Below are 72089 nucleotides of genomic sequence, written 5' to 3'. Positions count from 1 at the left end.
AGAATGTTGACGAACTGTTGTAACACTGGATGGAGTTTATTACAACCTTTGTTGCAAAGACCGCCATAGTCAGTTCGCCCTTATATCACCAATGTAAGATTTAGAATTGGAGGAACGGTTTGTTCGTGATTATCAAAAGTAGGAGGTGCAGCTACTGTTTCTAAACTGAATTGTGGATAATGTCATGATGAACTCTTGATAGGTGACATACTATATGGCGCCCTGTTATGTAAAACAGAAAACGACACGTTATAAATGTACACTCATGTTTGAACTATCACTGAAGTCGAATAGGTCGGGGCGGTGGGGTAGCGTTCTGGTTAAAGCGTTCGCTCGTCACGCCGAAGGCCCGGGTTCGATTTCCCATATAGGTACAATGTGTGAAGCCCATTTCTGGTTTCCCCGCTATGATATTGCTGGAATATTGCTATAAGCGGCGTAATACCCAACTCACTCACTTTTATAGGTCATTACAGTTCCATGGCAATACCTCCCGGTCAGGTGTCTGTGTATTCAAGCAACACCTGTCACCAATAACGTCACGATCAGAACTTACTTCTCCTCCCAACCAACTCCTTCAACCCAAACGCTAGTTCATATAGCCAACGTCCCCATCAACGTCCACCACGTTCCCTACCCCAACCCACGTCCAGTATGACAAACCTCTTGCACCCACTCGGGATCTTTCCATAACTTATCTTCTCCCCTTCCACACTCTCGACATTAATCTGTGTAACAGTCCCTGAACCACATTATGTTCCCTACTGCCTAGCCCTCCCTGCAATGTAGTCTGTCTCACAGTCTCTGAACCACATTATCGTCCCTATACTACCACGCCCTCCATTCAATACCAGAGCCCTAAATGAAACAATTTTCTCCAGGGTTCTGATTCTCCCAACTCACTGGGGCTCCTTTTCAATTTAAATGGGTTTATTTGTTACTTTATAAAATATATATATATTCAGGGACTAAGCATTAGTCTATCCCGACACCAGTTCCACAAGCATGAAAACAACTCAACAACGACGTTTAACAACCTTCTCCTGTCCAACAATTTCATAAAAAAGAAACAACAATATGCTCCATCCTCAACTTTGGAATACTCTCATGACAAACTGACTTCATCCTACCGGATACCTATTGAGTACTATAGGAAGCGCGGTGTTGTGTTAGTTAATGTTCAAGTCAATAATACAAGGTTGACATACACATACTCAATGAAATCCCTTCTCCCCGCCGTCAGGCTTAGTAACAAACTTAAAGGTGAAAAATTGCTTTTCTGTTAAATTTCGGGAGTCAGTCGGGGATGAAAAATGACAAAAGATTTTAGCCGAGGGGTGTTGGTGCTAATGAAGTCATAGGCTTGTCGCCACTGTACGAGGGGGCAGATTATAGCAGACCCCCATGGAGGTCAGCTACAGGCTTTTCTATACACAATCATTTCATTTCTTCTGTAATTCAACCTGAGCTGCGATAGAGAGGCGCTTTAGTTTGTGACAGGTTTTAGGGAAATACGATCCCAATTATTAGCCCCGCCCTCATGATCGCGAGCAAGGCTAAATCAATGTTCAGACTCACATTGCAAATTATCTACTTAGTTCAACAAATAAGATCATTCGTGACCAGTCGGCGTGAAATGGTGAGCAGCCAATCACCGAGTTCCGGAAACCGATGTTCGACCAATCAGCGCGCCCGTTAGAAATGTTCGCTTCTTGACTCGCTCTGCAAACAAACATTAGATTAGAAGATTACCAATGCAGCGCTAATTACATTAACAAAGTATTCGTGATACGAGTTGACACGTTAGTTGAGATAAAAGGCAAAGGCAGCCTGTTCATTCAACATTTCAGAGAACTCTCAGTGAAGTCACATCGCCAGCCCACAGAACAATATCACAGTTTGGATTTATTATATTTCGCTTCACGGCATGGACGGAACTCCCAACTCCGATACGGAACAGAATACCCCCAGTCCGATCCCTCAGCGCAAGATGAAGTCTTATAGTATTGACAGCATCCTTGGTAGAAGTCCCACTAAAGACAGCGCAACTGATGCAAACTGTGATTTACGTCTTCACGGTGAGTTATTTTTTATTAAAAAATTGCATCCAAACAGGTGCATTGAAATTGTGGCAATTGCAGATCGTAGTGTTATGAATCAAGCTTACATGCAGGTGGTATTTTCATCATATTCCTCATGTATTTTTTCGTGGTAATTATTAACTGCATTTAAGTGATGTTTTGTCTTTTTTTGTTATTCGTTTACATATCGCTACGTTATTATGAAGTAACTTGGCAGATATATATTATCCTACACTAGGTATTTTAACATCAAAGTTGACATTGTTAGAAATCTTCATTTCGATACCAATACAAACGTATGAGAAATAGCATAGGCAATGATGTTTAAAGTGATTTGTGTAATTTCTATCCATCGAGCGTTCGTTTAATGGTTGTCAGCTTAATACAGTTTAATCATTGTTCAAAAAATGTCAGCAAAGATTTACTGCAAAATACTATTTATTACCTCCTCACGTACAAGATACCTGAACCTAAAATATACATTTCCGTCAAACTGTGGTTAGGCAAGACATTACATTGACACAATTTGAATTTCTAAAATGCATGAATATTGAGAATATTGCAAATAAATTGCCATTTAGTCTAACAGTGAGGCACATTTGTGAGATCAAGCTACTCGAAAACACATGAGTAGTGCATGACTGCACCTCAATTTTTTTAGTCTACTATAATTGTCATTTCACACTATTCGCGTCATTTTAAGTTTAAAAAAATTCCAGTAATATTAACTATGAGTTGAAAGGTATTGTTTTCACTCCAGATAGTTTTGTAATTCACTTCACATGAAACTTTAGTTTGAAAAACCTTGTATATCCATTATTTGATTTGAGAAAATACTATGCTAGTCTGTTTAAGGCACCTGTTAATATTCTGAAGCAATCATTTTTAACGAAATATTGTGATAGTACTCACAGAAACAAAATACGCGTTTATATATAGAGAGAGTTTTCCGTTATTAATTATCTAGAAAATTAACATTTATTTCTTACTGAATATAGATGTATAAGAATATTATGACACGTTGTGTTTTACTAGAAAGCTTGTTGGATTTTTACAGTGTATTTTGAAGATGGAATTTGTTTATATGTGCTTAAGCATGGCGCGAGTATAATCTTTAAAACTCAAACCACTGTAAGATACACAGTTTATGAATCATTACGTGTATAAGTCTGATTAATTAATTGTAGCAACATTGAGCAGAAACTTACTTCCAGCACAACCCCAACACGCCGTACAGTTGTGTTCTTCAGCTGTGTTCCATAGTTGCTTAACACGTAATGGCAATATTATGTGTGAAAAGCAAATGCGTATTTCATTAATGGGTAGGGCTTTTTATCCAAGTTATTTGAAATGGAAACAAATAATAGACAAAGAAGTCACCGAAGAGAAATCAAACTTGTTTCAATCAAAGAAAAAAGTTTCAACTGATTTTGTTACAAAATATTATTTCAGAAATACCGTATCGTGATGTTCTCAGCAAAGTGTATGGCGATTTCATTACCAGTATTTGTAATAAAATGAGACTTATAGAAAATAACACTAAATTAACGCAATTTTTGTACTGGACGAAAGAAAATGTTTTACCAAACTTATTTGTATAATTAAACAATCAATGCATTAATATGCTTTCCCAAGATTTCTGTGTTGCTTGTCGGTGTCGCGTCATGCATTAATGTGTTATAGTTTGAGAAGAACTTGATATTTTTTTTGCCAGGTTCTCCTCAACCACACTGCCTGTCCGAGACACGCTTACACAGCCCCAACGTTCTCCCCCGGGACAATTGCTACAGCTCTCCCCGGGGGGACGGGCAGGAATGCTATGGCTCCCCACACGGTGAGGGTCGAGATTGCTACGGGTCCCCAACTGATGAGGGTCGAGATTGCTACGGGTCCCCTCGTTGTGATGTGAAAGACGAGTCTTCCATAGAGGAGATTGATGAGGGTCGGGGTATTGATGTCACTGGTTCTGAGGCTGAAGACAACGGATCCAAACCCAGAAAAATCCGGCGTAGTCGAACAACGTTCACGACGTTCCAGTTGCACCAGCTAGAGCGGGCGTTCGAGAAAACCCAGTACCCAGATGTTTTCACACGGGAGGAACTGGCTATGAGACTAGAACTCAGCGAAGCACGCGTACAGGTAAATATACACACACGTTCTTTTGGGCGAGGGGCGGTTGGGTGGCCTAGTGGTTGGTGTCCCCCGCCGTGATATTGCTGGAATATTGCTAAAAGCGGCGTAAAACTCAGCTCACTCACTCATTTGGGCGAACACCTGGTGTCAACTTTAATTTCAGTGATTTGTTCATAGATGTTTCACTGCCAAGTTACTGAGAATCTGCTTCGGTAGTCTGTCTCACAGTCCCTGAACCACATTATTTTCCTATTGCCTAGCCCTCCCTGCAATGCCCAAACTCTAAAAGAAGCAAGTCTAGATTCCCTCAGGTTCTGAATTTCCAATCTGACTAGGGCTCCTTTTCAATGTGAATGGGTTTATTTGTTACTATCAAAATTACATATTCAGAGACTTAGCTAGTCAACTGTTTCTGTGGACAATCGAGGCTGGTTATTCTTTGTCTTTTACGTGCTATATCTTTCACATCGAAGTCAATCAAAGTAGTCTATTAATTAAATTATATTGACAGAGGTGTCAAGATCGCTTCTTTACAATTTTCCTCCTCAAAATGATCGTTTACTATAACATACTAATTGAAAAAGAAATGTGATCATAAATATGCAAGTAAAGACAAATTCCTCGAACAATTAACATACAATGCAAGAGTGGGGAGAATCGGATACAAATTTTAATGATAATGTGAGAACCACAATTCAGATGATGATTTATCAGAGAAGGCTCAGGTTTATATTCTCCTTAAACTACAACAGGCCCTTCCGATCACATACAGTATGATAACTCCTCACAGCCAGTAGAAAGCATGTGAAATGTCAATACGTTTGTGTAAAGAAAGGTTTAAAGCTGACGTGAGAAAGAAACAAGAGAGTCTACTTGTTTCAGTTCGAGTGGTATGGAGTTCCATAAAGGATGTAATAGATATTCTGTAGAGTGTGTTTATTATTTCCTTGCTCCATGCTGATCAACAGACCACATGTTTTAAAAGGCGATTCTGCATACATGAACGATTGTGTAAAGATAAGAACCCCAGCTTTCAATAATTGACTGTCAAACATGAAATTGGAACGACATCAAGGAGACTATACAAATCCGAGTTGTAGTGCGGTGGCATCTCTTGGACATAGTTCTGTTTAAGGATCAGTTCATCAACAACAATTGATGACTTGTAATCTGCGGTTAAACTCTATCTTCATCACTACACGTGTTCAATTATAAAGTATTACAGAACAATGATCTCACCATGGCTTAAGGTTTATTCAGTAACCGACAATAGGCTACAAGTTCACAGGTGTTATGAAGATGTTATGCAGTAAAACCCTCATTGACGGGGTAATTTCGTGACGAAGACTTTGTCCGGTAACCCCAGACGGTGCCAATGAAACCTTTCTTTCCCCTCGACTAAAGCACCATGAAATAAACGCCGAAAGTCGAAGAGCTCATTAGAGCTTTAGAATCCTCCTCTGGGTAGCCGGTTCCCCTACCCCATTCCCACCCTAGGGGTTGTCTCACACTCCCGAGCGCTAATCATCTAATTGACGACCAAATAACCCTTCTTCTTGCTTCAAGAGGTATCATGATCTCCCCTATCGCTTGCATCCATTGTCCTTCCAACCAATCAGGTTATTCCGGGTGGATGATGGCCTCTTGTCTGGGTTGTCTCCCGCAGCAGGGAGGAGGACTAATGAGGGGGGTTCCGTTTCGGACGCTTTGTATCTGCCCCTCTTCACGTTTCAACCTTCGTCTTAATTTGTCAGAGTCGAGATGTCTACCTAGCTCCCTAATTAAAGTATTAAAGTAATCAGTTTGATCATTAAGTGAAAATAGGCTACTAAGATTTCACCCCGAGGTCAAACACACCTTAGCGCATTGGCGCGATTCAGCGTTAAGCGGGTACCTTTCTTCAACACTAACTCAATCATCACGAGACTGTTTCATCATCGTGCTTGAAAATTAAACGAATCCGTAATGTTAAAAATAGTGCGCCTCCACTCCTCGCTGAATAGATAACACATCGTCTACGAAAATAACACAGGGATTACATATCTGGGTACCTTATATTTTTTACTTTACAGGTAGCACTTTAATTATCGCTTTCACACATTTAATTTCCCGAGTAGAAAATTCCTTATTTTTCTATTAATTGTCCAGTATGAAATACTATAACAGAGCATTCTGATTTCTTAAAATGGTGGCAGACTGCTAGTTTCCTTGAAGTGGTATTTTTAAATCTCAAACTCAGAAATACTAGCCTAAATCAAAACGCAGAAATCTTAAATATGTTTAAAAGCATACCTCATAAATCAGTATATTTAAAGTTGTATATATTATTATGGCGTGAAAAGTAGTAGAATAGATTAATCTTATTGAATTTGCCCTCCCATCACATGTGTTCCTCGAAGGTAACGATGTCCACCCCCGCCTACTGTGAAGGTCATTTTAGATTCCTAAACATTCTGACAACTTACAGCTCACCACTTCTCGCAAGGGAGAAGTCTGAAAAGGGATTATCACTTAATACAACAAGAGGGATTTCCCACAGTGCTTTGCTATATCCGGTGACGCTGCTGCCATTGGGCTGGTAGTGTTGCCCTCATTCTCAAGAAATTATCGAGCAAAATCCTAGTAAGCCTTTCGACATTATGGCATCTCCCAAACCGGATCGGACATTTAGTTTGTTTTGCCCAAACTCTGCAAATTAGCCGCGTTTGTCTTAAACACTATTGATTAAAAGAAAAGCCCCAATCCGCTTTATGTAAACGCAAAGCTTAATGACTGACAAGCTTCACGTTGCGGCAAATGAACCTTGTCAGAAAACATTGTAAGGTTTGATTTTGATGTTTTATAAAGGTGATTAGGAGAAACTTAAAGAGCAAAAACTCTTGACAATAAATTCAATTTTCAAACCACGAAATTTCACGTTTTCTTCGAAATTATTAATTGGCAGAACTATTTCCTGATTAATCTAAGTCTCGTGGGTCAGGAATTTGTAATTACATTTGATGGCTCTTTTCATGACGTAGTTAAATCATGATAACAACTACCATGATATAGAATGTCATGTCGGACTTTGTGGGACGCTACTGCGCAACGTAAAGACTTGTATAGATTCCATGGCCTCTACCGTATTGACATACTCGTGATGTGGCCTCGGGAGCCATTTAGAGAATGATTGGATTTGCTTGGCCAAGTAATTGCCTCTGTGGTGAAGAGCTTGTGTCTTGTTGCTGGCAATAAGATTGATAATAGGGTGATCAGCCTCTACAGCCAGATTTAGTTGAGCGAGAAGCCGGGCGTTCGATTCCACGATACTGCTGATAGAACGACGAGCAATTTTCATTATGATCGTAATACAATTACTTTATTACCCATCAAGCAAACATTTATTTTTATTTGTGAAATAGACTAGCATCATTTGACATTCTTTTTAGTTACGTCAAAGGTAATTACGGTTTCCGAACAGATATGTTTATAAAATATTATTTTGATTTTAATTCAAATAAAATACTTAGATTTAATACACCGCAACTTATTATTTTCTTTTGCCCAAATTGTAAAATAAAGCTTTGGTCGGTAACGTATCGTTGAATAACAACCATCAAAGGAATTTAGCATGGACGAATTTCAAATTTTAACAAATAAAATGTTTTTCTGGGAATTTAAATTCTACTTTACTATGATTCTAAATCTAAACCATACGTGTAATTTATAACCTCACAGAATAATGCTCCAGCAATATAAGAATATAACCAAAAGTTTGTCTGTCTCGGCAATTTCCATACTATGCATAAACAAAAGAATTCCCCACCCACACAGACACACACTCACGTCAAATAAGCTTCATCGTCTTGAATTCCGCAATTTTAAGTACTTAAATGCAGCCTTCCAAATTATTTTCCCCCTTCTAAAACATCACATTTTTCTGTCAGAAGCGCCTCAGACAAATATATGGAATCCATTTTTCAATTTGCGCCAATTATGAGCTTTGCATCTTTATCTCTGGTATTTGTGGATCATAATCTCGGAATGTAGCTGAAGGTGCCGGTAAAGCTGACATTTCCTGCTTCTGTCGTAAATCGGGATCTTCTTGCCACAATTTTCACGCTTGCGTTATTATTTGCAGGTCTGGTTCCAAAATCGCCGTGCCAAGTGGAGAAAGAGAGAGAAAGCCCTTGGAAGAGAAAGTCCCAATTTTCTGTCTGGAGAATCCCCCCAATCATTATCCGACCTTCCCCCTCTAGGGGCTCCACCAATGGCTCTGCAGTCGACCCTTGACCCCTTCTGGTCTGCCAGGTTTCCCAATCTCACCGGAATCAGCCCCATGCTTGCAATCAACCATATCGGAGGAATGCCGCCTCAATATTTCCAAGGAAAAGCTGTGACCCCTTTCGGCGGACTTTTGTCTAACTATATGGTAACGGCTGGAAACATCCCCGTTCAAAACATGTTCATGGGATCCCAAATGGCCGCCATGGCATCATCACCTTTAAATCTCGCGCCATCGAGAGTCTCGGCTGAAAACGAGAGTTTGGACATGAGAAAATCCAGCATCGACGCCCTCCGCTTAAAAGCAAAAGAACATTCCGCTACAATGGGCGATCAGATTGTATTCTCTGGTCTGGGTCACCCACACCAGGAGGTGGCCAAATCGTGACTAAATTTCTTATAAGATCATATGAATTATTAAAACATTAAATTATGTGCTCATTGACAAGTTACATAGCCGGCTGTCTATAAATGTTTTAATGTTAATTTAGACCAGACAGAGCCATACTAACGTGTACCATAAATCGATCTTGTGCCAGAAACCCTTCTTGCTCCACCGATGGTTAGATCTATGTAAGATACATTTTCAACAAACAGACTCTGACTATATGTCATATTATAACGTACACAGACTAAAAAAGTTAGGAATCATGAATTCTTTTGGAACAGATACTGTCAGATTATTATATAATGGTGGAATAAATCTTCACAAGAAAAGCATGTGCTAAAAGGTATCCCATCCTCGATAATCTCCAGGGTATACGTTAAAATCACTCTCCACTATACCCTGGATGCATCCACGGCTTGGCCCCATAATTATTTTACCTCGCTTTGCTTGCTCCGCATTCTCACAGTAGCCAATCAGCTAAGCCGCCGTTACATCCGAGCTTGCCAATGCCAACAAAGATAGCGGTCGCAGTCGCGAAGGTTTGTTCGCAGTGCCACTCAGATTTATGGGGAAATAATACAGACAAATTGACAGATCTGAAACTTTAAAAATATATCTGAAAGAACTTCTTCTACCTCTGTCAGAGTACCTCTGCATCAATTGTGTTGCCAAGTTTAAACGGTTAGATAATTTAAGAAGCGATTGGTTCGCTCAACTTCCACCTTTAGACACCTGATTGGATAAAAAAAACGGCCAAGGGAGGTAATATAATTATGGAGCCAAGCCGTGGGTGAATCCGGGGTATAGTGGAGAGTGATCGTAACGTATACCCTGGAGATTATCGAGGATGAAAGGTATCTATGATCCCTAATAGTTATTGTTCAGTACACTTTGGACGCCAACATGTTCCTATTGTCAATGAAAGCTTGAGTTACAGTATCGTATTTACCGAGAATGCTTAAAGTGCCGCTCAAAATTGAGAGTGATTTGGTGCTTATGTGTGAATTTATGATTGCTTATCTAATAGGATGCCGGTTTGTTATTAGATGTTATTATTGTTTGTTATGTTTATAGTGCAAAATATCATTCCTACGTATTGTACATATTACTTATATTGCTTGTACCAAAGAGAGGCGTACATAATATTGTACAGAGAAACCCTGTTAACTCGAAATCATAATTTTTTAACTCGACATAAGCGAAGTGACGCTGTAAAACACGTTAACATTTTTCCATTTATACTAAAATCGTAAACGATATGGAAGTATTTGAGTTCCCGTTAACAAAGGTGTATTGTATGTACATATGTAAATCATAAGATTGCCACGTTCGTAATTTCACAGATGTGTGAGATGTTTGCCACATGTATGTCCATGCGGTGTTGTCAAAATACGCACAAGCATCGAACTCCACATCATGCGGAGTGGCTGGAATATGTGGCAATATTCCAGTGATGCTGGACACTTGACTATTGTTTGTTATCCCCCACAACGTGGGCATTGTTGACTGTATATGTAGTTCTGTGTCTTCTCTGGTGATGAATAAATACATCAAAATCAACATTATTTTTTAGCTTTTATTAAAAACCGAAAACCGTACCAGTTGGGTGTAGGAGTTGAAACTCTGTATATACCCATTTTCTTATCATGTGCTTAGGTTCGGCTCACATTGGCGCCGGTCGGTGTGGTAGCCTAGTGGTTAAAGAATTCGCTCGTCACGCCGAAGACCCGGGTTCGATTCCCCACATGGGTACAATGTGTGAAGCCCATTTCTGGTGCCCCCCGCCGTGATGTTGCTGGAATATTGCTAAAGGCGGCGTATAACTGAACTCACTCACTCCCTCACATTGCCGCCATGGAAGTCAGTGTCAACTTATGTCACATTCTGGCAACGTTGTCGTCGACAACGTTGGCGTTTCCTCAGATACCACTGGGCCAGTGCAGCTGAAACTACACATGCTTTTTCCCACCAGTGATGGCATCGGAATTATGTCAAGACAGACCCTCTCATTATCAGTGAAATATATAATCGTCAAAATTGTTTCTGAAATGCAGCAAAACGAAAATAAACGTTATAAATGATATTCTGTATATTATGAAATTTAATATTTAGATGTAATCCGTGAAGTACAGGAGAGCAATACTCTTTCAAATATTAAAAACGTTTTCTTATGAACGTGACAATACTACTAAGTGGCAAAACCTTTTTCTTCTTATAGCCTATTTACTAACTGTTCAAAAAAGGGTATTTGTAATCACAGATACTGGGACATGGCAAAGCCCAGTGGTTAAGGCACGTGCTCGTCACGTCGAAGAAGAGTTCGATTTCTTAACATGGGGAAGTGTGAACACGGTGCCTGTACTATCTGAGACCTAGTCTGTTTCTAATAATGTCACAAGGTTAAAAAAAAACATTCAACGATGTAAGTAAGGTGAGGGGCAAGAATGTTAGATTACAGCCTAGCACATTTCATAAGTAGTAGCTCGACAAACAGACTGATGTTCGATGACAAAGACTTTAACATCTTTCACTCTGACTTGATACAAGTGTAAAATGAGGAGGATATTTTAGTTACCGGAAATGGGTTTCACACTGTATCGATGAGAGGAATCGAACTCGGTTATCCAGCTGAGGAGCGGTAAGATACTACATGATTCTCTCAACCTTTAACCCGCACCCACGACCTTTCATCTTAAAATGGACTTTCGAATTTTTTAATGTTGAAATGATTGAAACCATTTTGAAACCAAAGTTTCCAAAAGTGAACAGAAGATGGTCATTATTTAAGAACATGTTTTTAATGTTGAAATGTTTGAAACCAATTTGATCCCCCTAGATGAGGACTGATAAAACGCTCGCGGATAATTATATAATGAAGAGGTCACCATCCTATATTGAAATTGTAATGGTGCAGACATAGTGGTAGACCTATTGTACTTCCGGTCTTAGGTCAAGGTCAGGGTCAATATATTCACTATAACATAATTGGTAAATCACATATTGGGTCCAGTCCCGTTAATTGCAGAATAGTTGCAGATGCAAAAACCGGTGTACATCGTCCTCTCGGGAAGTTCGACACAACGTTAGACTGTTCTTTCAATACTGGTTATATCTAGGCCATGCAGTTACCTCGTTTTAACCCATCTGTCAAGCTAATAGAATGGATTCTTTTGGACATAACTAATGAGTGCCAAGAGACAGATAATAACACTATTCCTGTCCAACACCGTTGTGTCGAACTCTGATGTGCCGAACATATGATTGTCCCGAAGTAAAAGCTTTTTCTCTTTAGTGACCATTTTGGTGTTGTGTCGAACCTGGGATGATTCGAAGTATTTACTTACGTCCCTTCCACTTCGACACAAGGGTTAAACATATAACTGCAAATGCTTAAGAGAGTGTACGAGCATACTGTATTTACTACAGGGATTTTAGAAGTATTGTTTTTGTTGCGCCCCCTCCAACTTAGGAGAGGATGGAGCTGTGTTAGGCATTTTCTGGACTTGGTCTCTGAAAATATACAATTTTGATAGATCAACTAACTTTAAATTAAAAAGGAGCCCCAATGAGGTGGGAGATTGAGAATCTGGAGAAAAGCTTGACTTGCTTCATTTAAGCTTTTGCATTACAGTTAAGTGAGTGAGTGAGTTAAGTTTTACGTCGCACTCAGCAATATTTCAGCTATATGGCGGCGGTCTGTAAATAATCGAGCCTGGACCAGACAATCCAGTGATCAACAGCATGAGTATCGATCTGCGCAATTGGGAACCGATGACATGTGTCAACCAAGTCAGCGAACCTGACCACCCGATCCCGTTAGTCGCCTCTTACGACAAGCATGGGTTACTGAAGGTTCATTCTAACCCGGTCCTTCACGGGTCCATTACAGTTAAGGCTTTGTGGAAGAGAAAAAATATGGTTCAGTGTGTAAGATAGACTCAGCATGCCCCGCTCTCAGTCGAGTCTCGAGTTGGTCGACATAAGCGTAGTTAGGTAAATGACATCGATGAATACAAAGAAACGTCATTATACACTGTGCCAAAGTGAAAATAATGGCTTCTTCGAGCGTAAGGAGGGCTGCTCGACTGTACTTTTTTCAAGGACATTGTTCCCGATTCTATTAGAAATTACTTAGTAATTTCCAGCATGTAACTGTAGCAACCTTGAGTTTACCATACCGAGTTCACGCATGCGCAGTCACGAGAGTAGGATTAGAGCAAACTTCTTAATGAAACAACTTTCTCAAGAGTTTCCAAAAGACATTTTCACCAAGAACCCCTTTAAGTCCTTGTTATCGTCCTCCTGAGCAAGTTATCATTTCCGCGGCTGCGAAGTTGCGCCAGTCTCTCTGCTTCTTCATTTTGTCAATAATTGCTCAATTACTTTCATTCAGCTATCAAAGAAACTTTAACCCACGTGGATGGCGAGATATTGTTGTTAAAATAGCACAAACCTCGTCAATAACAGCAAATCAATAGACTGAACATGTGCGACCATTAGATCTTATTTAGCTGGTGAACCCCCTGTCCCCCGGGCACCGCTCTTCACCCTGGGGGCCCCACGGACAGAGAGGGGTAATTCCAACTGACACTGCGTACTGCTAGTGTCAGCTACCTCGTTAGCAGTATTGAAGAATGTAATTCCTTCATTTCACAATATTTATACCGAGATTTGCGAATTTGCAACACATAATAGACCCGTAGCCGGGGGAGATTGAACGAGAGCCCTTGATTAACAGACTATTATATGAAATAAATCGCTCCCCGTCAGAACGTCATGTACCGTCGTGGTTGTGATAATCTAATAAGGACAGTTATTTGTTGGATATTTTCACTGCAACGATTTGTTCCTATTTGCAGGGTGATGATCGCTCTTGGTTTATCGCCTTACAATGGCGCATCTCTCTCTATTAGTCTAACGATATTAGCCTTTGTTGCCATCCTTCATTATCAAGCCATTTCATCGTAAACGCTTGTAAAAGACGAGTAACGAGCTCAAAACACGAAATTATCATCATTATTGCAAGAATGCTAAATGATAGGCAAGTGATTTGATTGAAGCCGATCAATAACTCGCCATGCTGTCGCCGCTTTGCGCCTAGTTCCACTCGCACTCGGCTCCCTGGGCAGGTTGAAAATCATTACGTTCACGCTGCGCCCCGTGAATTAGGCAAGGCTCTTTATCTTCAACATTTTCATCATCTTCAATTTCATTTTGACTTCATGTTTTTTGCGTCACTTTTATGCCACTTTGTTAGAACAGGATATCCGACGCGAGCAACGAGAAAAAGGGGCTGATCGCGACGCGCCGGGCTTCTAGGCAGTTTGACTGTATCGGATGATAACGGTTAAACGAATGTTACGTGGTGTGTGGATTTGACGTGGTATGGTTTTATCAAATTGGTTCACTTTGTTATGTACGCTTTTGTTTGTTTGTTTATTTGTGTGTTTGTTTGTTGAGGCTACGCACAGAGCAATACTTCATATATTCTACGATGGCGTCCAGTCTCGTCCGGAGAAACATTAAGTCTTGCTGCATTGCATAACGTCCTCAGCATCGGAATGGCATTAGGTTGGTTTTTGTGTTATGTGTTTCAAGGAGGAATGTTGTTTTTTGCCACAGACATCATTATTCCCAATATATCGCGCACGTCCACGTAATCGAGTCGAAGCCAAGAAAACATGTGATCGATGGCATGTGCGACGTTCCACGTGGTGCGAACACGCCTAAGCACCCAATACCCAGTGTTGTTAGCTTTTATGACAGGATTGCATGGGCATATTCCTACAGTTTTCATAGAAGAGGTGTTGGTCTTATGGAATTACTTATTATAAATTCGTGTGGTTTTCCTGATTTAACGAAAAATATGTCAATATTTATGTAAACTGGGGAGCTAAAGAAACCGAACCTCTCAGCTGATATAAGACCTGTCTGATTTTCAGTTGCGATATTATTTTTTTCTTCAAATTTGACCTGTCCTGACACTTAGTCACCACACAAACACTGCTCCTGCATATGGTTATAGTACTAGTATCTGAAATAAATACACCCGTGCATTAATGAAGCACCACCCTATTTTGAATATAAGATGTGATGCCACAGAAAAGTTAGGGTATAGCCATCAATTAAATCAACCTGTAGTTAAAGAAGCTTTATCCACTGACAGTTTTACAAATACCATAACCTTTTCTATTCTTTATGAAAGAATATGTTGATGAAAATGTGATGGGACTGAATATTTACCCAAAATAACTATTCCTCTCCTGCTCAAACTACACAATTGAATTAAGTTTTGACTAAAAATAACGATTCTGTTATATACCAAGATGACATTTACACACCGAGTAAGCTTTAATTATGTATAATCAGAAAGATTTTCCAACAATTCAGATTGCTAATTGACAAAAACTAAAAAAGGACACATTAATAAGATTTTGGAATTATTTAAAAATGATTTTGAGTTTATTGTAATGAATAAACATTCTCCTTGCCGGATACAGATAATTACAGCTAAAATCTGTTTATTTTGTTTGTAAAGCAACTTTAACTGCACTTTTCCTAAATCTCAGTTTACAAACTTTCATCCATTCACAATAAATAACGAATTTATAGGCCACACAACAATCAATTATTACTTTCACTTTTCAAAATAAGGTAACATGTGTTAGGACAGAAAAACACCTGTTTTAAATATAGGCAATTATCCTAATTAAAATACATGGTAATTTCAATGATGTTTTCGTTTTTGAAATGATAAATGCTTGCTCTATCAAATTATAAAAGTTACTTTTTGGAAAGAGTTTAGAATTTCATTTCAGACAAAATTAATTGGTAAAAATACAGGATGGTGCTTATTTTATGCACAGGTGTATATTATTATTTAGAAATTTAGAACAAAATAATTCAGTACACAACACAACTGATGGAGAGTACATCAGACATCTTATCTGCCACAATCAATAAATTCACTTTCTTCGTCGCAAATAAAGGGCATTAAGAACATTTCAAGGTTATGTGATTCCAAATTACCCCAGTCTTCAATGAATCTACTTTAACAATGATTAACACGCGTTTGTCAGTTAAAGTAAAAGAACAAATTTAAATCATCAGCGTTTGTGTATGGTTTTAATCAGTTACAAAACTCTTTCTCAATTCGTTCTCCAATAAGCGTCTGACCGACTGACCAACTGACCGTTTCAGCCTCAGTGACGACTCTAACCTGGGTCCTCTTTGACCCGAAAGCTAGTAGTACTGACTCTTAGAATGAATCCGTCTATGTGCAACATCTGCTTTGTCAAGTTTGGACAAACCCACCAACTTGAACTGCAAGTATCAAGTATATTTTGATCCAAGAGCGCACTAGTGAGTGAGTTTAGTTTTACGCCGTACTCAACAATATTCCAGCTATATGGCGGCGGTCTGTAAATAATCGAGTCTGGACCAGACAATCTAGTGATTAACAGCATGAGCATCGATCTGCGCAATTGGGAACCGATGACATGTGTCAACCATTCTTCTCTATTTCTATGGTGTGAACCAAGCCAGCGAGCCTGACCACCCGATCTCGTTAGTCGCCTCTTACAACAAGCATGGGTTACTGAAGATCAATATTCTAACCCGGACCTTCACGGGTACAAGAGCGCATTAACTTACGCAGTTTAGTAATGACCAGTGCTGTTTCACTAATTTAATTACTAATCTACTAATCACTAATATCATATGATATCTGGTTATCTTAAAGGCCCTTTGTATACCTCGACTTATAACTGTGATCAGTTGCATTACTTTTTTCAAAAACCTGTGCAGATCCGGGTTAGAATTGGTATTCTGATATCGATGGTTGTCGTAAGAGGTGACTGATGGGATCATTTGGTCAGGCGCTCTGATTTGGTTGACACATGTCATCATATCCTAACTGCGTAGATCGATGCTCATGATGTTAATCACTGGACTGCCCGCCCAGATTCGATTACTTACATACCACCCTCATATAGCTGGAACACTGCTTAGTGCGGTGAATGTGAGTGAGTGAGTTTAGTTTTACCCCGCACTCAGCAATATTCTAGCTATATGGCGGCAGTCTGTAAATAATCAAGCTGGACCAGACAGTCCAGTGGTCAACAGCATGAGCATCGATCTGCGCAATTGGGAACCGATGACATGTGTAAACCGAGTCAGCGAGCCTGACCATCCGATTTCGTTAGTCGCCTCTTACAACACGCCTTAGTGCGGAGTTAAACAACGAATAAATAAAAGTAAATTAAAAATTTGATTTAAGATTGTTCACATGGTTTACGACGAAATAGCGTGTGAATTGAGCCGATTTTGTTAAAGTAAACACTATCAGAATCTGGCTATTGGGGCCAACGAATCTCAGGTGAATCTTTATCCACAAACAGTTTACCTCTTTTTACTATCTGTTGGTTGAAAAGTATACGTGTGAAGTTTTTGGGTTTGAAATAACCAAACCACCGCGAGTCGCCACGGCAACAGGTGCAACTGTGCCATAAATAAAAAATACCTGCCAATAGCAACCTCAGATTCCACCTGCTAACAATAAGTTTTTTTCAAAACGTCAGTGAAGGTTATATACTCATATACTCAATGGTTGTCACTCCCTTCAATTTTTTTAATTGGAGAGGGTGTGTGGGATGGGTGTGTGAGGTGTGTGTAGGGTTGGGGTGGGGAGGGGGTGACAACCATTATTGGCATGAGTATATAACACAAAATAGGAACACTATTACCGATGATTCATGCTTCCATGTCTAGCTGTAACGAGTGAGTGAGTGAGTTTAGTTTTACGCCACACGCAGCAAAATTCAAACTACCCTATGTAACCCATGCTTGTCGTAATAGGCGACTAACGGGATCGGGTGGTCAGGCTTACTGACTTGGTTGACACATGTAATCGTATCCAAATTGTATAGATCGATGATCATGCTGTTGATCACTGGATTGTCTGTTCCAGACTCGATTATTTACAGACCGCCGCCGCATAGCTGTAATATTGCTGAGTGCGGCGTTGAACAACAACCACCCAACCAACCAAAAACAGTGGACAATGTGACAAATGTTGACATCGAATTCCCATTCTCTAGAACGGGGTAACAGCGAGCAGCCTCGAAATAATGTGACATACACTAAACGCCAAAAGAAACGTTACCCTCCTGCCTTAATGACGGAGGTACCTATCTTCAGCTGGCGTTGTGATGCATGGACGTCCACTTCTTGGTCTGTCTACGGTGACCCCAGTCTGTCTGAAGCCCTGAACAAGTCTTAGAACCGTGATACGGTGGCATCCGAGGGCGTTGGTAGCAGCATTGTATGTCGACCCCATCTGTTCCATCCCAATGGCTCTTTTTCTCTCTTCAGCTGTTAATCGTGGCATATTTCTCGTACTTGTGTATCATATCATGCATTCTAGTCTCTCTTCATACCCTATAGAATCATTCCACATGTGAAATGGATGCAAATACAGCTTGAATATTGCTGCGTTTTGGCGATTGATATTGCTATGTGTAAACAGAAAATGGAAAAATGTTACTTTGCAAGCAAAAATGTTAACAAAGCTAATTTTAGATGTTCCTAAACACTTTTTCACAATACCAAAGACACGTTTTACTTTTTTTTCACTAATGAAAATCAGCAGAAAATGTTTTAAAAGACTGTAATCATAGGAATGATTGTTTTACAATTTTACACACTCTACAACAGTTGTTTCTTGTTTTAATAGTTGAAAAAATGGCGACTTGAAATGGTTTATCTTTGTCTCAAAGCAGAATTTTACTTCAACGTTCCTTTTGGACATCTAAATCACTGTTGTTGGTTTATTTCGACATGGACGAAAATAGAACAATTTAATTCTTCTGAAAAGGATGCATTTCACCTTAATATGAATGCATTTGAGATTTCTTTTCTTGATTTGCCTAAAGCTGTGTTGATAGGCTTTCTTGTAAACTAATACCTTCTAACATATCTGTGATAGTTTTTCAGTAATTCATAAATGTAGGAGGGTAACGTTTCTTGTGGCGTGTAGTGTATATTCCTCACGATCCACTGGTGTGTTGGTTCAGATAGGATATTGAAGACTTCCGAATACCATGACAACCATATACCTCTGGATACGAAAGGAGAACCTCGAGAAAGCACGACCTCCTTAAACCACTGGCTTTCGTTATCTCTCTCAAGGCAAGGCAACTTCGAAATATTCTGACATTCGAAATAAGAATACGCTTCAAAACGCTATTTATATTGCATGGAGCAAAACAGGTACCACTCCACAAGTTACCATTCAAAACCGGTCCCGTGAAGATCAGGGTTAAAACTGGTCTTCAGTAACCCGTAGGAGGCGACTAACGGGATCGGGTGGTCAGGCTCGCTGACTTGGTTGACACATGTCATCGTATCCCAATTGCGTAGACCGATGCTCACGCTGTTCATCACTGGATTGTCTGGTCCAGACTCGATTATTTACAGACCGTCGCCATTATGCTGGAATATTGCTGAGTGCTGCGTTAAACAACAAACCAACCAATCAAAACTCACTCTCCATTGTGTTGAAGGATTAAACGTAACGAGATTCAGAATACGACTTACGTCACTTGAACATCGTAGCCGAATATCAACTGTGAATGTCGAACCCACGGGTTAGTCAAGCTGACGTGAAGTCAGTAGGGTGCATCATGGGACTCCGGTTAGGGGTATATTTTCACAGATGTCAAACCCAGGGAGCGATTACGGCATCCGGCCGCCATGTTGATGTTTCCCTCTGAGCTGGACAGTGGTCATTGTCTTGTTTAAGCACCAGCAGCGAAACCGATTTGACCGTGGATGACATATTTGCATGGAGATAAAGGGTTAATTAGATTTAATTTCCGCTTTGTCAACGGCTTGTGTTAGATTGGGCAATATTAGAAAGGAAGCCATGCAAGTATATATTTTAACTGTGATGGTGTGATGGTTGAACTAACTTGTTTATTTGTAGTTTAATGTCGCACGCCACGAGAGTCAAACTATATGGTCTATAAATAATCGAATCTGAACCAGGCAATTAAGTGATTAACATCATGAGCATTGATCTGGACAATTAGCGAAACTGACCACCCGATCACGTTAGTCGTCTCTTACGACAGACATCGGTTGCTGAAGACCAATTGTAAACCTAGTTCAGTCCAAGTCTAACCCAGATCTTAGTTGGTTCAGTCCAAATCAACCCAGATCTGGAGTTGGTTCAGTCCAAGTCTCCAACCCAGATCTGAGCTGCTTCAGTCCAAGTCAGTCCAAACAGATATGAGTTGCTTCAATCCCAGATCTGAGCTGCTTCAGATCAAGTCTAAAGTTCAGTCCCAGATCTGAGATCTGCTTCCAGTCCAAGTCTAACCCAGATCTGAGCTGCTTCAAGTCTAACCCAGATCTGAGTTGCTTCAGTCCAAGTCTAACCCAGATCTGAGCTGCTTCAGTCCAAGTCTAACCCAGATATGAGTTGCTTCAGTCCAAGTCTAACCCAGATCTGAGTTGCTTCAGTCCAAGTCTAACCCAGATCTGAGCTGCTTCAGTCCAAGTCTAACCCAGATCATCACGAGTTATCTCGCAATTGTTGTGAATGTCAACTTCTTTATTATGACCAACACAACGTTTCAGATAATTGACTCCGGTGAATGATCCATACAACTCTCTTCCTGATACTCATGATGTAAGTCGCTGGGTATTTTTTCTATAAACCACCGGTTGAAATATTGCTAGAAGCTGCGAATCGCTGGGTTTTTTTTCTATAAACCACCGGTTGAAATATTGCTAGAAGCTGCGAATCTCTATGCTGTTTTGTATCACTTTGCAGTTAGGATGAGTAATGGGTGGTTTTGTGTGCTCCATAATTGTAAGGAAATGCCTTCAATACACAGTGTAATTCGTCAAAAATCACTTGATGTGCTATCAACAGACTCAAAGCATATAACACATAGGATTTAATTTGATGCGAAACCAACCAGTCCCAAATTTTGAAGAGGGGGGATGGGGGCTGTTTCCGGTGTCCCCGCCGTGATATTGCTGGAATATTACTAAAAGCGGCGTAAAACCATACTCACTCGTAATCATAAAATATCTCTAGTATCCTTCGCAGCTTTATGCTTAGCACACGATGACAAATGCCTACACTTATTACAAATGTCCTTGACTATCTAATTATAGAGATGCAACTATTTTTATGGTCAACACCTTCAGTACTAAATGTCCCATGGTTACGAGAGAACGTTTTTCCTGTTTGTTGAGTCAAAATAAGTTAAAATTGAAATGTTTCGACATAATTGAACTTTTTTTCTTTTACGCGTATGCAAACAGTCAATAGTTATGAAAACAGACCTTGAATAAATGGAAATACATTTGTACGCGTATTTTCATACCAGTTCCCAAAATGTATTGTTAGAATACCAGTTTTAGAAGTTGACGGTTGATAAATTCTACAAAAGATTCTGGATAAATTAGAACAGTATTATTAATGTATTACAGACGCTTTCTTCCTTGTCAAGCAAGGCTAAATCATGGACACGGTACAGACTTATATGTTATGAGTGAGTGAGTGAGTTTAGTTTTACCCCGCACTCAGCAATATTCTAGCTATATGGCGGCGGTCTGGAAATAATCGAATCTGGACCAGACAACCCAGTGGTCAACAGCATGAGCATCTATCTGCGCAATTGGGAACCCATGACATGTGTCAACCAAGTCAGCGAGCCTGACCACCCGATCCCGTTGGTCGCCTCTTACGACAAGAATGTGTTACTGAAGATCAATATTCTAACCCGGAAACACAAATTCCTGAAAAGGCATTCAAGTATTATTCTATTCTATTCTATTCTTCTACCTTGACGGGTCTGTATGTGAGTAAACAAATAGCCCTAACAACAAACAGTACTCATGGGAGGGATTAACTCGAGTTGTTAACGAAATTGGTAACAATTGTAATGTGATGGACAAAGAACACACGACGAAGAAGCCAATAAAACCCCCGACACGAATTGCTTCACAGTACAATACATTATGACAAGGCCGGATACTTCGGTGTACCCTACCCGCCTGCTTTGCCGATCGCTACGCTACAATCGCATATAATCGATTAAAACTTAATGTAAATTAAGTAGGCGGGTAGGGTACACCGAAGTGTCCGGCCTTATCATCATGTATTGTACTGTGAAGCATTTCGAATCGGGGGTCATTCAATTTTTTTTTTCTTAACATCTTTAATCCTCGCAAAGACACAAGGGCCTGTGATTGAGGGCTGATAATGGTAAAGTAGATGTCAATGCTGGCTACCTGTTTGAGGAGGCGGCTGATGACGAGTGGAGCTTTTCCTGTGTTTATAGACCACCTTGCTAAAAAATGCAGTGAACAAGAACTACGGCATCATCTCCATTCTAACCAAAATAGCCGTCAATCTTTGTTCACTCGTCTCAATAATTACCCACCCAAACTCGTCGTCAGAGTCATCTCCCCTTTACTCCATTCCAGACCTTGACCTTGGACCACCAAACCGGAAAAAGTGGCCATTTCCTTCATAGGAGTACCCTTCTCGCGTAAGATAAGTTTTGTTTCTGCCAATCCTTCACTACCACGTGCTCATCATTCTATATTGCTTGACAAGGGTATACAGATCTCAACAGAAACGTCGACGAATAAAGACGTTGTTACCAATAACCTTTAGTTTATTTACCTACATGGACTCTTCATGGAGCAGGGGCGGTTGGGTAGCCAAGTGTTAGCTCGTCACGCTGAAGACCCGGGTTCGATTCCCCACATGGGCACTATGTGTGAAGCCCATTTCTGGTGTCCCCCGCCGTGGAATATTGCCAAAAGCGGCGTAGAACCAAACTCACTCACTCACTCACTCTTCATGGAGGAATTACAGATAGAGAATGACGGTAGGTGCCACGCAGTGGAAGTGTAATGTATTCTGTGCTTCGTTTATATAATTCTCAGATGAGCAGATTTTATCTTCCGCAAAACTTTTGACCGATCCTAAATCGTTCATTTAGCAGTAACAGCACACACACCTAACCAATCAATGTTGCACCATCTCCAAATGAACAAAGTTTCAGATATTGAGATTTGGGTCTCTCACCCCGAAGTCAGTGGCTGTCCACTCTCGGGGATATCGGCAAGACTGATTATTCAGGATACAGTAGGAGGCAAAATCCGATTAATTTTAGGCTGGGTCCCGAAAAAAATGAAATAAGCCGATGAAGCGAAGAATGGCCATGCTAGAGGCGAGCAAACGACTTCCGCCTTAACGGTAGAGTAAGTGGCGCGTTTGCCGACGAGAGGCTCTTCACGACTTGCAATAACCGCGCGACGGGAGGGAACCACGAACAGATAACTGCCTGAAGCAGACGAGAATTTATTAAGTTTGTGATCCAAATAGCTTACCAATAATTACAGATGTGCTATGAATGAAGCAAATTCAATATCATGACGGTCAAATTGAAGAGAGAGACTTAATACAAGCAGTCTTCCCCTTGACTAGCACTTGACTGAATCATTACCCTGAAGAGAGACAGGCTCGCCTCGCTAAATCACCGCAAGCAACTGCCACAATGGAAGATCACATATTGAATTACAGTCTAATGTCCCGCTAAATTGTCAATATTTACATTTAAATAGCGCTAATCAGTATCTAAGCGGACTATTTTCTGTTCGAGAAATGAAGTTATTGGACCAAAATTGGCCAGTAACTTTATTAATCAAGTTTCTCACAAATATTTGCCTTAGGCTGAACAAATAACAATATCCTTCAAATCGCCCATTAAGACATAGAATCTCCCCCGGTCCAAATTTCCTCATAAGGGTTCCAAATTTCTCCGCTATTCTGCACAGGTTTGGTTAATTTTTCAGATGGCTTTTGATTGATCTAATGGCGGATGTGCCCGCGTTCTTTGATCACTGTTCTGTGCGTGCACATTCCCGCCAAATAACTAGATCGAGTGGGCATGCGCACTTGGACAGTTTAAGGAAAATTCTACAGAACTTTCACAGATGGATATGTTAGCCCTGAGAAGCGATTTTGAAGACAATAAATCACCTTTTCAGGTGTCCCTTTGCCAGTGTGGCTTGGATTTAGAGATCAGTTTGTCTTGTCAATAATTTACTGTATTGAAAATTTTAAATTAAAATATGTTTATGGGTATAACGGGATCATTTTCACTGTATTGTTACAGCGTGTAGAAGGATGCCACATGTTTGTTTTTTCAAACTGGTTCACAGAGCAGTTGAGAACTGATTTTCTGGCTCCAAAGAAAAGAGCTGTTTGAAAAATTGTTTGTCTGTTTTGCACATACAATATCGATTAGCAGAAAAGAGAGTAGAGTATATACACTAAAACTATTCGCTGGGCTGGGTTGCGTATGAGTCGACAATATGTGAACAATAAACAGAAGAGGGATTGCATTTTCCGACATTTCTAACTGTTAGTTTTCTTGAGTAGGTCTGTTTTTTTCGTTCAGGTGAAATTCCATTTTTTATTTGTTATTGGCTAAATATTACATCTAAAATGTTTGACCTTAAATGTATACCTGCTATAACATTCAGTGAAAGCTATTTACTTCAGAAACATCGTTTTCGGAGCATGCTTGTGACTAATGCAATATAATAAATCACAAACTAAAAAATCACATATAAGAATGAATATTTTCGAAATCATATCCTGTATTCAATTTCTGAAGAAACAATGGTTTGTTTTTTATTAAATGACAAAGTGGCATAAGTGTAAAACATCCTTGAAAGATTATTTTACGGCCATTAAATTGTGGCATTGTTGGAATCAAGATGTTTGACACCTCGTCGCACCCTCCATCTTCATTAACACCCATGCCCTTCTTCTGGATTACCCTACAAGGATATGTCAAAATTAGAATACAATACATATTTATTATTTGATACCTTATTGTACCCAGTGAATCAGTTGAAACGTTCTCACATCTTCTGGTGAAGTGTTCCACGTTTTGTGCATTTTGCAGAAAAGTCGGGACAGTTATTGCATGTTGAGGTTTGGTGACTGTTATCGCGTGCAATACAATGGACGGTATGCTTGACATTTCTGCACACCATAGATGCCACATATTACATAGATACTACAGCTGTGAAAGACAAAACAACGGTCAAAATCACCACACAAAATGACTGCATTACCCAAATTTACTAACGTTAGGAAATATTCGCTTCATCCGGCGGCCATATGAACAACGTTTGAAATCTACGTATCATCTGGCTGTCAGATTTACACACGTTTAAAGGGGTGTTAAAATAAACGAACACTCAACTCTGTATTTACATGTATTTCACACGTGTGTAAATCTGGCCATTGTTTTCATGTGTTTTCTAGCATGTGTAACATATGTAAATGCTGTGATTGTAGGAGATGCATTTTAATTTACAGATAAGCCTTTCCGATCAGTAGGTAATACCGTTTATACTTTTTGTAATGGACATTACGTTATAGTTTAAATAACTGACCTTAGTTACTTCTTATATATGACATACAAGGAAAGACTGCTTATTGCGAAAAACACAGACAGGTGTATTCACACAGACATGATCCGGTAGGTCCCTAATTTTCGTGCACACTTGTATGAGTTATCATACTCATGATCATAGCTGCACAAATTTTATTATCTATACTTTCAAAAAAGATGATTACAATGTATTAATGATTTCCAATGTAAATTACTGTTATAAATGTGTAAATATGCACATACTTGGTATTAGAGCTGTGTTTCGTAGTATAAGTGTAGCGGCCATAAAACTTCCGAGTCCCGTGCTGGGATTCGAACCACGGACCTTCTGATCAGAAGTCGGACGCCTTGTCCACATGACCAAAGAGGTTAACCCCGTCAGCAAGCTGACAAGGTAAGGATGTCATCTGTGGGATGACTCCACGCCCTGCTACATAAGTGGGGAGACGATATATCCTGATACCAGTTTAATGAGGCGAAACGATATATCATGAGTGAGTGAGTGAGTTAAAGTTCATAGTCACAGTGGCTGTATTTCAGCCATATCGAGGCTTAAAAAAAGTTATAAATTCATTTCAAAGAGACTCCCTTCCTATTTCTAATGAAATACTCCTTACAACTTTAAGTAGTACTTTAGTAGTATCGGGATATATCGTCTGTTGTGGCGATACATCGATGTATCACGGACCCTCGCGATATATATATCCTGCTGAAATAATAGAAAAAGAAAATTGCTAAATAAATGAAATACTAAATTGGGTAAAGATTGCAAACTGTTATTATCTATATGTTTTAAATTATCAGTGTGCAGATCATGTCACAAACATAAAAACTGAAGGATGGGTGTGGAAAGATTGATTTAAATTCTAATCGCAGATAAGAATAAGACAATAAATAGTATGCCAAATTATGGTTACCATGACAACCCTGTGATATTTCACCTTATGTGAGAGAGTAATAAATACGATGCTAGGTATGGCAGTTCTACTGCAGATGATAGTGTATGTCGTAAATTTCAATAAGTTGCTGCAGCGCTATCAATAATCACTGGATATCTATACAATTGTATGTGTGATGGAGGAGAACATGCGTCGCTACTTTTCTAAATAATCTGAATACATGTATTTAGCGTGAAACCGGCAGGTACCTATAGAAGAAAGTGTTTGCACTACCTGTAACAACCATGTCCCGTGTCTATAAAAGTGAGTGAGTGAGTGAGTATGGTTTTACGCCGCTTTTAGCAATATTCCAGCAATATCACGGCGGGGGACACCAGAAATGGGCTTCACACATTGTACTCATGTTGGGATTCGAACCCCGGTCTTCGGCGTGACGAGCGGACGCTTTAGCCACTAGGCTACCCCACCGCCCCCGTGTCTATAAAAGGGATATAATGTGGGAATGAATGACATGTACTTTTATCTTGGCCCGTTTATGATGATACATATGGCGATCTTTCACAATAATCTCACTGGCTATCAGATTGAGGGTACTTTTCAAACATAACCGATATTTCTATTATTGTATTTATACAGCAACATTTTTCGAACTTTTTCCATATACATCCGCCAGATACATAGCAAATTCGAAGAATCCTGGTCAAAGTAGAAAAGTCCTAAGACCATTCCCTACAAATCTGTAGCATACACATTGTACCCTAAATGGGTAGAGCTTCCGATCGGGGGAATATCAGAAGGTGAGGTGAGGTGAAATTGGGTTTAACGTCGTGCTTGAGAATATTTCGCTCATATGACAACGTGCATGCGTGTGTATGTGTATGTGCGGCTGCTTGTACTAGCCCAGACTTAAGCCGGTTTTATAGTGCTAGCTCACTGAGATACCATGCCGCAGTGAAGCGTGAATACCCCACTCAGACACATTATACTGACTCCGAGCCGACCAGTCCTTTTTGTACCCATTAATGCCGAGCGCCAGGCAGGGACCAACAAGTACCATATTTTAACGTCTTTTGGTATGACGCGGTCGAGGATCGAACCCGCGACCTTCCGTTCTCCGGGTGGAAGCTCTATCCACTACACCACGGAGGCGGTTATCAGAAGGACAACGATACCATTATCTGCAATGTTGTAGAAAGCACTCCACTTACTTAGGAAAACAATAACCCACTGAGATATTGCATTCTTGTCGGAATCAATATTTTCGGCACTTGTCAGATCTGAACTTGAACATGCGAGGTCTGCGTCTATGTCAGGCTAAAGGTCTGCAAGATGTTTAGCAACACTGGGCCGTAATAGTCATAGGCCTGCTCCAAACAACGGAATATATATCTTGTGAGAAGGACTTCTCCGACAGGGAAAATTACAGCAATGCAACATCACATTTACTTGTGTGACATTTACTTTCGCAATATGAGTTTATCGATCGTCAATTTAAAGGACAATCAAGACGAATTTCACAAAAGGCACAGAGGTCCAACATGCCTATGGTATACTCAGAGAACGCACCCGCCTGTGCTATCCGGTCATAATCGCTACACGATAAAAACTATTTTCCATTTCATGTCTCACAGAATATATAATTTTATATAGCGTTGTTTGTTATCGTATACGTTTGTGTTCATGAAACAAATGTGGACAACTTAAGTTCATGTATGGCGTTATTACAGCAAAGGCTGTAATAGGAGAAATCGCATGGTTCAGGCACTGTGAGACTATTAAGAAAGGTCACATGCAGTGCAATAATATTCCAATTATGTACTGCCAAAAACTATTTTACAGTACTGATGCGCGAGCTGAAGAGACTTAAGAAATTACGAGTTGGTTCGTGTAGTGTATTTGGCCGTGCTCCATGAGAGATAAAGTGCTATTCGGTTGGGACAGCTTGGGACACTTGCAAGGACAAAGGGGCAGATCATCGCCCTTTTGTTCACCACTCACAGGATTTGCCAACACCGCAGACAAAGCGTAACTGATACTGGTAGCAAGAGCGAGTGCAGCTTTATAAGCCATGTTAGCTTGCGTAATACTGCTTTCTTAGTCAGGCTCTTTTGATGATAAGAATAATGAGGTCACGTGAACGTTGATTTCAAACGTACTAAAATGTGTGAAAATGAAATTGCATGAACCAAGTAATTCACATGATGGAAACAAAATTGATCATCTTGCTTGAGCACAGGTAACATGAAGGTGTATGAACCGTTCATATACATACCCCTGAAATCCGGTATGATACATAAATATCTAAGGTGTGTAAACATTTGCAAAAATTTGCAAATTTACATGTGTTTCCCCACCTAAGTAAATTTACATGTTTCCAACCTGAGTAAACTTAGAACGAAATCGGAAATTTCAGCATCCATTGAAATTCAAAGGAATGCATCGGAAATATTGTATGATCATGTATTTACTGGGGTATCTGTTTTACAGTTCATGTTTGGAAATACCTGACAATCCGGTCATGGCATGCATGAATGAGGTGCTTGTGCATACGAACATGTACGGTGAGCATATGTTTCAAAGGTATAGATTCATATGAAATATATGCCCGTATTTAGGAAATATCTGAAAACATACGTAAATCCGGTCATGGCATGTATTTCCTACTGTATTTACGTTTATTTCAATGGTTTACTATCCGGCTTTTGGTCCTGTGAATATTGCCTAGGAGCCTGAAAAATGTTATCAATCGCCCACTAATAACAACAACATTTAACATATTAAAAACGTAATAAACAATGCGTAAGTGTAATATTTAGAAAGGTCATATTTATGTCTAACGGTATTTTTACTATCGGTGGAGTAGTCCAGTGATTAAAGTGCTATTCGTTCTGAATATCAGGGTTCGAATCCCAATGTCAGTGCGCGTGCATTGCAAGAAGCCCATTTTCGGTGACCCAACCATGATAATCAGTTAATACTGTAGAACTATATACGACTTTCACACTTTGCCGACATAAACAAACACACACTTCCTATTTTGAGAATTGCATTCTGAGGTGTTAGCTCACGTTTCCATAGCAATGTTCATCACGCCAACAGAGAAGAGAGAGATTTATTCAAGTCTCACCCGATACAACACACATAGTTAAAATACATTAAAAAATAGCTTTTTTGGTTGTATTAGCCATCCACATTGGTTATGGGAAACCTTTCCCTTAATTTATACTTAAAACAAAAAAAACCTAAAACAGACAACACTTTCCTCTCACATACAGAACATATTCACACTTCACACTTCTGTACAACCAATATATACAACCCAGGCCCTCCCACCCCAACACACACACACGCATGCACGCACGCACGCACACACCCACCCACCACACACACACACCGTTTTATCCCTATACCCCAGTAGGTAATGCACACACAAGATCATTCCATATGCCCCCAGTACTCCCTCCCTTAACCCCCTATAAACACATCCCAGTACTCCCTCCCTTAACCCCCTATAAACACATCCCAGTACTCCCCACATCACTTACACATTATACTAAACTCTTCAGCCCACTCACGCCTTTAATCTCAACACGCACACACACCAAATGAATGCTAAATGCTAACATATACGTTTGTACTACACACACCCACAATTTCCACTCCCACCACCCAACCTCTACACCCATTCTACTACACTACAGCACCCTATCCTACACCCACATACATCAGCTTTGACATACAATATGATTTTGTCATAACAAGTTAAGCATTGGGTGACATGGAGCTATTGGGCTATGGTATACAGGGTGCTAAATGCACCACATACTATGCACATGCATCTCTGTAATAGCAAACATGAATTAAATTATGACTGAAAAATAATATCGTAATGATATGCGAAAATGGCTACACAAATCGATCAGACTTCTTATATTGCCCAGGGGCGGTGGGGTAGCCTAGTGGTTATAGCGTTGGCCCGTCACGCCGAAGACCCGGGTTCGAATCCCCACATGGGTACAATGTGTGAAGCCCATTTCTGGTGTTCCTCCGCCGTGATGTAGCTGGAATATTGCTAAAAGCGGCGTAAAACCAAACTCAGTCAGTCAGTCTTATATTGCCCAAATAATTTCCTCAGCAACACAATATCCAACAAAAATCATCCAATAAAGATCAAATATGTTCTACTTTGTGTTTATTGATGTCACACATCGATTTATATCATGTGAATAAATATATTAAAAGACTGCTATAATAAAACTCACTCACGTATCACATCACAGGGCCGTAAAGGTTCATTTTCACGAAGGTGGTTTTAATGTGGGCTAACAGAGTTCAGTATAGCTAGTCCGTTAGGGCAGCACTTTTGTTTTCTGTGTATCTAATTGCCCGACCGTCACTTTTAATTTTATTGACGACCTACCTCCCTCCTCCGCACCCCAACAAAAACAGACAAACAACAACAAAACAAACAAGCAAAAAACAAAAAAACAAAAAAAATCATAAGATATTCCAACACCGCCGACTCGAACCTAAGACGTACCGCCGCGTCATAAATGTTTATCTTATAATCAGTCGCTGCCACGTGCACAAGTCCAAAGTACGCGAGAAATTGTACAATAAATGAGAATCAAGATAAATATTCAGATAATTTTGTCTTTATTAAGTTTTTCCTTTTTATCCCGACCGACCCATGTTCAGAATTTGGTAGCTACGTGAAACGCATACAAAATGAGGCCCTTATCTGCGAATTACTCGCCCGTGTTGTGAGTAAGTATGGTTTTACGCCGCTTTTAGCAATATTCCAACAATATCACGGCAGGGGACACTAGAAATGGGCTATTACATATCCATGTTGGCAATCGAACCCGGGTCATCGGCGTGGCGAGCGAACGCTTTAACCACTAGGCTACCCCACCACCCCTTCTGCTGATTAAAAAAGGTAGATGTGCATGGGTTTTAACAAGGGTTAGAGGCATATTGTGCTTCTTTTTTTATCCGTTCCATTTATTCCATAGTACTACCAGGGCAGACCCGGGTAAGAATTGGTCTTTAGGAACCCATGCTAGTCGTAAGAGGCGACTAATTGGGATCGGGTGGTCAGGCTCGCTGACTTGGTTGATGCCTCTCATGGTATCCCAATTGCGTAGATCGATGCTCATGACGTCAATTAATGGATGATCTGGTCTCGATTATTTACTGTCATCATTACAGCTGGAAATATTGTACAGAGCTTGCAGATAGGGGGCGGTGGGGTAGCCTAGTAGTCAAAGCGTTCGCTCGTCAGGTCGAAAACTCGTGTTCGATTCCGCATATGGGCACAATGTGTGATGCCCATTTCTGGTGTCCCCCGCCGTCATATTACGTGAATATTGCTAAAAAGCGGCGTGAAACTAAACTCACTCACTCTTTTCAGCAAGTCAAAACATTGATTACACAACAGTCTCGTTTTCTGCTGACTGGCTTCCGTCCTATTGCACAACCTAGTACAATAACCAGTCCAGAATTATGAGACCAACTCGTTCAACTGGATATATAAATATTAATCAGTATTATTTGATACATCTAATCACTTGTATATTGCAACACTACGCTCCTTCTTGTCCTTGCAGTCACGTCGTGCAGCGTGCTCTGTCGTACAGCGTGCTCTGACAAACGGAAATCTGGAAATCGTGGAAATCTCAAAACGAGACTCGGCCGCTAGAAACGTTTGGCTGTCTGGTACGGACTTGATATTATATCAATCACATTGTACGTTATAAAAATACACTGAATAAGCGTAAAGACCACATAAAAGGTGTAACCAGTGGGCCAGATGAATTGTGAATCATTGTACGACCTCATCAAACAGGGATAGTCTGTGACGTCTTCGTTAAGGTCATGCTGCCTAAACCTCGTCATAAAATATAAAAATACGATTTTATCAAAGTTTAAAATTAGAATTCATTTGAAAATACCATTTTCTTATGAAACAAGGAATTGGAATTTGTTGTTTGTAGTGTCTCTTTTCACACGAGAAAATTCGGATCGGCTGAAAAGTAGGTCATTTGCCTGAATTGGTTAATGAGACTCACGTTTCCGTTTGTGTCGCTTTTAGCTATGTTCCAGCAATATCACTGCGGGGACACCAGAAAATGGGCTTCACACATTGTATCCATGTGGGGAATCGAACCCGGGTCATCGGCGTGACGAGCTTGCATAGGTGTCGAAGATGTGTCGAAGACCTTTACCGACCTTGACATGTGGTATACCTTTAACCTATTACTCATAATTTGAGGTGCTATGCCATAATTTATTTTCAAAGGTTACCTATTAACAACACACGTTGATTATACGCACTGTGTTATTTGAGTATTTTAAGATAAAGACTTTTATGTCACCAGGTGACGGCAGTCAAGCAAGAGAGACAACGGTGTGAGGATCCATGACGAAGTGTCGCATCAAAATAGAATAAAACTGCCTTTGCTCTGATTTCATCCCAACCCATTTCTATATGTCACCGTTTATTCGCTTTTTATCAGTTGATTAACATGAAATGTGTCAGCGCCAATCAAGTATACGAAACGAGTATATGGTTATTGGAAATCATATAATTAGGTGTTTTGATAAGGTTCAGATTCCTGTCATCAGTTTTGGTGTGTGTGTGTGTGTGTGTGTGTGTGTGTGTGTGTGTGTGTGTGTGTGTGTGTGTGTGTGTGTGTGTGTGTGTGTGTGTGTGTGTGTGTGTGTGTGTGTGTGTGTGTGTGTGTGTGTGTGTGTGTGTGTGTGTGTGTGTGTGTGTGTGTGTGTGTGTGTGGCTATTAAAGCGTTGGCTCGTAACACCGATGACTCGGGTTCGATTCCGCACATGGGTACAATGTGTGAAGAACATTTCTGGTGTCCCCCGCCGTGATGTTGCTGCAATATTGCTAAAAGCGGCGTAAATCCATATTCACTCACTCACTCATCAGTATTGATATGTATTCTACTGATGTTTCTTATCAATTTGATTTTTTATTTTATTTAGATTTTCATAAAACGGTGGACATAAAGACGAAACTAGCGATATAAGGACGTGGCTCATTACCAGAGGTGGTATAACAGTAAACTGAAATATTAAAATTGCCTCAGTGAATCTGGTTTACGTCTCTTCTCATTCAAGTATATTCGGCACATCTGCTGAGCGTGAAACCTAACGGAAGTCGTGTCGTTGATGTTCCCAGCCTTGATCTAACCCACCACCATTTGTAGGACGCTGAATACACTAAAGTCAGGTCGAATCATGAATAACACACGATTATCGGATCCTGGCACAACTAAGGGACAGAACTGTTTGCGGCGTGTTGAATTACCATAAACCACTGGGCGCCCCGTGCTTCTACATTATGAGAGAGAGAAGGTACAGCATCTGGTACAAGATGTGAATAGAAAGCCTAAAGTCATGTATTTACGCTTCCATTACTGTTAGCCATTTTCACACACTGATAGTTTCTTTATAAATACCAACGTAATTGTCCCCTGACCAAATCATATCAGGCCATTCACACAAATACCCCCTAGCCCACCCTGGCGGTATCTGCAAACACAATGGAAATCGATGTAACTGCTTATCAATGAACCGCATTCAAAATGAACTCGAAATGGGATCACCCCAAAACTGCCGAGAGATTCCCCACTTGAAATGTTCCCCTTAAGAAGAGCGTAGTTAGATTTTTAATTGAGTCTTTTCGGTTGAACTCGTTACATTTCAACATTCACGGTCATAATAGTCTCTTTACCCTCTTGTTATTAAAAATTTGACAGTCATTACATGCTCGCTAATTTTGTATTGTTAGCCGTGCGGTAATCAGTGTCAGAGAGCACGTGCGGGAGCGAGCGCTAATTGTGACAATGGATTGACTAAGACGCCCAATGATTCGGGGAGAAGGAAAAATAAACACATTATCGGGGAGAAATTATATTATCACTGATGCTATTGTTTGTAAAGTAATGGTTGGTGGTAATTTCTTGGATTCCTGGTGCCATAGTAACAATTAGCAGGTGTTTCATGGGTGAGTTGACAACTGCGTATGCGTCAAAACATTTGGTATAACAGACGTGCACGTTTATGTAAAGGGTAACTTTCTCTTTCTAAAGGACAGGCACGTCTGTACATTGGCAACACATCTTTCCGTTTGATTTGCACATCGATGTAAAGGGCAACTTGTCTATTTGTAAAGGACATGCACGTCTATGAAAGGGCAACTTGTCTATTTGTAAAAGACACGCACATCTGTGTATAGGGAAACACGTCCATCTGTTTGACAGGCATGTCTATGTAAAGGGCAACCTGTCAGTTTGAAAAAGACACGCACCTCTAAGTATAGAGCCACACGTCTCTGTGTAAAGAGTACGCACGTCTATGTAAAGGGCAGCTTCCCTCTGTGTAAAGGGCAAGTTCTCTCTTTGTAAAGGGTACGTACGTCTATGTAAAGGGCCATGTCCCTCTGTGTAAAGGGTACGCACGTCTATGTAAAGGGCCACGTCCCTCTGTGTAAAGGGTACGTACGTCAATGTAAAGGGCCACGTCCCTCTGTGTAAAGGGTACGCACGTCTATGTAAAAGGCCATGTCCCTCTGTGTAAAGGGCACGCACGTCTATGTAAAGGGCAACTTTCCTCTCTGTAAAGGGTACGCACGTCTGTGTAAAGGGCAACTTACCTCTGTGTAAAGGGCACGCACGTCTATGTAAAGGGCCACGTCCCTCTGTGTAAAGGGTACGCACATCTATGTAAAGGGCAAGGTCTCTCTGTTTAAAGGGTACGCACGTCTATGTAAAGGGCAAGTTCTCTCTGTTTAAAGGGTACGCACGTCTATGTAAAGGGCAACACATATTTCTGTTTGACATGCACATCTATGTAAAGGGCACCTTCCCTCTTTGTAAAGGGTACGCACGTCTATATAAATGGCAACGTGTCTCTGTGTAAAGGACACACACGTGTGTGCGTATCACGTGTCTATGTAGGAGATGTGCAGTTGTGTTAATGCAAACGGCGAGATTGTCAAACCTTCCTAAAATAAACATTGAATCAAAATCTAACCTGAGTTATTTGGAAGATAAACTTGCTGTGTTCGCACTGTCACCTATGGAATAAACTGTGATAAAACTTCTTAAAGCCTGACAGACTTCCCATCCAAGGACCACTGTAGTTTTCCAAGACTGTGTGCAACAGGAAGTCGAGTCACGTGGCAGAGAAAAAACGTGGCGCCGAGTCATGCAAATTGCTGTTAAAAGCCAAACCCGGAACATAAATCTCTGAATAAAAGAAAAGTTGACATACACTAAACGCCAAAAGAAACGTTACCCTCCTACATTTACGAATTACTCAAAAACTATCAAATATATGCATATAGTTTACAAGAAAGCTGAACAACACAGCTTTATGCAAATCATGAAAAATATTTCCCAAATGCATTCATATTTAGGTGAAATGCATCTTTTTCAGAAGAGTTAAATTGTCCTATTTTCGTCCATGCCGAAATAAACCAATAACAGTGATTTAGATGTCCAAAAGAAAGGTTGAAATACAAATCTTGTTTGAGACAAAGATAAACCATTTAAAGATTTCAGTCTTTTAAAAAATATTTTCTGCTGATTTGCAGTAGTGAAAACAAGTAAAACGTGTCTTTGATAGTGTGAAAAAATGTTTAGGAACATCTTAAATTATCTTTGTTAACATTTTTCCTTGCAAAGTAACATTTTTCCATTTTCTGTTTACACATAGCAATATCAATCGCCAAAACGCAGCAATAATCAAGCAGTATTTGCATCCATTTCATATGTAGAATGATCCTAAAAGGTATAAAGAAAGCATAGAATACATGATATGATACACAAGTACGAGATATATGCCTCGATTAACAGCTGAAGAGAGAAAGAGCCATTGGGATGGTGCAGATGGGGTCGCCATACAATGCCGTTGCCAACGCCCTCGGATGCCATCGTATCACGGTTATAAGAGTTATTCAATGCTTCAGACAGACTGGGGTCCCCGTAGACAGACCAAGAAGTGGACGTCCACGCATCACAACGCCAGCTAAATATAGGTACCCCCGTCATTAAGGAAGGAGGGGTAACGTTTCCTTTGGCGTTTTGTGTATTTAGTAGAAGTTCAGATTAACTTGGAATCACTGAAATCAAAAGAACGTATTTGGTTACATTTCCAACATGAATTTTTTATTTCAATTGTTAAATAAATAGAGGTCCTGAATTTCTCTATATTTTCTTTAAATTTTGAAAATGTCACACATTGATATTTTTGTCTCAGGGTCTCTGTGAGCGTGGAAGATGGACACGGACAGAAAGTCAGAGGAGTCGATTCTCTTCTCCGATGTTTAGGCCACAAAAATAAATTTCTTTTTCTCATCACTGTTTTTTTTTTAAAATGGGTAGGTAGGGCGGCTTTTATTTTATTTTTCTGATTTTCCATACAATGTAAGTCGAAAACTTGGAATGCCGGGAGCGGAGACGGATTTCGGAAGTATGCCGGCTTTATACACGCAAATGTACCAGTGCAAAAACTTTTTTTTAAAATTACGGTCAGGCCAAATTTTAGGGTCAGGCGTTAATGAGAAACAAGAAATTCTTTTAATGTGGCCTTAATGGCAAATGGAAGAGAAACGTGAATCACTCATAAAATACCCCCATCAACTTTTCTAAGGGCCTATTCGATTATGCTAACCCGGTTTTGGTTTCTGGAAAACTATGCACTCTATGTCGAAACCTAAAAATGGGTTCTGAAACTTCGAAACCATCTCCGAGGCAGGTTTCGCAGTTTCGGTTTCGCGTTCCCCCACAACAAACATGGCGGAAACGAAGTTCAGCTAATCTTGGTGGCAAACAAGAGCAGCAGTTTCTGTAACCAAAATAATGATAAAAATCAACCGAGAACTAGAAAAATATTATTTAAAACCCCAGTCTATTGAACATGACTTTTTTATGTAACTTGTATACATATAATTACTTGTAACAGTATAATTACATATACGCAAAATATTTACCTCCAAAAGCATCTCATCTCTTTTTTATTTGTTAATCACTGATAAAATGACAAAAAAATATTACTGTCGGCAATGCTGTCATTTAATTCGTTCAACATATATAGTAGCTGAGACATTTATTTTGTATCCATTTTGAAACCGGATGGTGAAACCATCCACTCGTTTACAGGAGAAACCACTTTCCGAAACCAAAAAACAGTTTCGCAATAATCGAACAGGCCCTACCTAAATCAGTAAGTTTAACTCTGGACAACATCATCTCCTCAAATCTCTGCAAATCGTTGTCACTGGAGAAGCGTCATTCAGACAGCAACAAGGCCCAACATCTGAGACTGTAACTACAACAGATTTGATACAACTACATAATCTTAGCCTGACCACTACCTACCAACACAGATCGATACCGAATCATGGAGTGGAGAGCTGTTCTCTCGCTGTCTGAACCCTCAGAACACGTTGGGTAGCAATGAATGCTGTATATTTTACGGCCGTTTCAAGCACTTTAAGATTGCACGGTATTAAAATGTAAGCTGTCCAGACTCCTTCTCTATTGTCTGGAGACGCAAAGACGGGGTCCCCTCACTGATGATGTCCGTATTTTTTCTGTTTCCCATCTCCCATTTACTTTGAATTTTCATTCCGACGTGAAATAATAAAAACGTTTTCTGCTGTGGAAATGCCCTGGTGAAATAAAAAAACTGTTACCTTTCCACGCCCAAAAAGGTAAAACGTTTTCTTCAAGTACATTTATTGATAATTGGTTTCCGATGCGATGCTACTCGATATATATGATGTATTGATTTAAAGAGATATACTAAGTGATGTCAGTTATATAACGAAACAGTTAATACAATTTGTAAAAAACAATTTTAATTTATTCTTTTTCTCCCGCCCGCTCTCTTGCTTAATGAGGATGGAAATGAAAAAAACCCAGGATGGTTTAATATGACCCTAATGTGAGAACTATGTTTGTGTACGTAACAGTGATACATGCACACCTGTACGGGACCAGCTGAAAAATTCAAGTACAGTATTTCCATTTAACGTTATGGATACATATGATTAACGGACTCGTGTGGTCAGGCTCGCTGACTTGGTTGACACATGTCTTTGTATCCCAGTTGCGTAGATCGATGTTCATGCTGTTGATCCATGGATTGTCTGGTCCAGATTCGATTTTTTGCAGACGGCCGCCATGTAGCTGGAATATTGCTGAGTGCGGCGTAACACTAAACTCACTCACTCACTATGGATACATATAACGTAGGAAAACATACACGAGAGTGAGCAAGTATAGTTTTACGCCGCTTTTAGCAACAACGAGGAGGGAGACATCTGAAATGTCCTCCATACACCGCACTCGTGTAGAAATCGAACACTATCTTTTAGCATGACGAATGAACTTTGGGACTTTATTGTCGGTAAACCTCTACCTCTATTGAATGGCAGTGCCTCATTAATGAACCCAGCGATCATAACTTCAAGATGTATTCCGTGCACATTACACATTCATTTGTAAAATAATGACTCCAGTAGTTACAACCAATATTCTTAATTTATGGAGGCGTTACACATAAAAATGAACATATTCCGGGTCATTGATATAATTGCATCCTGTGATTGATGAACGGGTGAGTATTGTTTTACGAAAGTTTTAGCAAAATTTAAGCAATATGATCGCGGGGACATCATTTGGCACATCACATATGCAGCCCTAGTTCAAGGTAATGATAAACTGTTAAACCAAACTCATCCCTTTGTGCAATAACTATTAGTAGTGTTTGTAATATTAACAAGACGACAAATTCGTCAATATCCCCCTCAATGGGAAAATACTCTTCATGAATATACTAAACGCCAAAAGAAACGTTACCCATAGACCCCTACTGCGGGTCAGAAAATCGATAAACTAGGCCCCGGTTAAGTATTCACACCCCCTACTATATAATATGTCGTCAGCGCCTGACTTCACTACCTCCGGCGATCTGATTGGCTAACACATTACACTGAATGAATGTGTTTCTTTAAAAAATATTTTTATTGTCTTTAAAATCATTCTTACCAAGATCAAACATCTGATCGTGACATCTTGGATGAAAGACGTTTGAGTTTCACCTCTCATTTTCCCACGTACATTTGTTGTCATTTTATTAACCAATTTGATTGCGCTGACGACCTAGTGTTGTATACTTCCGGCACAGCAACTCGGTCTTTGGCGATTTGATAAAAACTATCAAATTCATCCCCACGGAAAGTGCATGTACATGCCTCGAACATACATCGGAGATAGGGACAAACGCTTTTGATACTTGTGAGACCTTTAAAATACGATATAGTCATTGACGTGTGCGTAATTGTCCGGTTTTCGATCATGTCACCGTATTTCTGTGATGAACCTTTGCATATTATATAGTAGGGGGTGTGAATACTAAACCGGGGCCTAGATTTTCTGACCCGCAGTAGGGGCCTATGACGTTACCCTCCTTCCTTAATGTCGGAGGTACCTATCTTCAGCTGGCGTTGTGATGCGTGGACGTCCACTTCTTGGTCTGTCTACGGGGACCCCAGTCTGTCTGAAGCCCTGACGAAATCGTATGACCGTAATACGGTGGCATCCGAGGGCGTTGGCAATAGCATTGTATGGCGACCCCATCTGCACCATCCCAATGGCTCTTTCTCTCTCTTCAACTGTTAATCGTGGCATATTTTTCGTACTTGTGTATCACATCATGTATTCTAGGCTCTCTTCATACCCCATAGAATCATTCTACATATGAAATGGATGCAAATACTGCTTGAATATTGCTGCGTTTTGGCGATTGATATAGCTATGTGTAAACAGAAAATGGAAAAATGTTACTTTGCAAGGAAAAATGTTAACAAAGATAATTTTATTATGTTCTTAAACATTGTTTCACAATATCAAAGACACGTTTTATTTGTTTTCACTTATCAGCAGAAAATGTAAGGAACTGTTTACATTTTAGAAGTATATCATACTTGGTCTCACGTGTGTTATGTATTTGTTTTAGTTTGAGCAGATGTACATTTTTAAGAGGAGAAAGAAGGAGGAATAGATTTCTGTATTGACATCAAGAGCAACACAAACTGAAACAGATCTTCAGATTTCTTTTAACATCTGGTGGTCAAGCAATACATTGCCAATGAAGAAACAGCAAGTGTTGTATATACACTTAAAAACATATTAAAGCTACACATCATACTTTGGACACTTGCTTGAACAGGAAGGTGTTGTGGAACTTCTTGGGACATGTTGGGACTCTCAGATAATTCAGTGAGAATTTAGATGAGTGACCATGAAAATATTCCAGTTCATACTGTTACAGTATTTTTTCAGGTTTGGTATTTGGAAATGCAAAGAATGTTTTGAGTAATTATGTCCTTGGAATAAAATTACAGAATACTTCTAAAACTTGTTTATTGTATTTAAGTGTGGATAAAGCAAGCACAGATTGAATGGTTTGGAAGATTTCTGATTTTAGCGATGATATTGATTTTGACATTAAATATGTAACGATGAATGTATGAGATTAGATTTTCAGTGTATATAGCAAAGGTTTCCAAGTGAGTGAGTTGGGTTCTACGCCGCTTTTAGCAATATTCCATCAACATCATGTTGGGGATAGCAGAAATGGGCTTCACACTTTGCACCCATGTGGACAATCAACCCAGGCCTTCAGTCTGACAAGTGAACAGTTTAACCACTAGGCTACCCTACTACCCCAGTTTCCATGAAAAAACATGCTTACCAATAAAAATTAAACTTATCAATGGCATAGGCACGTATTTCTACATAACATAAAATCTTTGTTGAAATATGAAATTCTTTGAATTTGCTGTAAGATTTCAACACTGGTTCATAGCACAATAACCAGTACACATTATTCCTTTCCATTATTTCAAAGCATATTGGAATTGGTCTAGCTGTATAGTGGGAAATATTGAATGCCAGTTACCAAACATGGCCTTATTGACAGAATATTTGGAATATATAAGTTACAACAAATAGGTGAAAAACACTATATTTCATGACATTCCAGTAATCATACTCATGTTGCTATCAGCCAGTGTCAGCAGAATCTACAGTCATGACATAGTATACTATATATACACATTTAACTTTCCAATGCATTGGTCAGTATCTTTTACAATACAGGAAATGTCTTTGGTCAGTATATTTTACAATGCAGGATGTCTTTGAGTGATTGCTCCATATTTGAGTGTATTTGGTCTTGCATTTTTGCCAATTTTGACTTGAAGGTGCTGTGTGTTGCTTCATACCTTTTCACTGCACAGCAGAACCTCACCCCTGCATAACCAAGAACTAAGCAACACACTGTACATCATAGTACATGGTTCATAACATACAAGACATTATGTACAAAGTGTAATTAAAATTGTCCATCAACCAGTTTTTATATATCAACGCACTAAAATAATATTTACATAATTTGATAAATAATTGTTCCATGATGAATATTCATCTGGCTGAGGGTTTCGATTGTTTTGTTTTAAGTGTCTGACAGTAGTAACCAGAATAATTGTAACCGTGCCATCAAGGTTATGTCTCGAGCTGTTGATTGATTTGTGACACTGTGACTTTTTGTGTGAATAAACGTCACCATAAATGGGAAAGTTCATATATTTTTTTATTTTTTTTAAATGTCAATTACAAGCTTGAATCATGAGTAAAGTTCAGCAAATAGGTTGGAAATGAAGAACATAATATCATAATAAGTTGACAAAAACTATGCATTTACGGCATATATTCAATCATTATAAATACATTTGAACAAATTAGAATGAATGACCAAATTTGCTGGGGCATTTTGTAGCTGGGGCAGTTCGACTGGTTCGACTGGTATATATTATCAAAATCAGTAAGAGATTTCACATGAGCTTGAACATGTTTCGCTTTAACGTTCTTTTCGGTTTGGAGCCCTAAATGATGCAGTCAACTCGAAACATTGTCGAATACAACGGCAAATCATGAAGTACTTGTTGCTTTCATTGTGTTCCATTTTGTCCAATTACGCACGTCAGCATCAGATTCGCTATTTGTCAGTAGTGTGTGCCGTGAAAGTTGTTCTGTATTCTCATTGGCTGACAGGATGTCATTCCCAGGCTTTGACCGAGTACCATAACTATTTCCATAACCAAACAATGGGGAAACATACGTGGTCCTGACTAGTATTTATAATTCACCAGTTTTCGGGAAATAACTTATCTGCGTCGCGAATATTATCTCTGCTCGACCAGGCTGGGATCTTGTATCGAGACTTGATACGTTATTAATGAGAACTAGGATCCTAATTTTTTCTAACAAAATAATTCCACTGTAATTTTTGAAGCAGATAGTTTTTATTTTCCCTCGTCTGAATAATTAAAATAATTCGTAGTGATTGGTCATCTATTTATAGGGGTGAGTTTGCTGGCTGGAACTGTATGACATTTTGCTGACAAATTGTAATCTTTTTAAATGATATGGTCTATTTTTTAATTTATTTTGACCTCAAGCGGTGCCTCCATTTCACTTGATTCTTCTTCTTCATCTTCAGTGGAAGATTGTCTTGCAAGATGTAAAATCGGATCGTATTGATACGGTCTAACATCCATTTCAGAAATGACATCAGGAACATATACTGAGTCAAAAAAGAAACTTCACAAAATGTAATTTGAAAAATAATGAATAATTTTTCTCTGATGATACATCTATGTATCCGAAGTGGGATCCCTATCTTTCGACTCTAGAAAAACGTTAGCAAAACCCACTCAAACCCATCCATTCGTCGTGCAAATGACGTTAGTGCCAAATCAGGTTTTGCACGTGCAGTCGATCACGTGATCTTCGCATCGAAGTTTTCTTCATATGCACGTGTTTGCATTGGCCTCAAGAATTGAAAAAACACTTTTATACCACAGTTCTAACGGTACTTGAAATGCCACGATTGTCAAATGTGCAACGTGAACGTGCCGTTGGCATGTTGCAAGCGGGAAGATCAGTTATTGACGTCGCAAGAGCAATGGGATGCAGCCGTCGTACTGTGTATGACTTGCGAGGTCGTCTACAACAAACTGGCACCACTTCTGATCGCCCAAGGTCGGGTCGTCCACGTGTGACGTCACGAGCAGAAGACCGTCAAATCGTCCTACGTCACCTACGTGACAGATTTCTGCCGGCTACACGAACCAGGGTTGAGATGTTTAGAGGTCGACTGTCCTCACAGACCATTCGAAATCGGTTGTGGGATGCCAATCTCCATTCTCGACGTCCATATCTTGGGCCAATATTGACGCCGTTTCATTAACGTCAACGTCTGCTGTGGGCCCAACGTCACCTCCGATGGACCCAGAGAGACTGGAATCGAGTCGTCTTTAGCAATGAATCTAGGTTTACCCTCAGATGCGCGGACGGCAGGCATAGAGTCTGGAGACGACGTCGTGAACGGTATGCCCAATGTTGTGTACAGAAAGTCGACAGATTCGGGGGCGGAAGTTGCATGGTGTGGGGTGCTTTCTGTGGGAACAACCGTTCCCGACTTCTGGTCATCCGTGGAAACCTCACAGCTGCTGCTTACTGCGACCAGGTGCTCACCCCTGAACTCGTTCCTTTCATGGCGGCTCATGGCCCAGGTCTACAGTTCCAGCATGATATTGCTCGGCCGCATACCGCGATGTTGACACGAAATTTCCTTCAAAACGCTGGAATCAACGTCATGGACTGGCCATCGAGGTCCCCTGACCTTAATCCAATAGAGCACGTTTGGGATGCACTTGGGAGAAGGCTTCGTGGTCTTAGGAACCAACCTCAGAATTTGCAGGAACTTGGCGCTGCCTTGCAAGAGAAATGGCGCAGAATCCCCAACCACGTGTTCACAAGCATCAGGCAGTTGATGAGGAGACGGTGTTTGGCAGTGGTGAATGCGCGGGGCGGCCATACACGATACTGAACTGAGACATTTCGCATTTTTATTCTTGTGTATCGAGTACATCACACAGATCTCAGCAATGAAATAATAACAATTTAACCATCTTACCATCTCTTGTTCTTTTATAGTGCCCTGAAGAAAGAATGTGAAGTTTCTTTTTTTGACTCAGTATTTTACTGCTTCAGCATCCACGGACACTGTTAAGTTGTGAGGTAAAATCAAAGAGAAAGCCATCAGCAACAGGCACTTATGACGTCAAGTCACGTGATACCCCTCTGCTCATTAACTGTCGGGTGTTTCCGTAATAGGCAGAAATACGAGTACGTTTTTGTGTTTTTATTGCTATTTTACAAACTTTTTGTTCAATTTTAATCACAGAATGTGAGTTTTGGAATATCCTTTACAATATATCAAAAGTTTTGTTTTTGTTCGTATTCTCCTTTAACGATAAGACAATCGTAATTCGCTTTGTGTAAGTGCACGTGGGCGCAGACCCTGGGCCTAGATTTCCGAAGCTCTCTCAGCGCTAAGATAGTCGTAAGTTAATGTTAATGTATGGCACATACGGCTATCTTAGTGCTACGAGAGCTTCGAAAATCTAGGCCCTGGTCTACAAAGCGATCTTAGCGCAAGGACAATCGTACGACAATGTTAAGGGTACAGGGGTTACGATCACCTTAGCAAAATAAATCGTTTTGTGGAACGGGACCCAGAACCACGAAGCAATTTCTATAGGCCTACTGTGCAACATGACGTGCCCTGGGTGGCACTCTTTACGACTCTGAGCAACTTAACATGTGCAAGAATAAGAGGCATAATAAGTCTGTTGCCGTGAGACAGATTCACTGGAGCGGAACTTGTACTTCCTGTTACAGAAACAGAATTTTTCAAGTATATCTATCTCCTTGTACTCGTATAAATCACGAATGCATCGTGTCGGGAATATAAGTGCGACTTTGTCGGAAAAAGGATATATGTTTCAACAGAAACGTGTCTGTTTGGCGCTTAACTGTATACGTAAAATCTAGTGTCCAGCGGTCACAAAAAAACACACGCTTATGTAACGAATTCGGCCAGCATGTCATCGATATTGCCGAGACTGTCCCCTTATATGGTCTAACAGCCCCTGAACCGCAATATTTTCCCATCTGCCCATCTTTCCTTGAAGGTGTTCCACAGTTTGAGGAGTGAGTGAGTGAGTTTAGTTTTACGCCGCTTTTAGCAATATTCCAGCAACATCACGGCGGGGGACACCAGAAATGGGCTTCACACATTGTACCCATGTGGGGAATCGAACCGGGGTTTTCGGCGTGACGAGCCAACGCTTTACCAACTAGGCTACCCCATCGCCCCCTCACAGTACTAGTTTGAGGAAGCAGACGCGGACTATTTTCGTCGCCTGATCCTCCACGACGTCAACAACAATGGAACGTGGAAGAAAGTGTGAAAAAACCACACATTTATAGAAATAAATCCGATGTGAAAGGTAGGTGGAAGGATTCGAGGGAGCCTTTCCTTAAAAACAACCCAGGTGGCGCTGTTCACGCGAATATTTTAAGCTTTTATCTCACGTTGAACTAATATCCGGGCCAAAATTGGAAGTTCAGGTTCAGGGTATGGTTCAGACTTAGGTTCAATTCCAGACAATGTCAATTCTGGTTCTCCCTGTCGTTATATCGATGGAATATTCCTTAAAGTGGAATTATAGCAAACTCACGTTTTGAAAGTTTCTGTTGACAATTATGTCCCCTCAGCTTGTTTGTTTGTTGCTGGTTTGTTTGTTTTTGTTTTTTGAGGAAAATACTAGAAAACTGCAATAAACGACAGGTTAAAAGATAAAGTGAGTGAGTGAGTTAAGATTTAAAGTCACATCGGCAATATTTCAGCCATATCGTAACGAAAGATAAAGTAATCAGAAACATGCACCCAACCTTTAACGCTAAAGTATTGTTTATTTATATATTAATAGCGAAAACAATTTCTTTTATCTCAGCTTAGGCCATTATGCATATTCCGCAGACAACCACGTGACGTGTTCACTCGTGACGTCATACGTGACTAAAGTCGGCCATATTACCTAAGACCAAGCGCCTGGTGGGTTTCACCAAAGTGGCCAACGTCCAGTAACTGCATCACTTCGAGTTCTCCTCCCACATTGTCCAGAGCGGCGTTGATCCCAACCCACTCAATCACTAAACAAGGCAAAGTGAATTTCTCCATGGGCAGACTATACGACTCAGATACAGGTTTAGTTTTATATTTATTGCATACATCATCCAGCACTACACCACAATGCATAAATCCAGGAAACATTCAAGCAAAGTTTGGGAACTTGAAAAGAAACATAATAACTGTTTGTCCAAACCACATGTGCCACTGCCAAGGGCATTAAGATTATGTATGTACATCATGCAACAGGCGCGTCACTTGACACCACCGTACAAGCCTAGAGTGGGCGGTGGGGAAGCCTTGTGGTCTAATCGTTGGCTCGTCACCTCAAAGGCCCGGGTTCGATTCCCCACATGGGTACAATGTGTGAAGCCCATTTCTGGTGTCCCCCGCCATGATATTGCTGGAATATTGCTAAAAGAGACGGAAAACCATGGACAACCATCTGTCAGCATGGACAGTCATGTTATCTAACGTGGACATGTTATCTTATGGACACCTTATCTGATGTCCATGAACTAACTTTATCCTATCATACGTCTGTGAACAGAGATGCTTTTCGTATATTGTCCATAAATATGCTTTATGTAATGAAAACAAAGACATTGTGTGGAATGTCTTCATATATGACTTACATATCATTTACCAGCGGTGTGTATACGTCCTTAAATTGACGATGTGTACAATGTCCTTGAACACGAACACTGTGTAAAATGTCCATGAACAGGGACGTTGAGAATAACAGGGACGAGGTGTGTGTCCGAGACGACAATGTCAGTGATCATGATGATGTGTATATTCGGTCCATGATCAGGGACACCACGTCTATAATGTCCATGAACACGACCATGTGTGATGTCAGTGAGCAGTGGTACCCAAGGTGTATATCAAAGTCCATCAAAAGGGACACGGGTATATAATGTCCATAAACAGGGATTAAGGTGTATATACGATCCAGAAGAAAAACACTAAAACCGGAAAACACGGATCGCTTCAGACCATTCCCCCAGTATATTTCTTCTCAATTGTCTCTAGATGTTCCCTCGCCTTCATCCTTAGTGCCACGATGCTTGAGTTCCGTGGATCGGAGTCACCCAGCTTGGATGTCAAGGGGTTAAATACCCCCGAAAATGTATGTAGTTTGGATGTGATGGCATTGGACTGGAATGCTGGAGAGAAGAACGTGGGATATGACGTAGGCGTCTGCGAAAACACTGGGCTTAATGACGTCAGGCCTTGCGTAGAAGTTGTTATTGGCTGAGGGACGCCATTGCCGAGAGCGCATGCGCTTGCAATCGGTGGGGTCAACCAGGGGTCAAGTGGCAAGGTGGAGGTCAACACGTTGGTAGTGCGTTTGGTAACTGGCGGACCGGAATATGTTTCCGTCAGCTTCCCACCCTCCAGTTTCTCCTGTCGACGCCATTTTGCTCTCCTGTTTTGGAACCAGACCTGAAAAGAAGACCAAAGAACGTTAGTTCGATTACTAAAAAGGTCATTGTAACTATAATGACAGTGCTAGTGGTTGGTTGGTTGGTTGGTTGGTTGGTTGGTTGTTGTTTAACGCCGCATTCAGCAATATTATATCTATATGGCGGAGGTCTGTAAATAATCAAGTCTAGACCAGACAATCCAGTGATCAACAGCATGAACATCGATCTACGCAACTGGGATACGACGACATGTGTCAACCAAGTCAGCGAGCCTGACCACACAATCCCGTTAGTCGCCTTTTACGACAAGCATGGGTTGCTGAAGACCAATTCTAACCCGGATCTTCATAGGTCGACAGCACTAATGGTAATGAAAAGCCACGTAAGAAATACGTGCACATAAAATGTTCCTGAATTCCGTGGTGAGGTAAGGATGCCTTAGTTAAAGCGGGGGCGGTGGGGTAGTCTAGTGGTTAAAGCGTTCGCTCGTCACGCCGAAGGCCCGGGTTCGATTCCCCACATGGGTACAATTTGTGAAGCCCATTTCTGGTGTCCCCCGCCGTGATGTTGCTGGAATATTGCTAAAAACGGCGTAAAACCATACTCAGTCAGTCAGTCAGTTAAAGCGCTGCCTTGGGGACTAAGATATCCTGGTTAGGTTTATATGAAGCCACAATTTGTGAAGCCCTTTTTTGTGCACAAAGCCGGTACATTACGTAAATAGTGCTTAAAGCGGGTGTGAAACTACACCAATTCCTTCGAGTAGTTTTACCCGTTTTAGCAACATTCCAGCAATATCACGACAGAGGACACCAGAAATGGATTTCACACATTGTATCCACGTGGGGAATCGAACCCGGATTTTTGCCAAGACAAGCGAACGTTCTAACCACTAAGCTACCCCAATGCATTAATTCATTTGAGTCGCTTTAGTTCACTAGCGGGAAAGGACTTTGGATGGCGAACTAATAGCTTCCAAAGCATCTGTATTGAAACGCTAATACTGAGATGAAGTGCATGGTATTTATCTTCCACATTCGCTATGCAGAGTTGTGTACCTTTGACGTGACATGATCCTATTATCATAGGATCGAATTCACGATTCGTCCTGATTAGAAGTGGTTAAGGCGTTCGCCCGTCACGCCTGAGACCCAGTTCGATTCCCCACATTTGTACAATATGTGAAGCCTATTTCTGATGTCCCCCGACGGGTTTTTGCTGGAATATTGCTAAAAGCGGCGTAAAACTAAACTCACTCACTTGCTTTCCTCACACATTAAACTTGAATACCGTGAATTACTGAAATACTGTTCAAGGCGGCGTTAAATCAAATTCACTCCTCAACGTTTAGTGTAAGGCGTTGACATGACAAGTTGTGCGTGCCTTGTGTCTGCTGACCTTTCTTACAAACTACAACTGATTAGCTCGCATTTTCATTGGATAATTCGCCCATTACACACATGTGTAAACTGTGTAATCCCGTGTTAAGAAGCAATGTACGACGTTTTATAAATGGTCCTCCAATCTCTTCAACAGTGTCCAGATTAACCTAGCTTTCAAATTGGCTTTAATGTGACATTTAACTTTCGGTCCGAGACGCCATGCCCAGCTAATAACAAAGTCTTAAAGAGCGCTTTAATTAATTCAATAACAGCCCATTCAATTTGGCGTATTAATTTGCTTCAAGACGCATTACTCAGTTGAGTTGTCGCACGACATGAAAGCGCAAGAAGAAAGAATCCCAACTGGCGTTATCCTGAGGGGGCAAATTAAATAGGGGGAAATTTGTAGCCTATCAGTTCCTCGTTAGCGTGCCAAAGGGAGACGAAATTTGATTTCGTAAAGAATGGCAGCACAGAAATCTGTCATAACCCATTTAACTCCATTACGTTTGCTAAACACTAGGGATTTGTTATCGTTGCCCATTCAACATAAATACATGTTTACAATTACCGTTTTCACACTTTTCATACAACCAGCAGAGTATTCAAATACATATGTTACTAATATTGTAAAAAGGAGCCATATTTGCACTGGACAATAATATTTCAGTTTGTATACAAATGATCAAAGCAATGTTCATCATATGGGTACGTTCATCATATGGGTATTTCACGACCATCTTATGTCTGTGTTTACCGAAGAACATTTATCAAACATGACGTATTGGGGAAAGTGATATTTTTTCTTTGTTATGTTACGTATAATTTCATTTTTCATATTTTTGTAGATACTGGTGCAACAAATTAATTTTCTATGTCATTAAACAGTTATTACAATCGAGAAAATCGACACATTTCAGAGTATTAAAATTAACATTAAATGAAGCCGATGAGTTATTTTGATACAACATTACAAACGAGTCGCCAAATAGTTTACTGGCAAATTGGTGACCGCTACCAGCTGAATATGTGATGTTCAGCAAACCCACTATGTTTGGGCTTCTTGGTTCTCGCTTGAGAAAAAAAAACTGTAGGCATTTCTACGATGAATGGCTGAGTAGAGACTGATGGTGGACATGTACTGTCGGTTAATGACCGTTAAAAATAATCAGGATACAATTTGGTTAAGTGATGACCAGTACGATAACATTAGGATTGCTCATCTATTTTCGGACTATATTTCGTAAAACCACGACCAAGCAATGGTCTGGTAACAGATAAGGTTGTGAACTTTGAACGATATGTCTTCCCTGTCTCGGTTTTAGTGGTCAGACCACGACAGTCTGTCCACTCGGACAATGTCTTCACGTCGATGGCCAGACTACAATGAACACTCCCTACGGGGACCGGTCATTTTCCTCAACGATCACTTTGATAAGGTTCAATTGTGTGCGGACTACGGGTTGCCCAAACGAGGGTCGGGTCAGTGCTTTAGGGGGATATTAAACTCGGTGCGTTTCCCCAATTACTTTGTTTTCGGCACTGACACACAACAAAAGTGATGGAGATGAGGTTTTAGCTCGCTTCACTTCCTCATTAAAGATGTCGTTGACAGTTGGCTTCTTAGCGCGAGAGGGTGCTAATTTGATTGTGAGATGTGCTTATTAGCCAATCAGATACGCTCATTTCTAAGCCATTTGACTCGTATAGCTCGTGCTTGAGACGACACTTAAAGCAACAATTACGACAACTAATGGCGTTACACATTTCACCGACAAAGAATAACAGTAATACAATTCTGGACAGATGAGAAAATTGAGTAATGAGTTGATAATGACTTGATTATTACAAAAGTTGACTAAATCAAGAGGTATCGGAGTAGTCCGGCCCTCCTTTCTGCTTGATTAAAGAGCGTTTTCGGCTTAATGGAGACTGCGATAAGAGAAGGGAGGTAAGCGAGTGAGATTCAGTAATATGTTACCCAGTATGATATTTCCAGGGGAGCTCTCAAACATGATACACCCCCGGGTAGTGGTGGTACAGGGCCACACACATCCCTTTAAAGCATATTCCACATTCGTACATTTTTATTTTTATCGCTGATTAGTTGTGTTTGTTGTAAATGAAACTAGCATAATAATAACACTATACATAACACAACTACGAAATTGAATTTTCTACGTGGGTTATGAGGTTTTGTCTTGGATTGTTATTTTGTGATCAGAATATGAACCCTCTTGTCCAAAAAAGATTAAATCAATTTTCAGAGAGAGAGAGACACACATTTGAAGAAACAAATGTTTAAAATGTCTGAGGATACTCGAAGTGTGGAGTGTTTTGGACAGAAGTGTCTATAGTGCTCTCGAAAACCAATTTCAGAGTTTTCTCTCAGCATGGTATGTGAATACTTTATTATATAAATGATGTACCGTCGATAAGCTTAAGGTTTTGACCTTACACCGTATGTGACACGAGTGATTTGGAAAGGTTAAAACATGTAAGAACCTTAATACAAAATATGTTCCTTTTAAATGCAATGGGCAGGTCATCTCGGGAAAAAATACAAGTGACACCTGAATAAAATATATGTTTGTTTCGTTGTTGGTACTGTTTTTTAATCTTGCAGGTTTTGTTGCGGAACTCACCTGAACTCTGACCTCCGGAAGATTTATTTTGATGGCTAACTCTTCTCTGCTGTACACATCCGGGTAGTGGGACTTCTCGAACGCGCGCTCAAGTTCGTGCAGCTGGTATGTTGTGAAAGTAGTCCGGTTTCGACGATGTTTCTTTTTTGGAGAATCGTCATCATCATCCCCGCACTGGCCATCTGACTCCCCTTCGCTGTGACTATGACTGTGACGGGACCTCGACATGTCCTCTCCAACTGTGAAAACAATATAGATAGTTAACATGAAATGAAAACTTTCAGAATAGCTAATGTGTACAAGCGTCGAAGATTTATGGAAGAGTGAGTGAGTAAGGTTTTACGCCGCTTTTAGCAATATTCCAGCAATATCACTGCGGTGGACACCAGAAATGGGCTTCACACATCGTACTCATGTGGGGAATCGAACCCGGGTCTTCAGCGTGGCGAGCGGACGCTTTAACCATTAGGCTATCCTTGGGATATAAGGTCAATATAAAACTCAAAACTAGTATATTGTGGCTCAGTACAAAGAGATAGAGAGTCCTGAGACGCTGATGTCGTTGGTTTATTCCCTGGTCGCGTCATACCTAAAAATATAACTTGGAAGATGGTACTTGTAGTAAGACTCCCTGACGCTGGCAATGAAACAAGGACTTGTCCTTAAAATCCGTAAATGTGTCTGAGTGTTTGTTTTATTTTGTTGATTGTTTAACGCCGCTCAAATCCAAACATGTTAGATTCTCTGTTTAATAGGCTTTTATATTTTGTGTTAGTCTGTCATACTGAAGTAAATATATCCAAGAAAGCCCACGCAAGTCTAGAAAATGTAGCAAGTCTAGATTTCCTCAGCTTCTGAAAATGAAGAAAGTCTCAGGGCTCCTTTTCAATATATATATATTTTTTTTACTATGAATATTTTTTCAGTAAAATATGTTCATTTCAGAGACTAGTTGTTAGTCTAATTTTGTGTGTCAAGCTCAATTGACTACATGTGAGTAATACTGAAGCCATCGCTGCTTCGTGAATGTACAGTTGGATCCTGTTTAATTTGGATGGTTGGTATGTTTAACGCCGCACTCAGCAATTTGTGCATACAATGAAAACAAGTGCCATATGGTGAATACAATGCCAGAATGGGGTGGAACCACGGTTACAATACTGTTACAAAGAGTACAATAGTGAGTGAGTTTAGTTTTACGCCGCACTCAGCAATATTCCAGCTATGTGGCGGCGGTCTGTAAATAATCGAGTCTGGATCAGACAATCCAGTGACTGACATCATGAGCATCGATTGTTTCATCTAGAAATTGCAATCAGAGATGTTAACACCAACAACAAAACACCTCCAGGAGATGGTAACATATGTTGGGGAATGGTAACCCTCGTATATGGTTACCGACAATAATATCCCTGAAGGGCTGTTACCCTAAATTACATATCTGAAGGTTGGATACCGCTAAAAACAAATTGGAGTGAGTAAGTGAGTGGGTTTAGTTTTACGCCGCTTTTTTGCAATATTCCAGCAATATCACGGCGGGGCTTCACACATTGTACCCATGTGGGGAATCGAACCCGGGTCTTCGGCATGACGAGCGAACGCCTTAACCACAAGGCTACCCCACCGCCCATGTTAGTGCCTCAATGTACATGAACAAGAACTGACTTCTTATGAGACTGTCTTCAGCTATCGTCAGTACAAGATGGAAGGTATGTGTGGAGGATGAGTGAGTAGCATCTATTTGATTATAGACAGGTCCTAATGTGGCGGTACCTGTTCACCGTAACATGAGCCCCTACCAATGCTCGCCCCGCCTCCCGCTCTACAAGCTCGCGTCCCGCTGTGATCCCCCAGGCGTTGAATCAGCCATTGTATTTTTTAGCTCCCCCAACATGATAACAGCTTTTCAGAGTTACCTATGCATGAAATTCGCGTTTGCTCTATTATTTATTTTCATCTAATTTAATTAAGATGCTGACAAAAGCGAACTGACGACTACGTTTTGAATCTGTCGAGGTTTCCACCCATCTTTTCAAGCCCAAATGCCTCGCTTCAATATTTCTACATATCAAAATTATTATAAATTGCATAGGTTTTAACACCATGGACATCGGAGCGGAGGTCTCTCTAATTGTTGTAACGAGTCGAAGGGTTTACAAATTAGTCGATGGAGTATCTAAGCGAAGCATAATACGGTCTGTCAAGATACCGTCAGAGCGTCGCGGTCCCCTTCGCCTCCGGCTCTCTCCCGTCACAACCAGAAAACATATTATTTGCTCAAATGCGAAATACAGAGGTGACAGTCTAGTTGAAATTGGGGTAATTAAGGGGGTTTGTCCAACTGACAAGACCCTCGGAACAATTTTCATTTTTTAATATTGGCGGTGTCGTCAGTTTGATCGCGGGACCATCTGCTATGGGCGAGCTCCCGTGGTCGGTAAGAGTCCATGCTGGGGGAAGTCTTTATCTCGACACAGGGAAATCCGACCCCTCTACGTCAGACGGGTTATTGTTATTGTGAATATACAACCCCTGTGATTATAGCATTACACGTCATTGATTGGTGTGGGGCGAGCCACGCCTTGTGTGTTCAGTTCACTTACCTCTACCCCTGGTACACACTTTTTGTCCCTCTCCTCCACACATTCCTGTCTATCCCCATGTCACCACCCACCCTGAATCTGTTTCCCGGTCTTCACAGATTTAAACATTCAAACACCGTTAACAAACATTAAACCATTTATTGCAATGCCTTTATACAATACATCCTCTGGTAACATTAAAACACATCCATATTTTAAAATAAAATACTTTTCAAACTATATCACCCCGTTTTTCTTCTCCGATCGGGACCCGAATGATCAAGACCTACTCCCAATTCGCCACTCTCGCATGCGAATTCAAATGCAAGCATTTCTTACCCAATTTTAGCGTTTTTCTCTTACATGCTAAATTCAATTCCGCATGTTGGAATTATGTTCCAGTCCTCAGGTATAGTTCTTTTTATGAAATCCATACTGACAATATTGGTGATTTTGAAAAAAGAAATGTCTGGTAGACTTGTAGGGCTTTGAGGGCTATACATACAATTGCTCAAATACTCAATATAATCATGTATTTATGTAATATCATAATATCATGACCTGACTTGAATATGAATCGCGTGGTCAACATCTGGGACGTGACATCTCAAAATATATAACTGCTCACTCTGTATGTGTAGCTCATTGGCTAGTGCGGTCACGTGTTCAGTAGAAGACTTGCGTTCAGCTAGGAACAGGATGCGCTTTTACATGCGCATGCAAGTTTGTTCAAGAAATATGAATAATTCATCATTCATTATGTTAGTGTAGGCCTATACAAATTATCCCCAATTGAGACAAAAATATCCTATATAGTTATATATTCCTTTCGCATTATCGTCTTTGGTCTTCTTGAATAATAGGAATTCAATATAAAATTGGGGGTGAAACCCGACTAACCTCACTCACAAACACACCCACCAAACCACTCACTCAGTCACTCACTCACCGATCAACCAACCCACACACTCACTCACTTCCAGATAACACCTCACTCACTCACTCAAAACCCACCCACTCACTCAAAACCCCCTCACTCACTCACTCACACACACACCCACTCACTCACTCATATTTCAGATAACTAGATCACCTCTGCCCTTTAGTGCCCTTTAGAATATTCTCCACCAAAATACTAGGCCAGGTTTTGTGTAGAGGCGACAAAGCCCAATGTTTATTGTAATTCGGTGAGTGGGTGTAGTAGGAAATAAACATTTCCTTATCAACAAACTAACTTCATTGCTAATATTCTTTGGAGTGATCTGTATCAGTACCGCCTAATTTTAGCGCCTTTCAAGTCCTACCGTTACAATGTAAGAACCGGTTCCCGACTGAAGAAGGTAGAATGGGTGTCCAGGTTTTTGCAGCATTAATGGAACATTGTTATGAAATATTGGATAGCACACAAAAATCGATAAATCTTAACAGAGGACATTAAGAAATGAAAACATTTTAATGATATCTCGCCTCTGCATGTGCCATCGCGTTAACTAACCATACAATTTACCGACAAAACTCTTGTGTGTCTTTTTAGAACACTTTTACCAAGACCCAAACAATGCTATCGGTGGAGGACACAGTGCCGATGGACAAACAAGACTTGTCATCCTATAGTTTGACTATGACGTCTCGCCGACTGATCCGAATCAGCACAACGACCAGCCCCGGGCAATACGGCTGATCCATTGTTCTAATGCTATAGCCCCGATTAGGACAAAGGGCCTGGTGGGGGGAGAGGGTCATATGTTACGTCTTTATCTGGCTGAAGCAGTAGCAGAGTGAGCAAGCGAGCAAATAACGCCATTGTCCGGTGTAAGCGGCCATAGAAACCCTGGCCCTCTGCCTTGGTTTAATGAGCGTTATTATCTCATTGTAAGAAGCGAGGCCCACTGCCAATAATATGATATCTCGCATAAAAGGACACGGACAATAACCTGTAATTTTGTTAGAAGAAATCGCAACTCACCATGTAACATATTTTCTTGTCTGAAGACATAATTTAGACTTCAAATTTCGCATGGCATTGAGCGATATTTCCGAGTTATTGGATGTATAATTTAATTAAACCGTTGGGTTCTTAATTCTTGTAATTGTATTGCAAAGGTTAATTAAGAAAAGCCCCAAGAATGGTGATATCATCTTATGTTGACTGATATTGAATAAACCAGCCAGCCTGGACATTGAGCAAACATTTGGAAGTAAATGTAATATTAATGTAATCTCTTCGTATAAACCAATCATGACGTCATAGATGGCTTTCATATTCTCGGTACAAGAAAGAATTTTTGAAATATTTTTTTGCGATGCATGCTTTATGTTCCCGTGTTTCAAAGGTGAACGGTTGACTTGCCGTTGAAAGTGTCTGTGACCAGTGTCACCGGTGAGGCAGGATGCGCTCATCTTTTCGCGAACACCTGGTGTCATGAACCTTTCACAGTGAATTACGAACACAAGCTACAATACAGTTCGAATGGTACAACGAGTCATGGTTTGGGAAGAGATTTTAAAATTCCAATGAAAAGCGTTTTGTTTATATTTTTGGCATCGTACAATGAACTCTGCTTTTAGCGGAGACTTCTTGTAATTATGAAATTGTTTCTTCAAGTTGCTATTCATTCCTTCAATCTATCATAACGCGATACATGTAAACAGTCAAGTGAAAATCTCATCACATTAGAAAGACATAAAATCAATTTGAAAAAGGTCATTTAACATTAACATTTAAAATTTATCACGCGGACAACATGTTCATGATAATCTGTTTCCACAAATTACATAAATACGCGGGGTTTATTTGTGCTGTCCCGGCCGATGGGTGTTTTAACTGGGCCGGGGTAACAAAGACGCGGTTTTCTGCATCTGTGCACGACCCCACACGGTCCCCAGTTCCTGTGTTTTGTCCCTCTTGACAATTAGGAACTTGGTGCAAATGTATAGAAAATCAAATTGAAAATCTAAAAACTGATTCACCCATTCATAACATCTTGCTAGTCAACAGCGTATGACAAAATCAAATCATTTGAATTAAATAGACCAGGTACCCTTATAATTAGTGAGAAGGTATTTCTCTCGCACCGCTGAATTGCTCGCCCGCCACGTATTAAGGAAACACAGTACTGAAGAGGCCCTTGGATAAACTGTAACATCTGTTAAATAAATGAGATTGATGAATTGTTTGGGTTTTTTATGTTTACATAATGAAAAAGTAATTTTGGATTCTCTGTAGCGTTATTGACGATATAACTAATTCATATAATTATGATGCCTGAATCGGCTTTTGATGTTTTGTATACGCAATGATAACCAAACTGTTAGTCCAGTTATCATTATACGTTTTTAAAATTTAGATATTTGTGCATTGTACCCGATAAATGGGTCTATACAAAAAGAAAGTATTAATAAGATATTGCTATGAATTTCTATTCTGTGCTGTATGATTTCAAAATACATTCCCGACTGGCGTCAGTTTATCATACTATTTTAATCCAGCTTTAGAGAGTACTTTTTAAAAACAATAATGTGATGCACGTGTTTCTGTATCTTGTAATGTGTTATCATTACTGAGACCTTTAAGAAAGAAACTACATATGTAATATTATCATGCCAAACAGTGACGTCATCAGAGTTTAGTTTACTTTAGGTGGGTTGCCATGGTAGTCAATATCCTATTACGTCACTTGTTCTATCTATCAGGCATATTGCTAGAAAAGAAATATATAAAAAATCGAACATGTTCCTACAGGTTGTACAATAAATGTACCAACTACTGCTCCACCATGTACAAATCATATAATTTCTTAGAACATTGGAATCATGATTTTCAAAGGATGGAGTTTAGGGTGGCGACAGGTGTGTGTGATATTGTTTCAATTCAACCTGTAAATCTGGTATGTTACGCTGCTTTTACTCATTGAGTCAAGTACTGTCTAATTTTTCAAAGGGGGAGGTGTAGGGTGGGGATGTGTGTGTGTGCGTGCGTGCGTGCGCGCGCGCGTGTGATAGTGTTTCAATTCAAACTGTAAATTTGTAGGGCTGCGCAATATAACCGGTTTACCGGTATTTACCGGTTCAGACATGAAAACGATACGTATTGCAATACGCTGATGGAAAACCGGTATTTTTGACTTGCATTCGGAAAACTTCGTAACACTCGGAAATCTTCGGATATTTCCTTTTTTTCATTTGTGCCAGATATTATTCATATTTTTATTTTTAATCATGAATAAAAGTTGTTATTAAAGCTTAAACAAACATAGTGATTTTGCTGTGTATTTGCTCTATAAATCAAGCATTAACTCGATTATAAGTAGTTTTTTGTTTAAAAATACTTCATGCAATATATTGCAATACATATCGCAATACATGCTTTCGCATCGCAATATATCGCAATATGAAAATTCTCTGTAATACCCACCCCTATAAATTTGGTATATTACACAGCTTCGGACGTTCCTCAATTACAATCATTCGTCATTCCCACCACGTTTTCTATAATAATATAGTAACTTTAGCTTAGCCATAATCATTTACGACTGGATAACTATACAAAATTTATTCCACAACCACCACACCCCCCTACCCACACCCCAAAAAATAAAATAAAATAAAATAAAAAATTAAATACCGTTAATTCCATATTCCCCAACCATTTGAAAGTAATACCTTCCATCAAATGACCTCCTGCAAATACGATGAATATGACTGTTCATTTTGAAATCACAAACAATAGTTACAGCATATGGTGAATTCAAAGTGCAATTGCAATCTGTTCGTGAAAATGGTATTGATCTAAAATAACAACGAGAGCCACCACTTGTTTCATTCTCACGGACTCGCGATCTAATGGCCAAGTAGCACTTCAACCCCATGTCCAGCTGACAGAGAAACTGACCGTCGAGCCTCGCCTCATCTTAAGGAGCCGTGAGCTAATGGTCCTAGCCTTTCAACCTTCACTTTTAACCAAACTGTCATTCTGAAAATTCAACATCTGCTACAAACCCAAGGGCAAAGGTCATTTCCTGTTTCAGAAGTAATACACCTGAACTGTTCGACGTTCATATGTAGAATTAAGCGTGAATCCTGCGTGGTTGAATTGATTATTGAGCCAAATTTAATCTGAGGGTTTACTTTTAGTGTCATTATGATGTGAAATACATTCGTGTACGTAAAGGTATTGTTATGAATTTAGACCCCAAAAAATTTTTTATGATTTTCTTAAAGTCCTTAAACTTTATTAAATGAAGAGATTTGGCATGATTCTCTTAAAATTATATTATTTCGTCTTGATTCTTTTAATGCGAAGTTCGAAACAGATACTAGCATCAATGTGGAAAAAACAACAATAAAACAACAAAGGCACAAGTCTATCCTAGACTTTTTAAGATCTTGATACGGCTTCACAATATTACCTAAAGAAATTACCATACAGCCTACCCTGACAGCGATGAATTCATTTATTTATTCATTACAATAATTGTAATATTGTCTAATGCCCGATCGACCTGCATTACTGTTTATCTATTTATACCGTATCAAATTGATAGGTTAATAACAGATAGCGGTGTTAGTATCTAAAGCTGACATAGAAATACGATGCTATTTTCCAGCTGATTAGGCACTTATAGGAAACCCGAGGCTATATCAACTGTGATACGAGAATGGGCGCTTCAGTAGAACCGGGCACTACCTCGAGGCAACAACAGATTACATACTCCCTGGTCTAAAATGAGAGTTATCGGAGGAATTGGAAGAATTGGTGAATAGAATGAAATAAAGCGTGTTTTATGATCGCGTTGCGTTTACCAAAAGGTGATAACAATTGGTAGGGAGTACAAAGCCTGGCGTCGTTGTAATGGCGGTGTTAGGCCCCGACACAGGGATTGGTCTACCGTGAGCTATGGAAATTGATGGATGTTGGCTGGTGATAAAGATGTTCAGCGTGTTTTCGGGCGTTTTGGGCATTTTTTGCATGTTTGAGAATATATAGGGCAGTGAAAATTACCACTTTCTGTGAATAAGGTGTGTTCGGTTGGCCTAGTTTCTATGGCAATGGAACAGCTACTGTGTGTCCTTAAGACTTAGAGCGTTGAAATCGGTTTTGGGGTGATTATTGCGAAAATGGTGCAGCGTGCTTTCAAAATGTGTAATCAATAGTAGGAATAGTATTAGTACTGGCAGAAGTAGTAGTAGTAGCAGTGGCAGTAGAAGTAGTAGTAGTAGGAGGAGGAGTGGCAGAGTAGTAGTAGTAGTAGTAGTAGCAGTAGTAGTAGGAGGAGTAGTAGTAGTAGTAGTAGCAGTGGCAGTAGTAGTAGTAGTAGTAGTAGTAGTAGTAGTGGCAGCAGTGGTAGTAGTAGTAGTAGTAGTGGGAGGAGTAGCAGTAGTAGTAGGAGGAGGAGGGGTGGCAGTAGTAGTAGTAGTAGTAGTAGTAATAGCAATAGCAGTGGCAGTAGTAGTAGTAGTAGTAGTAGTAGTAGTAGCAGTAGCAGTAGCAGTGGCAGTAGTAGTAGTAGTAGTAGGTAGTAGTAGTAGTAGTAGCAGTAGGAGTGGTAGCAATGGCAGTAGTGATGGCAGTAGTAGTAGTAGCAATGGCAGTGGCAGTAGTAGTAGTAGTAGTAGTGGTAATGGTAATGGCAGTGGCAGTAGTAGTGGTAAGGTGGGCAGTAGTAGTAGTGGTAGTAGTAATGGCAGTAGCAATGTAGCAGTGGTGGTAGTAGTAGTAGTAGTGGCAATGGCAGTGGCAGTGAGTAGTAGTAGTAGGGAGAGGAGGAATGGCAGTGGCAGTAGCAGTAGTAGTAGTAGTAGCAGTAGCAGTGAGTGGGAGTAGGAAGGTGGACTGGTAGTAGTGGTAGTAGTGCAGTAGTAGTAGTAGCAGCAGGCAGTAGTAGTAGTAGTAGTAGTAGTAGTAGTAGTGGTAGTAGTAATAGCAATAGCAGTGGCAGTGTAGGAGGAGGGAGGGAGGGTGGCAGGGTAGTAGTAGTAGTAGTAGTAGTAGTAGTAGTAGTAGTAGTAGTAGTAGCAGTAGTAGTTGAATTAGGTCGCTTGTACCGCGCTCAGTTCCATGCAAAGCTCGCTTAAAGCGCTAGAAATATGTACACAGTCTTTAGTCAAACCACCTAAAGGGGGGTGTGTTACGAGAAGTTTGCACGGAAGTGATGACGAACAGACTTCAAATCCATCCCCCGGAAATTTCACTGGCCTATTTGCGAGATCCGAATGTCTTTAAAAGATAAAACGCACACTTTATGACGGTATGTGATGGTAGTGTTGGTGATGGTGGTGATGGTAGTGGTGGTAGTAGTGTTGGTGATGATGGCGGTGGTAGTGTTGGTGACGGTTGTGGTGGTAGTGTTAGTGTTGGTGGTTGTGGTGGTAGTGTTGGTGATGGCGGTGGTGGTAGTGTTGGTGATGGTGGTGGTGATGGTGATGGCGGTGGTGGTAGTGATGGTGATGGTGGTGGTGATTGTGATGGTGGTGGCGGTGGTTGTAGTGTTGGTGGTTGTGGTGGTAGTATTGGTGATGACAGTAGCGGTAGTGTTGGTGATGGTTGTGGTAGTAGTGTTGGTGGTTGTGGTGGTAGTGATGGTGATGGTGGTGGCAGTAGTGTTGGTGATGACAGTGATGGTAGTGTTGGTGATGGTTGTTGTAGTAGTGTTGGTGTTGGTGGTGGCGGTGGTGGTAGTGTTGGTGGTGGTTGTGGTGGTAGTGATGGTGGTGGCGATGGTGGTAGTGGTAGTGATGACGGCGGTGGTAGTGTTGGTGATGGTTGTGGTAGTAGTATTGGTGATGGTTGTGGTAGCATTGTTCGTGATGGCGGTGGTGGTAGTCTTGGTGATGACGGCGGTGGTAGTGTTGGTGATGGTTGTGGTGGTAGTGTTGGTGATGGTTGTGGTAGTAGTGTTGGTGATGACGGTGGTGGTAGTGTTGGTGATGGTTGTGGTAGTAGTGTTGGTGGTTGTGGTGGTAGTGTTGGTGATGGTTGTGGTGGTAGTGTTGGTGATGACGGTGGTGGTAGTGTTGGTGATGGTTGTGGTAGTAGTGTTGGTGGTTGGTGGTGGTAGTGTTGGTGATGGTAGTGGTAGTGTTAGTGATGGTTGTGGTAGTAGTATTGGTGATGGTTGTGGTAGCATTGTTCGTGATGGCGGTGGTGGTAGTCTTGGTGATGACGGCGGTGGTAGTGTTGGTGATGGTTGTGGTGGTAGTGTTGGTGATGGTTGTGGTAGTAGTGTTGGTGATGACGGTGGCGGTAGTGTTGGTGATGGTTGCGGTAGTAGTGTTGGTGATGGCGGTGGCGGTAGTGTTGGTGATGGTTGTGGTAGTAGTGTTGGTGATGGCGGTGGTGGTAGTGTTGGTGATGGTTTTGATAGTAGTGTAGTGTTGGTGATGGTTGTGGTGGTAGTGTTGGTGATGGTTGTGGTGGTAGTGTTGGTGATGGTTGTGGTGGTAGTGTTGGTTATGGTTGTGGTAGTAGTGTTGGTGATGGTTGTGGTAGTAGTGTTGGTGGTTGTTGTGGTAGTGATGGTGATGGCGGTGGTGGTAGTGTTGGTGATGACGGTGGCGGTAGTGTTGGTGATTGTTGTGGTAGCAGTGTTGGTGGTTGTGGTGGTAGTGATTCTGATGGCGGTGATGGTAGTGGTGTTGAAAGTGGTGGTGGTAGTGGTGGGTGTTGGTGATGGCGGTGGTGGTAGTGTTGGTTTGGTTGTAGTGTTGGTGATGGTTGGTGATGATGGTTGTGGTAGTAGTTGAGATAGTGATGTTTTTGGTAGTGATGGTAGTGATGATGATAATAGTGGTGGTGATAGTGTGTGATTGTGGGTTGTGGTTGTGATAGTGGGGGGAGGGGGGTGATAGAGGTGACTGTCTGCCAGGTAGTAGGCTGTATTTGGCTGTAATAGTGTGTGTGGTTACATATGATGGTAGTATAGCAGTAACACAAAGTGGGGATAATGTGTCAACTCATTGATGTGAGTATGTATTGTTATACGCCGCTTTTAGCAATATTCCAGCAACATCACGGCGCTGGACATCACAAAATATTCTTCAGACATTGTGCCCATGTTGGGAAACGAAAACGGATTTTCGACGTGACGAGCAAACGCTTAACCACAAAGCTACCCCAGGCCCTAACTGCAATAGGGGTGGGAGATAGTGGTATTTATACATACATAGTTAGTAAAGTTTTTGCTCTAATGTAACCTACAACTGCATGTATAACAATAGAAGCTGTCATGGATTTATCTCTAGTCTAAATACTTTACATGTCAACTATTCTTAAGTGCGACGTTAAACCCCATTTCACCCCACCTCACATGTCAACTGAAACTTTCAAGTTGCCCTAAGCATCATTAAATGTTGCACTATGTTTTACAACATTTTATCGCACTGTACTTATTCGATGAAAATAAAAAATCGAAAACACAAACGATGATTGTTGAACCCATTCCCTTGCCTTGTGCAATACCTAGAATACCAAGTCGTCATAAGAATAGACTTGTTCCAGGAACCATTATAATTATTTATTATATAGAATAGACTTTAAATCAAATAACATGAAGTATGTTCTAATTTTGAATGAAATTTGTCTGTTTAGAATAGATTAGAGTATGCAAGTACTAACACACTTCCCTAAGAATGCATATAATCCGTACGAAGAAAGTTTTAATCATTTTATCAGTTTACGTTGATATGTGAACATCACTGTTGAATTTCATGTGTGAGCATGGTAAAATGCAGCCAGTTTCATACAATGACATGCGAACAAAATACAATCAATTATAAAGTGGTTCGACGAACATGTTGACTGCGTATATTCTTAAACCGTTCTGGTTAAAAACGTTCAAAAATTATTTACGCGACGAATTTTCGAAAAAGACCATTTCTTCTGAGACTCCTTTAAAGCAAAACTCTCGAAAACTTAGAAGCAAGAAAAATGTCATAGTCATTTATGTTAAATGTGGTTGAAACAGATGTGTATCTGACAGAAACATTCACTTCATTAATCACTTAAGACTTCAGTCAGCTTGCGTCATGCTGTGTTTATTCTAAACACTATATTTAATGTTTCGTTGATGCATAGAGTTATAAACAATTAGTTGGTGTGTTCTGGTTTGCTGCGTTCCGTAATAATCAAAATATGCTAAAATATATGAACAGGAAGACAATACAACTAAATATCGTCTTGAAAGTTAAACCTGAAGCGATACATGCTAGTTTATTACATTACATAATTTTGTTTTCAATGATCAATGATCAATGCACAGCAGTGATAACTGTGATGCGGATCTTTGACTATCACCAAGACAACCAGAACACCTGATGTAACTGGGAGGGGGAGAACAGTTTCATATCAAGAACGCCGGTAAATGGACAAGAAACAAAATACATAACTCAAATATTATCATCAGGCGATTGTGTAATGAAGTTGTGTTCATGTAATATATAGTTTATACATATCTGTGACTATATATTATTAACTGTTATGTGATTTTATCGATTCGATTTTAGTTGATTTTCGAAGGCAATAGTATTCACACACATATACTAATATATCATGTCGAAAAATGTGCATCCATTGCAATAAAGAAGTTGTTTATCTATAAAACATCGTTCTCGTCCATCATATCAGCTTTTAATGCCTCTCAAAGAAAATGCGACCCGAAGAAGAATTTTTTATCAGTTTAATCCTAAGTGCACGACAACTACTTTAGTTACATATATAGGACTATAATGTAAAGGTGTGTGGTTTTATTGTGTAGATGTGTTCTGTGTTCACACATATGCTGATATTACATGTAAATGAATTTTAATCTGTGTAAACCTGAGTGTACGAAAACTACTTTAGTTACATATATAGTGTATAAATTAAAGGTGTATGGCCTTATTAAGGAGATGTGGTTTGTGTAATACTACTTGTATAAACTATCAAATAATGAACGGTTTACAAACCTCATGAAGGTATATCATTGCTTACTGAATTCTATTTTAATCGATAGCCAGCCATAGACCTACACAAATCTTTAGGTATGTTTTCAGGCGTTAGTGAAATTGTAACGAGAAAATATCGCAAACGATGTCACATACCCTAATATAATCCAAGCGAGGGGTATTGTTGTAGTCCGGTTGTCACGTCGCTTGGTTATAGACAGACAGACAGACAGACAGATATTTTATATTGCAAGCGGAAATGATTATTCACTGTGTTACAACTATTGACAATATTATCTACACTGGCGGAGAAAATTGGTAAGTTCCCTCAAGGCCGCTGTCTCAGATGGAAACGTAATTTTGTAAATTAGAGATTCATCACCGTGAAATTGACTTCAGACTTCATAAACAGGCTTTAAAACATTTCGTTAATTACTACAAGGTATTGTTCCTGTCCTCTCGTGAGGGAGAGACGCTGTAAAGTGATAAGTGCCCATGTTGTGGGTGCGAACGTAGAGTATGTCTTGAGTGACAGGATCAATTACACAAATAGAAAGTAATCAATATCTTTCCGATCAGAGATGGGATCACGTGATCGCCAATCAATAAATCTGTGACACATGGCGCGAGAAGGGGTGTACTTGTAAATAGCGCCTACTACAAATGTATCGTTTAAAAATTGATAACATATTTTGCTACACTGAAACCACGTTCACACTAGGCAGAGTATGACTTTGGATTTACCACCATATACTTCAACGGACAGTTTATTCCTGATATGCCGCTTCTTAGAATATAATCCTATTGCTGATATTGCATCAAATCTAATAAGTTCTCACGTGTATATTCAAATAGTATTCAAGTTGATGATAATAATTTTAGTATTGTGTTTTGACAAGTGGGCACATGTCAATGTAATTATGCTAAAAAATTCAAACATACATAAAATTTGAATAATTATGCGGAGTTTTAAATTACATATTGATGTATAATCCACAATTGTTGATAATTGGACAGCGTATGAAAAGGACGCTATACAATAATGCATGATATGTTTTATCATGCACAGTCATAACGACACCTAAGCGTGTATATAGTGGGACAAATTAGGGTGAGACGACAATTGTCCTTGCTGACACGATAATATCTTCGAGAAAATTCAGCATCCGACAATTTGGGATTAGAGGGGATTGGAGAGGATTAACGGCACAATACACACACATACATGTATAGCGATAGATAAACTGATCATTTAGATTATTATCTCAGGGAGTTAGGAATGTTCTGTGAGTTTGTATGTAGTTTGAGGTTGTCAAGAGATACCCGTTCGTCACGTTCTATACTGAGATCAGCTTACTTAAGAAGGTATCGCGTTCCAAATTGATTCAATTAACGTTATGAATATGTCTTCGTAAATAAACTAAATATGATTCATAACCATTGACGTGTTTGATAATTAAGATTAAATTATGCGTCAGACACTGATTAAGTTCATATTTGCAAATATGATTGCATTTGAAAAACATTGTGTAATACGTATGAACGAATGCCTATTCATTTATGAAATAACAATTAGGCTGCGTAATTTTAAAAGAAAAAAATAACATATTGTTGAACAATTACCAAGTACTTAAGGATAATTTTTATCCAGACGCAACTATCATATGAACACGCATTCGTGTATTTAATGCTTGGCAAACAAACGAGAAATATTTTTTTTATTAAAGTACCATATGTTTTGCTTGATTGGATAAATAAATCTCATGTACTACCATTGATCGTATAAAGTGTCATGACGTAGCATTTGGCAAATTATCAATACCCTTATTTTGTCAGTTTTTAAAAGTGACAAATTTAATGGTGACGATTTTGTAGTAATATACACAAAATTATGTTTAATTTTGATAATTTAATACCATATTGTACATTTGATACTGGCGTGATTCTTATTGTTATAAATTCTATACCTGATTTCTTCTCTTCGGAAATCCTCTCTGTAACCAAACCCGCATCGGCGAGCCCCCTCAGCATGTCTTGGGTGTGGCTTGGAAAGGGGTGCCCACCCTCGCTACCCCGCAACCCCAGCAAGGCATCGATGCTGTGGAAGCTTCTCGTTGTGGCGCTCATTGATAGTCCGGGTTCGAATCTCACTTCCAGCAAAGACTTGAAATCAATATCCTTAACAAGCCTGTTATCTAATCCTACGTCTTCTTGCTCGAGGAAGCTGAAAACGTTGTTACACAGTCAGTACGTCTTTGAACAATTCATTAAATGACTGTGAAAGTTAAGAACTGTTTCATATCGAAGTTACCAGGTGATCTCCACACGGTGAACCACGTCGGTCGTCTATATGATAGCTAAATTAGTCCTCCACGAGCACGGCACAGGTAGGGATTGTACCTCTCCACCTGCGATCTGAACGGCAGTGAGTCGCAATCTCCAGCACTGTCAGGGCCTAATGTACTGTCCGAGACTGATACAGCTCCTCACTTGGCTTCATAAAGTAACCTTACCCTTCATTGTTAATATTTCAAATGAGTTTAAGCTAATCCTTAGAGCTCGTCAGCAGCGATGACAGTGGTTTTACCCGGGGGCTTCTCTACCCCGCAGAGAAGCATGAACACTCGCTGACAATACGCGTCGTTGGTAACAAGATGGGCGGGGTCCAGGAAATTAATTGCGGATAAATAAGCGGTGAAGGAACCAATCACGGTTCAGCTTGAGTGTCTTGCCTCTCAACATGCAAACACGAATGAGTAATCTACCACAAACACGTCAGCCTGCAGCTACATAGCCGACAACATCATCACTACGACCGTGACAGAGGTACAATAGCAGGATACTAGAGGGCGCTGCAGTCTGCGTGCGGCGCGCGAGCTGTGACGTGGAGGACGGCGTTAACGTGACAACTAACGTCACCCGGAAACCAACTTGTCGCGGCTAAAATTAGATTAAGATCACCCTGCTTATTATTGCACGAACACGCGTGGACTTTTTAAAGTTGAGGACACAAAAATGTGAATAAATTGGACGGGCGAAACAGTACTCTTTCAAACGCCAGCAAAATGGCGTCAGATAATTGTAGCACGTTCTTTGACGTCAGCCTCCATCCCGACGATACTTGAAATGATTGCCAAACGTCTGACTATCCGGAACCTGCCAGGTGCAATGCTCTGTTATTGCCCTGCTTCTGTCTGTGATAATTCACATTATTTAATAATTTCAACATTCAACGTGAATGGTGAGACAAAACGATCATACGTTTCCGATGATTTTCTGGCAATGGTTGAATTAACCATAATGGTTGAATCTCCGGACATCGAATTATACAAGGTCGTTTAAATAGATTTGTACATAAGCCAATGTATACAGTTTACCTAAATATTTAACTGCTTTATCGTTATTGCTATTGTATTTAACTATGATTTTAATTGCAATTACAGAAATCAACCGTGTGATGATCTTGCTTATGACACTATCAAGGCAGATATCATTGGTGGTTACCCTTTGTATTTGAGTCTTGTTGGTGCCGATGATTTCATCTTATTGACAACCAATGATGAGTGAGTGAGTGAGTTTAGTTTTACAATGCTTTTAGCAATATCAAGGCGGGGGACACCAGAAATTGGCTTCACATACTGTACCCATGTGTGGAATCGAACCTGGGTTTTCGGTGTGACGAGCGAACGCTTTAACCACTAGGCTACCGCAACCAATGATGAATGATTTCACATCTGATACAGTTGAGTTGAGTTGAGTTAGGCTTTACGTCACACCGGCATTATTCCAGCCATATAGTGACGAGATCAAGTCTGAATTCACAAACATTTTAAGCACAAAGACCAAATGAGCTTTATATTAAAACCATATATATTCATTACATTATTATTTATAAACAGAAAATGTCATAGCACCAAATTCAAAAGCAAGCAATTCGTTATTCACATTACATAGTTACAATTTATGATACAGGTCAACTTCCCTGAGGTAGGTAACAATGAGATGCCGCTCACGCTGGAAATACAGTTAAGAGTGGAAATCGTGTGTCCTTTGATAAGATTACCCAGCATTTAGTTTCAATATAATAGAAAAATGGCATTATAGTGTAATGATACATCATGAACGAACGAACGAATGAATGAATGAAATATATGTACTGAACATATTCAGCGCCAATGGTAGTTACACGTTCTAAAAGTAGACCGAGGGTTTGTGTTACGGCCACATAACCTCCATGCATTATCCAAGAGGTAATAGATCGAAGTTGAAGGCCACTTTATCAAATCACGTCAAATGTTGCGGCCTTTTTGCCTGGTCTAATGAATAATATCATCCTGACAATGTTCGCGTAGAGGACTCAATCAAACATCTGTGTAATTTCCACTCAGGAGGATCTCTATTCACACTATTCACTAATTCGCTGTCAAAACGATAAAAAGGCCCTCCCAGCGTTCTTTCACAAGCACCCTTTCTCCGCCAGTAACACGGCCTCTGCTCCATCCCCCGACAAACCTCATCTTGTGCCATGGACTTTCCTAAGATGTTTTCAAAGAAAACACATAACAGGCTTATTTATCAAACAATTATTGGAAAAGAAATAGAATGCAATTCCTGCTGTAACTGTTTGTATGAGAGTTATCTATCCACTCACTCATTCTAGATGATATCATGTACCGTATATTACCGTCTATAAGCCGAATATTGAGGACCAAAAACATATGTCTGTAGAAGGGGGTCGTCTTATCTATGAGATACAATTTCACGGAAATATTTTTTAGCTCGCCAGTGCCCTGCCAGGACGATGTTACAGGTTACCGGTACATCTGCCAGGATGTTTGCCACGATTACAGCGTTTATGTTGTGAATGATGAATAAAATACATATTAACCTGTACGTTTTCATTATTTCAACATATTATTACATTTATCGTACAATCAGCTGTGCACACGTTTCCTGGTGATCAAGTTCAAACATGAACAATAATATAACGGGATGAATTCTGGCGCAGTACATTAAAAACTGGTCATCTCTGACGCAACACTCATATATGGCCTTTGAAAACGATGGTGTCATACACATTTAACACAAAGCATCAAAGAATCTCATGCAACTTTCTTTCACCTGACTTTTAAAAACGTTGGTACATTTATGAGACAAATTGTAATCAATGAAATAAAACTTTGAGCAACTGAAAGTATACCGAGGTTTTTTTTAATCTATTTCAAAATTCAAACAACTCTTGTCAAATATGATTATGTTATTATTTACCTATCACTCATTCCTGCCAAAGTTGGTAAAATGGGATCTGTGGCATGATAATTTAGTATCAAAATAAATTGATCCAAAAAGACTTGGTTAAGAAATTAATTTTCAACCACATGTCATCAAGCACGTTTGAAATGCAGTAACTTTGTGCCGATAAAAAGCAAATGTATTGATGTTCAATGGAAAGATGTCGAACATACCCAAAAGGAATTGTGAATTATGCCATTTTGAATTTGTAATTTAAATTATAGTTTTAAAATGAAACCATGTACATTTACGCTTTGAGTGCTGATCAAGCGCAAGTTCAGTTCACGTTACGGATATTCGAGAATATAGTTCAAGCTATTTCTGTTGAAAATTGGGTGTGTGATAAAAATTATCAGATCCTCAGTTGGTCCTCAGTTATAAGTCAATAATCACTATAATGATAAATCCTGTATAATTTTGAAATATAAAGTACAAGGTATTGCCATACATGATACACACAAGGAGAAAAATACTATTCGATATAAATTAAGTGTCCAAATGTTCCATTTCAACTAAAGCAAGAATCATAAAAAGATTTGCTGAAAATATCTTCTAGGAATGTTATCGACAGCTATAATGAATTAGTTAAGTCACAAATACTATTTTATGCACATCACGCGTTAAAATGTTTCAGTCAAATAGAAGATTTAGAGATCTGATGAAAATACATATATATTGGAGGAAGGTAAATTAATTTGAAGAGAAGAATATGTATAAATGGGTTGGGGTTTTCTCGCTAAGACGTACATGTATTTATATTATTGAATTGTGTGGAAAATCGAATCCTAAATGGATGCTCATGACGTCAATCTCTGGGTTTTCTTGTCCAGTGTAGAGTACATATATGGAACCGTCATATCGGAGGAATATTGCTGAGAGCTGGTTCTGTGAGAGGTACACTTTATCAATGACAGTCTCGTTAGATCCATCGACTTTTGTTAGATCAATAAAAGTAGTTACATTATTGTTTCGATTTATTGATATCTCCAAAGTTGTCATAGCAACAGAAGATAATAAATAGCAAAAGTTTCAAACTATTACTTACCTTTACGCATGTATTAGATTTTTGTGGGCTTTATTGTTGGACATTTCCTTTCATGTACAACCAGATAAACACTTTTATGCTTGGATCGAACAAGGATTATGGTTAGACAGGAATGTGGCTGTACCTTGGACCATGCAATTACTTCATTTTGTATGGACTTTCAAGTAGTTTTGGAATCCAACATACATGGGCATGCCTTGAAGCCAAAAGTTGATACAACTTACCCGTGAGTTTGGTAGATTTCTTTATCAATTTACATATTGGCCAAATATCTGGCATTATCTGATGTGTCTCTAATACTAAGTTCTTCGATCAAATAAGTATATATTGCAGTTATATATACTCATGCCAATAATGGTTGTCACTCCCTTCAATTTTTTTAATTGGAGAGGGTGT

General features: G+C 40.0%; 2 protein-coding genes across 2 annotated transcripts; one reads left to right on the top strand and one right to left on the bottom strand.

Annotated features, from left to right (window-relative positions):
• Window positions 1-1927: 1927 nt before the first annotated feature.
• Window positions 1928-8865, top strand: LOC124282501 (retinal homeobox protein Rx1-like). The gene is made up of 3 exons (XM_046718510.1): window positions 1928-2078; window positions 3796-4220; window positions 8335-8865. Exons 1-3 carry the CDS (start codon window positions 1928-1930, stop codon window positions 8863-8865), a joined length of 1107 nt encoding a protein of 368 aa, XP_046574466.1.
• A 37606-nt stretch (window positions 8866-46471) lies between these two features.
• Window positions 46472-68120, bottom strand: LOC124282534 (retinal homeobox protein Rx1-like). The gene is made up of 3 exons (XM_046718546.1): window positions 67324-68120; window positions 51855-52093; window positions 46472-47846 (listed from the first exon to the last, which is right to left on the bottom strand). Exons 1-3 carry the CDS (start codon window positions 67481-67483, stop codon window positions 47391-47393), a joined length of 855 nt encoding a protein of 284 aa, XP_046574502.1. The 5' UTR covers window positions 67484-68120; the 3' UTR covers window positions 46472-47390.
• Between the last annotated feature and the right edge of the window lie 3969 nt (window positions 68121-72089).

The sequence above is a fragment of the Haliotis rubra genome, unplaced genomic scaffold (assembly GCF_003918875.1).
Source record: "Haliotis rubra isolate DU_JTF1 unplaced genomic scaffold, ASM391887v1 Scf3, whole genome shotgun sequence".
Lineage (NCBI taxonomy): Eukaryota > Metazoa > Mollusca > Gastropoda > Lepetellida > Haliotidae > Haliotis > Haliotis rubra.
The sequence above is the reverse complement of the archived record's forward strand: the minus strand, read 5'-3'. Positions and strand labels throughout refer to the sequence as shown.

Coding starts and splice junctions, on each gene's coding strand:
- LOC124282501 (XM_046718510.1), top strand. CDS start 1,928: ATGGACGGAACTCCCAACTCCGATACGGAACAGAATACCCCCAGTCCG. Junction 2,079..3,795: donor CTGTGATTTACGTCTTCACG/GTGAGTTATTTT, acceptor TTTTTTTGCCAG/GTTCTCCTCAACCACACTGC. Junction 4,221..8,334: donor TCAGCGAAGCACGCGTACAG/GTAAATATACAC, acceptor TATTATTTGCAG/GTCTGGTTCCAAAATCGCCG.
- LOC124282534 (XM_046718546.1), bottom strand. CDS start 67,483: ATGAGCGCCACAACGAGAAGCTTCCACAGCATCGATGCCTTGCTGGGG. Junction 52,094..67,323: donor TTCCGAAGAGAAGAAATCAG/GTATAGAATTTA, acceptor TTGTTTTCACAG/TTGGAGAGGACATGTCGAGG. Junction 47,847..51,854: donor TTCCGGAGGTCAGAGTTCAG/GTGAGTTCCGCA, acceptor TCTTCTTTTCAG/GTCTGGTTCCAAAACAGGAG.